This window comes from Labrus mixtus, chromosome 21 (genome assembly GCF_963584025.1).
Source record: "Labrus mixtus chromosome 21, fLabMix1.1, whole genome shotgun sequence".
Taxonomy (NCBI): Eukaryota; Metazoa; Chordata; class Actinopteri; order Labriformes; family Labridae; genus Labrus; species Labrus mixtus.
Window position 1 is genome coordinate 6,723,542 of NC_083632.1, and position 60,948 is coordinate 6,784,489.

General features: G+C 39.5%; 1 protein-coding gene and 1 long non-coding RNA gene across 3 annotated transcripts in view; both read left to right on the forward strand.

Moving 5' to 3' along the window:
* The window catches only part of LOC132955624 (uncharacterized), a 2,193-nt gene extending 1,581 nt beyond the window's left edge, over nt 1-612 (forward strand). Inside the window, exon 3 of the long non-coding RNA XR_009665942.1 lies at nt 302-612. This is a non-coding gene — a long non-coding RNA (uncharacterized LOC132955624). The remainder of the gene's footprint in view (nt 1-301) is intronic.
* Nucleotides 613-32,749: 32,137 nt separating this feature from the next.
* On the forward strand, nt 32,750-60,430 carry LOC132955177 (melanopsin-A-like). Of its 2 annotated transcripts, XM_061027928.1 has the most exons (11): nt 32,750-33,191; nt 40,090-40,226; nt 40,349-40,482; nt 43,835-44,038; nt 48,260-48,431; nt 48,830-48,991; nt 50,596-50,703; nt 52,465-52,636; nt 52,754-52,942; nt 57,167-57,238; nt 59,688-60,430. In XM_061027928.1, exons 1-11 carry the CDS (start codon nt 33,069-33,071, stop codon nt 59,883-59,885), a joined length of 1,671 nt encoding a protein of 556 aa, XP_060883911.1. In that variant the 5' UTR covers nt 32,750-33,068; the 3' UTR covers nt 59,886-60,430. The 2 variants fall into 2 exon arrangements, with proteins under 2 accessions (XP_060883911.1, XP_060883912.1); XM_061027929.1 differs by lacking the exon at nt 57,167-57,238 and having other exon boundaries at nt 32,751-33,191.
* Nucleotides 60,431-60,948: the final 518 nt, after the last annotated feature.

Sequence of the window (60,948 nt, forward strand, 5' to 3'; positions counted from 1 at the left end):
GGGGCTCAACAGAGTGCAGCTGACAGACTCAGAGCGTAGAGGGAGCAGGGAGGAGCAGTACAAGAAAACAGACACTTTTTTCGGACTTTAGCTCTTGTGAACGTACAAAAGTAGGAACATAGATTAAATATACGAACCCCAAAAAGGGCATAATATGGGCTCTTTAAGATGGACAGAATTTCTATGAAAAATAAACACGTACGGACTAGTAAGCCACAAACTCATGAATATTGCCTTTGAACACTTGGTGTACGTTTAAAAAATTTGTAAAATGTTTTATATGATTTTATTTTGTGTTTAGAATCAACAAACTGGAGGCCAGATGGTTGCTGCACAGAAGGACTAGAGTGCCATGCTACTCCTGAATCTGCTGACTTCGCCCTTGAGGAACATCCATCAATCAGGAATTTGTGTGACAACAACAACCATAGATTTTCCCAATGCTCTGAACACACAAAAGAGACACATCACACTGGCCTTAATGAAGAATCAGAGAGTGAAGATCCTTTTCACATAGATACATTTGGTCACCCCCTACATGAGTTTGTTGAGGAGGGAACTTTAGATCATAACCAGTCATCTGATGATGACCTGACCTTTTGATGAAGACCTATTATGTGAAGACAGTGCAGGGCTAATTTCAGAGGGAGGAACAACACTTCAAAACACTCCAAAAACTGGAGAACAGCCGCTTTACAGAAATGCGCCAGTTTCTGTTGCAGAGAGCCTTCTCCTCATTATGACATTTGCAAACGGACACAAAATAACAGGAAAAGCTCTAAGTGACTTGCTCCCGCTAATCACTCTGCATTGCCCATCTGACATCCAGACTGAATGTCTTCAGAATTTAAAGAAATTCAAACAGTTTTTTTGATGAGTTTTCTTCCTCCTCTCTGCTTATGCACAAATATTGTAGTGCATGCTTTATGATAGTTGAGAGTACAGACACCCAGTGTAAATCCTGTGAAGCAAATGTGCTGATTGAGAGTTCAAATTCCTTTTTCATTGAGGTTCCAATTGAAGCACGGTTGAAATCAATGTTTGCCAAGGAAGGTTTTGAGGAAAAACTCAAGTTCAGGTTTAAGAGACAGAAAAAGTGCAGTGACAGCATTGAGGAAATATATGCTGGAGAGGTCTATCAGAAATTAACAGCTTGCAATGGGCCTCTAAGTGACCCCAGAAACATTTCTTTAACACAGATGGCATACCCATTTTCAAGTCCTCAAAGTTTTCTGTTTGGCCCTTTTATTGCGTTGTAAATGAGTTAAGCTTTGTGGAACGCACAAAACGAGAAAACATGCTATTTTCAGGTCTTTGGTTTGGCGACTCAAAGCCATCAATGTTGACATTCATTGAACCACTTTGTGACACTCTGAACAAAATTGAAAAGGATTTTCTGTTAAGTTTGCAGGGACTCAAATACCTTTTCGTCTGCAAAGTTTTCACCATTGCTGGAACATGTGATTTTCCAGCAAAAGCATTAGTACTTAACTCTGTTCAATTCAATGGCCAGTTTGGATGTCTAAAGTGTGAGCAACCTGGACAAACAGTAAAGACAGGGGAGAAGGGTCATGTCCATGCCTTTCCTTTTCAGGAGGCAGATCCAAAAGGCCCCCCTCGTACCCACAAGGGGTTTGTTGACAACGCAAAAATGACACATGATTCCAAACGTACTGTAAATGGTGTGAAAGGCCCTGAAAAGCTATGATTTGGTCTTGGGTACTGGCATACACTACATGCATTGTGTCCTACTCGGAGTTATGCGTTTGTTGATGTTTCTGTGGTTTTCCACAGAGTTTCCCCGATGTGCTTTTAGTATGGTCAGGTCAATCAGGGAAGTAGACAAACGGATGAAAGAAATTCGTCCAACATTTTGGATTAGATTCCCTCGCTCTGTGTCTTCTCACAGAATGTTCTTTAAAGCATCAGAGTATCGGTCAATTTTGTTGTTTTTTGGGCCAGTTGTATTCAGAGGTATTCTTGCAGGCCTTTACTACAGCCACTTTCTGCTTCTTAGTGAGGCTATCTTCATTTTTCTTATGGAGTCAGTAACGCAAACACAAATAGATCATGCTGAAAAACTTGTGGAATTTCTGTTCTCAAATGAGAAGCCTTTACGGTGAACGGTACATTACAGCTAATTTGCACTTTCTTGTTCACTTAGCAGATAGTGTGAGGGTTCTTGGACCTCTTTGGACACACTCTTGCTTTCATTTTGAGGACAGAAATGGATTCCTACGTCGTCTTATACACCTGTCCAAATGTTGAATGCTGTCAAGATAATACAGTGTCTCCCTAGCATTACACAAAATATAAATCTGAACCCCGAAGCTGCAGAGTTCTTGGCCAGAATGACAGGTGACAGCGTTTACCAAGCAAGTCATGCCTGCAATGTGGGCATGATTGGGGCATGATACAGCCTCTCTCTTGAAGCTAATGATATGTCTCTAATGGAACAGTTTCTTGGTCACAGCCTATGTAATAATGTTGTTAAGGCATATAACAGAGCTCAAATCGGAAAAAGTGTTTACACTTCAAAGCAGTATGTCAAAGCCAAACAAAGAAACAATTGTACAGTGTTATTTTCTGATGGGATGCAAATCAAATATGGCCAGATTGAATCGTTGTGTTCTTACAAAGAAACCAGTCAAAGTCAAAAGGAGATAAAGCTTGCATTTGTGAATGAAAGTCTTCTACAGGATACCCTGACAGGTGGGACATGTTTTCATATTGTGACCTTACTAGAAGTTCCTGTTAGAAGGACAGTAGTTGCACTTGAAAGTATTTTGCGGCAAGTTGATGTGCATGGATTTGTCCTCAATGCCTGGAATTGTGTTTGTTGCACATTTCCCTAACAGACTTGAAAGGGAATGAACATATTGTGAAGTCAAAGAAGAGATATTATTTTGAACAGCTGATCCTGCAACTGGTTCAAATTTCTTATTGAGGAATGTAAGTTAAAGGACAAATAATGTAGTTTGTATTGTTATGGCATACCGAGACAAATGAAAATGAGCTCCATTTTTTACATGTGCAAAACTATTGTCAAACAGGAAGGTTTTTGGACCCCATAAGGCGATGCAAGCATCTGAATGAAATGTTCAACTTACTTTGTATCAGTTATTAATAATGCTCCCACATTATATATATATAATGTCTGAACGTTCACACATTATACAGCTCATAAAGCTGAAAAGGCTGTATTCTCATCATTACAGCTGGATTACACAAATTGAAAAAAAAAAAAGACTGAACCTGCAAGTGTACCAGTTTTGAATGATGATAAACTACATTTTCTATGTGAATGTGTTATTGAAGTGCAGACGTCCTTATTGTCAAACTATTGGTGCACAGATACCCAATTCAATTTTTTTTTTGCTTTGATCACCATAATGGGATTTTTCATCATGCCAATACCAAAAGCGAACAACTTGGTTTAAAATGCCTTGGAAGTGTTTTTTGGAAAGGACCAACATGTAAAATCAATTAAAATGAGCATGGTGTATCTGAGCAACTGGTCCCGTGTTAATAATCCTGTCTATCTATTTTTTTTAATTTTTTTTCATAACTGTATAATAATGGGTTCTTAAAATTTTATTAAGAATTTACCTAGTTTTGGCCCATTTTCATAACCTATTATGTGTCAGTGTCTGCCTACAGCTTACTGCTCCCCAAGTCTCCATGTGTCTGTAGCTCATATTGTTAATATTCATAGGCCAATAGGTAGAAAGCTCACTCTGAAAAAGTAAAGCAGTTTGATAATGGTAAATATTTTCTCACATACATGATGTACCTATGTGCTGTGAATATTTAAAAAAGTGCAGATAACAGGATCATGCAAAAAAAATAGATAAAAGAGAATAAGTTAAACGCCAGTTAGGTTGTCAGACCTATAAAAATAGGGCTTTGTTTTAAAATGTATTGCATTAAAATAGTACATTTTCATGTCACCGATAAATCATGTTTATTAAAAAAGCAGAGAGCTCAAGGCTCTTGTTTTGCTCCATGTGAAATCAACATGACTCAAAAACTGAGTTTGAAAAAAGTGAAGGGAGGTTAGATTGAGTAAATTGAGAGAGCTCTCCAAGTTCTCCACCTGAGCTCAAAAAGAGTCTCAAAACTTGAGAAAAATCCAAGAATCATTTCAGAACTTGATGAGATCTCCTTTGGAACTGAAAGGGAGACTAGGTTGAGATTTTGTGCAGCTATTTTATCTGGAGGCAAAGGTGAGAAGCTGGAGAAATAAGCCATTGTCTCATTTAGCTTTCACATGGATCTCAGTGTTGTCTAGGAGAAATAAATGAAACCTTTTTAAGATCTCTTTTCTAAAATTATTTTCCTCTGGGTGACCTTATTGTCTTTTGCTCACTCATTGTACCTCTTGTCTGTAGAAGAACTAAAGCTTTTCCAGTTGTAAATATGGATAAAGTAAATATGAATATGGTAATAAGATTGCAGAATGCATATGGGGAAACAAATTTGATGTGCACCTAACCTCACTTACAAATCAGCTTTCGCTCCTCTGATGATCTGCCAACATGTCTTCACAACAACAGTGCCCTGCCAATCCTCACAGTGTGGTTTAACAAGTGAGCACGCACACACTCGCAGAACCATCAACCTGGTATTCTTTTCAGCAGAGTAAAAGTCAGACCTCCCTTTCAGGGGTTTTGATGACATTTTCTGCAGCGGTCCATCTGTGAATCCACAGCACGGGGGAGTGTTTTCTTTCCTGGTGAAATCTCCTCCTCAGCATGGGCATGCTGACAGAGGCAGAGATGGGGGAGATTGAATGCACGCTACAGAGAAGCGCAGGGAAAAAACAGCATGGGAGTAATGGGTCGGAGATATGCGAACAAGCAGTAATCGCTGCAATTATTATTATCAGAATCACCGCTTTTGTTTTCACTCGGCAGCACTGTGTATGTGTGTGTGTGATGGAAGTACTCAACTCTTCTATTACGGCCCCCCAGTCTGAAACTAACCCTTAATCCATCACAATAATGCTTGATGCCAAGGCCATCCACTCTCTCCAACCATAATGGATCGCTTCCTTTGCCTCACTCTGTATCTCTGAGGTTGTTCTCTCACCTTATGTCCCACTCTTCCTCTTTCTTCCGTACATTCTCGTCTCATTCACTGTGACTCTTTAGCGTGTTACAATCCTACATTTAAAATCCTCTACATTGTCTTCCCTTTCAATTATCCCCCACCTCCAGCGCTTTGTATCTCTGTGCTTCATCCTTCCAGATCAGGTGGCTTAACTGTTCCCTGTCAATCATGAAGCAGCTCCAGGAAAATTACACATCATTAATAACACGCTGAAAGAAAGGTTGAAACAGTAGCCAAAGGGGGCGAAAAAAAATACATTACATTTTAATGTCAAACAAAATGAGCAAATTGGTTAGACGAGACCTATGTGAGTGGCCAAACTGATTAACTGTGTTGTTTGATATTCACTGCCAACACACAAGCTACAGCAAGGCAACCAAAAGTACTTAGTTAAGGTACAATAAAGATGGTCATCATGAAATAACAACAGAAATTGCTCCAATTTAATGTATTTCATTCAATGGTCGATTCTAGAGTCTGTTGGGGCCCCTCCGCCCAGCGTTCATCACCATTATGTCTGCCTGTGTCCCAATGCCTACTCCTCTTTCCCTCTTTCTTTATTTCACTCCCAGACGGAGATAATTCCTCTTAATTTCCATTCGGTGACTTTCTTTGACACATGTTGGTTTTCAAGGAAGAGGCAGTGCTGCCAGATGGGCCCCCCTTCGGCAGGTATCCTACTGTCGTTGCAAAATTTACAAATTTTGAGCCACTGCTGTGGTGTAAAGTTTGTCAGCCCTCGGGGGCCCCAAGCAGTTGCCTGCCTTGCCTATTGACAAACAGCGCCTGTGATTTCATTCTGTGGTCTGAGCCGCAGTTTTCTTTGGCTGACTCTGGTATCAAAGTCAAAAATGACAACATTTTGTTCACTTTCAACTTTTAAAATACAGACGCCTCTAGGTATCCCTTCAGTGTAAACAGCAGGGCTTCAGAGTCAGGTAAACAATAACTAAGTCCAGTTAAACTTGGACACATTTGAACACGTGGCAAATTTTCAAATTGGTTGCAGTTTGTTGATGTTTTTGACACCAACACTACTTGTTTAGGTCAAGGAGAAGATCATGGTTTGGGTTCAATAAATCGTCAACAGGTGCTGTACGTCATTCAGTCGGAAGCTTTTTTAAGTCAAAAGAAATCAGCTCCTAAACAAAAGGCAACAATGCCTACTGCAGTATCTAGTACCTTCATGTAAGAATCAAACCCTATAGGTTCAAGTCAGGCATTTGAACTATTAAACTGCCCCACCCTCCTAATCCTTATTCTTTCTACTAGCCTATAGCTGATCCTGACAGTACTTCCAAACATTTCACAAGAGGAAGCATCCAGAACCTTCTGGCATGGGGACCAGATTTTGGTGTCAAACGTGTTCTGGTTTCCGTTTGCAGTGCAGGAAGTATCATCCGCTAGCGTCTCAGAGGACTTGAATATTTACAGAATAGCAACCCATGTGGAGAACTAAAAGAGCGTATTGCAATACACTGTTTTGTGCTTGTTCTTACTCGCTCTGACGTCTGTTGCTTTGGATGAAAGCATCTACTAAATAAAATGAATTGTAGAAACCACTGTAATGTAATGCCAGAACCGATTAGTTTCATTTTCATTTATTTTATTTAGCAGGGGACAGTGCGTACGCAAGACAAACAATAAGACTCCACTCAACAGAGGACAATGAAGAAAAAACGTGCGCTCATGACGCAGCCATTTCTCTAAGTGAATGGAGGTAAATAGCATGTGTATCTCCAGCCTTGAAGGAAGTGAATTCTGGAAAGAAGATGCAAGTGATTTAGTCCCCGCAACATGTAACTCAAATGTTGTGTCTTAAGCTTTCTGTGCTCTCTCTGCTCACACTTTCATTACCATGTCTGCTACCAAAGCGCTCACCTGAAGGCTTAACTCTCACATGTGCTTCATTTCATCCTCCCTCAACACCATCACAGCACTCACCTGTAGCCTTGAAGTCCGTCTTGCCCTTTCAGTCGGGCCCATAACTGTCACTGCCCACTCCGTGCTGTGCTGAGAGTGGTGCTTCCAGCTGTGAAGTGACGCGGTCGGAGCCTCGGCGCTATAGACACCATATCTATATTCCTCATCCACTTAACACACCAATCCATGTGTGATGAGTTACCACCCCCTCAAGGTGACAGTTCATTTATTTACCTATTGTTCAGCCTGCTTATTCTCTCCTGTATGGTCTTGGGAAAGGATCTATTGTGTGAAACAAATGGAAGGTGGATCTTTTGTTAAGCTTGTCACTTTCATTTTCAGTAAATGCTCACGTTTTAAAGCTGAACAAAACACCACTTAATGGACTCTTCCTTTGAATCTGAATTATATTTAAAGTGTGTTCAATGTAACCAAGAGTTGAAATACTGGAGCTATTTGTAGAATTGTTTTTTTTTGTTTTTTTTCAATGAGTGAGGGGACTTTGAATTTTAGGACTTTTACTTCGGTGCTCTGTGACAATCCTTGCTACATCTTTTAGCGCTAATTGCTTGGTTGGCATTTCCTGTTCCTTGATAGAGAGTAATCTCTCCTCGTCAGTGCTTCCATTCATCTTTGCTGACCAGCTGAATCGCCTCATTCAGATCTCCCATGGCACAGGCGTAATTGGATGAACAGCAGGACGCCGTCCAGATTGTGCGTCTGTGTGTGTAGCATGAATGCCACATACGCTGGACACATTTTAAAGCTGACTAATTTTGCTGAATAAAAAGGAAATAAGAATGCAAGACCTCATGCATGCAGCATCCTTTGAACCAGATTTAACTTCAGAATTCTGATTCCCACACACACACAGGTGGACAAATATGTCACCCTTTCCTTCTTTTTTTAACGTAGTGACCTTGAGTTAACTTCAGTGTTTCAACTCAAGGGAACTTTCTGATAAGCCCATGTGGAGATAAGGTGATCCCGTGGCTGCACCGAAGCCTTTTAAATATCTCAATATCTCATGCAAATATTTTCCTCGCTGATTCTTTGATGAGAATATCAAAAAGACTTTCATCCATCCAAGCTAAACCGAGTCGTTTTTTTTGGCTCAGTGAAGCATAAAGACCAAATACAGAGTAATAAAAAAGACTATCTGCCTGCCGTCCAAAACATGCAAAGCAATCAGTACTCATGTGTTTTTCAGTCACTTCATGCAGAAATGTATGTAAAAGAAAACTGTTTTCTAAATGTATTTTAACGGTCAAGACTTAACCCTGACATAGTCTGAGCCGACCTGTGGCAGCTTTCCGGCTTGTCATTCCCAACTCTCACAGCAGATTTACAAGACTTCTGTTTCTGCCGGATACCGGAGCCCGGTGCATCAATTTGCAACGACAACACATCCGTGAAAAAATAAAATAAAATAATAACTAAGAGAATAAACAGATTAATGTGAAATGTTGAATGCACTGTGGAATGCATGTTTAGATGAAGACGGGGATTTGATTGTATGCATTTGAATGTGGGTCACACCGGGCAGCGCTGTACTGTTAACACTGTGGATGGATGAGCCGTTTGTGTGTGTGTACAATTTGAGCAGCTGGTGAAATCCATCGATTTAATCCATGTCCTTTGTTTTATTCTAAGATATTTCAGTACAGAACATCAGAAACCTCTCCATATCCAGATATAGCACCACTATGCCTCCTTCCCACAATGCATGGCTGTACTTTCGACCCAGGATGCTTCACTGCACGGGCCTTCTTTAGGCAGGGAGGCTTATCTGGAACACATTTTTATTTTTTATTAAAATCTTTGAACCCTTTGACATATCATTTTATTAAACTATTCGAGTCAGTAAAAGTCAATTTTTACTTTACTGTTTCCATTTTTGTTTGACATTTAAATTCTCCCACACACACACACACACACACACACACACACACACAGACACACTCTCTCTCTCACTTTAACCTCCTGTACCGTTTCCAAAACCCGGTGATTAATTTTTTTTCTCTCCCTCTTTCAGTCTCTCACCTAATCTCTTTTAATACACACACATACACGCAGAGAAAGAGTCCAACTTGCTGTTTGTTAGATTTGACATGCCCTCGTTCGTCTCGTCTGCCAACTGCATGAAATCACTTCCCCCGCGCTGCCATTTTAATCTGTTGTATGCCACTTTAATCTAATCTGTTCGCCTTTTATGTCAGGGAGCTCACAGGGCAGCCAAATCCTTTTTTTTTGGTGGTTAAGTCCATCAAATGAAGACACACCAGGCGACATGTGGCTATTGAGTGACGTCTTCATTCACTGTCACCTTCAAAGTCTGCCACTCACACGTGAACACAACACAGCGCCATGTCCTTCTCTTCTTGTCGGTGTAGAGGGTCTTCTGATCAGTACCGCAGCTTTCCGAGTCTTTGATTTCCATCTTCTAGAAGATATTCTCTCTGCCTATCAAGTTGCTTTCATGAGGTTTTTTCCAGAACCGTTCAATGTCAAAGTGTCCTTCTCTTCATGATGGACTGCAAAATGAAAAACACTCTGCTACCATGGTATTTTAATATTTCATATATATTATATTAGAAACTGACAGTTAATTTGTCTTTTTTATAATTATATTTGAAACATTTTTCATTTATTACTCCATGAATAATCAATATAAATTGGATATATTGAGAAGTAGACAAGCCTGGGATGTTCTTAAATAGAATCCAATCTGATAAAGAAACCCCAGAGAGGAGTAGATAGTGGATTCATGAAAATTTCCTGCCCTTCAGTTCCCGAACAGCAGCGTTATTGACCCAGCCATATCAAAAATACATACAGCCCAATCATTCATTTTACCATATCACCTTTAAATCGTTGGATGCAAACAACACTGATGCTTAGGCCTGATATTTAGGCTACTCCTAAGGTCGTTTTTTAAGTCAACCTGTCAGTTGCATTTATTTGTTTGCAGAGGGCCTCAAACCCTTTTATTCATCATCTTTTAAAAGGACTTGAACTCTATAAATTGTTAAATGTTGAATAAACTTTATTTTTTTATTTTTTTATAAATTGTCTCATCCTTGAATTGATGAGTTCTACTCATCACCTTTATATTGTTGAATACAAAAAACCCCTCCTGCTTATGCCTAAGTTTGTTCTTGGAGGTTGATTTCTTTTTCTTTTTTAAATTAGGTGCAATAAAGTGACAAACTGGTGATATATACATTACAAATGAGGCACAAAAAAACAAACAGACAAGGTCAGGACAATGACTCCAAAATACAGTAAAAAATAAAATAAAACAAATAGAGACAGCAAAATACTAAGACATCAATAGACACGCATCAGACTACGAACAGAAAAACTACAAAACTATATGAAATACCTAAATCAAAATCTAAATAAATAAATAAATAAAACAAACAAAAAGAGCAAAAAATCAATCAATAAATAATGATGTAAATGACAAGAAAATAAAAATACTATGTTTCGTATCTAATAATGATCATAATAAAATTAAGTAAAAAATAAATAAATAATAATAATAATAGTATGTCGCAGTTCAAGAAAGATGAAATATAACAGGGTATTAAATGAAATAAGGCAGAAGTGTTGAGAGAGACCATTGATGTATTACGCACGGAAGTCACACAAAGAAAAAAATAAATAAAAGAAAAAAAATAGATAATAAATAAAACAAGGACGAAATTCAGCAACTTAATAATAACGATTATAATCATACTAATTGGGGAAAATGTAAAATTATATTTCAGAGGACTGGTTTTATGTAAAGGAAGGTGAACGGCTAAGAAAGGTAAAGAGGAAAGGGAGAATCGGATAAGAGAGCATGAGGGCCGGGTGGAAAAAATAAAAGTGTGTGAAAATGCAGCCACTTGTTGAGGTTGTTGATTATTGGGTTCCAGACAGATTCAGATTCGGCGGAGTGAGGCAGTTAATTGTTCCATTGATATATATTCGGTGAGTAAGTTTTTCCAATGTGGAGGTTGGAGGTTGATTTCTAACACTCAAAATATCAGGAATGCCTTTTTAAGTCGACTTGTCGAATGCACTTGACAAGACCTAACCCCTCTTGTTTGTTCGCGTAGGGCGTCAAACCCCATGAGTTGTTTTCTGAACAACCTTTAGTGAGCCTTTAACCCTTTATATATTCTGAAGGGACTTTAACCCTAAACCCTTGAACCCCATTTAAGCTAGCTGTCCACATACAGTACATGTAGGAGAGCAGGATGTGTCACTATAAAACACCTGCTGGTTCACTTTGGTGTAGACTAAAGTTTTGTTAGACAAACGAGCCACACATACTGAACATGACCTTTGTAGATCCTCACCCTTTAAGATCCCTCAATGATCAAAGTGTTGCTTTTCAGCTATAGGAGCTTGTTAATCTTCTTCTTGATCCTTATTATAATCCATGTTAAAAAAATAGGAAACTCTTCAACCACCCACACTTAAAGTAAAGCAGCTAATTAGATTTTAACAGTTGCCTGAGTTAAGTGATAGATTACAAACTGTTTCTTAGATATGTTAGCCAGTTCTATATCTTAAAAAAACAAAATGTAATTATTGCATAAATATTTTTCAACACAAAATTACTCAGCCTTCTTCAGGAGGACGAGCATAAGCCAACCCTTCTTCACTCCACTGTTGGGTGGGTTCCAGCTACACACACACACACACACACACACACACACACGCGCGCGCACACACAAACACACACACACACACGCGCTGAGCAGAGCATCTCTGGGAAAGCTTGGAGAAAGAAGACTTAAGCCGTTAATTTATTTCAGAACAGCTTTGCAGATTGTGTGCTGGTCACAGGACAGTAGAACAGATTTCAGTTTATCTTCACACAGATGGCTTCAGGAAAAGTCAGAGTGCCTCAAGGATTTTTGGTGAAGAAGGTGCTTCATTTGATAAAATTTTGGTTTATTTGAGTTATTCACATCTGAGGTTCAGAAACCCAGTTGAGAGCTTTTTAAAAACAAGTCAGTTGTCAATGTTCGTTCTAGTTTGACTCCCGTACACCAATGAGCATGGCAGTGCTTGCAATTACTTGATTCATTAATAACTGTATATCAACATTTTATATTTTTTTAACAAGAGAACAGTAAAAAATCCAGTTAACTTTAAAAAATGACCTTCTGTTACCTCAAGATAAGTAATTGGAAAATATGTTAACTTCTTCTCAAAGTGTGGAAGGATTAAAGACAGAAATTGCAACAATGGATGGATGGATGGATGGATGGATGAATTCTATTGGTCTAAAATTGTAAAATCAAGGCAGCAGGTTATCAGAGCACAAACATAACATGGAAAAAAACAACACAGTAAACCTAACCTAGCACTAATATACCCTATCAATGGCTCCTCTTAAATGTTATTTGCGATTTTTCAAATTGAAAACCCATTAATCCAGACCTCATCTTAAACTTTCTTAATTCTATTCTGTAATTTACCCTGATTTTTCTCTTTCTTGCGTTCTCAATAGCTTGTCTCTGATATAAGTCATTACTGTGGTGGGCCTTTAATGCCACATATCATTGGACATAATTCCTGTTATTTTGGCTTCAGTCATAACCTGACTTGATCTTCAGTCACAAGCTTTGAGCAGTGAGAAGAGAAGGAGACTACCGGACTCCACAGGAAGCGGAAAACGCTGCTATCTGACACTCTAACGTCAGACTGAGCACAAAGAAGACTTTCTTTTATTCAGTTCACCTGCACATGTGCTCTTTCTCATGGGAAAACACCGACAAATCAACAACGAGAGGAGCGCCAAGTACAAATGCTTCACTCTTACTTTTCTTTTGAGTATCTGCAATCTTCTTGAGTTTACATTTTTTGGACAAAGTTTGACTTTTGCAACTAAAAAATAAAACCCAAATGTCTATGCTTTCAACTTCTTGCAGTTTTAGTAACAGTTTTTTTCTAAAGTCGTTTCGTGTTTCATTATGGGAATCGCTTTGGCGTGACCAATTTGGAAGCTCCAATGACACCACGTCTGTCAGTGACAGACATGTCAAACTGTGCTTGGTGCACGCCCCCTCATACTATCACAATCAACCAACCCACCTCAAACCACTCTCGCTTTCTTTCTGTGAGAAAATAAGGGGAGCTCCCAAAGCTCATCTAAGCTAGATAGGCATTGCTAAACTGTTCACGGACGTCTCGCTAAGGACTACGCCACCAAACTTTAGCATTAATGCCGTTGAGGGGAGTTGTTGATTGATTTTTCAATTTGCACCATGCTTTGCCACTGTCCCAACTTCAAGACCAACCTCTGTTGATGGTCAACGTCATTGGTCTAGGTCACAGTGACTCCACGTCTGTCCTATTTTTCCAAATGTAGTTCCCCATCCCAGATTGATAAATGGACAATTAGTGAACCCCCTCACTCTACCCCTTCCATGCCTGCTGTTCTGCTGTTGAGAGAAGGGTCTGCTGACGATCATATGGTCCAAAGAAAAACACACAGAGAGAATTCTTCAACAGTGTCTACCCTGCATTTAATTATGTGCTGCCAACTCTCTGATTTAATGCTCACTTAACAATGCTGTTGTTTTCTTTTTATGGTAATATATTTCTTCAAAATTTTCAATATACAAAATGTATTCCTGTCCCAGTAATTCTGTGAGAAATGCTAACAGATTAATGCAACTTGAAAGCTTCTGACACATCCATTCTTTCTCAAATGAAAGGAGACAAGGTCGGGAATTGTCAAAAAATGTTTTCTAAAAACAAATTAACAGAATAAAAAAGAGAATGTATTGACTTTCTGTCTGCGTGTGTTTCTGTGCAAGCCTTGAGGCTTGTTCTGATCTCAAAAATTCAAACAGAACTCCTCTCTTTATTTTATTATGTTATTTTCTCTATTTGACTGTCATCCGTGTATTCTCATGAAGTAACAAGTTGAGCCATTTTTAACTCACACAGATGCATTAAAAAAGAGAAAGTATAATTTGTCAAGGACAAAGTAAATCAAAAGTCGTATTCTGTGGAGTCAAGGGTAGCAACAAATAAGAAAAACCTTCTACAACCAGATCTTGACAAAGGAGGCGTTTGCTCCAAAGACTAGCTGTTATCTAGTCTTAAGAATCACTTTTGATTAGTCTGAACTCAAACACTTACTTCTTTTTATCTAAAAAACATGTATGTGTTTGCACATTGAATAGGATAGTTGAAAAAGAAGGTGGGCTTACATTTTAAGTCATGGTCATAGTTGTAAAAAAAAAAGAGTTCCAATGCACTGAATTCAATTCTAATAATTACACCTCAGATAAAGACTTTATTTGCAAGAAAGTTTCATGAACAATTTTCCAAAAGCTTCAAAGTGAAAATTTGATATTTGCATAAATGTTTTCAGGTAATGCAATCTTTATTATCTCCAGTTCAGCAGTAGTTATGAACAGACATATTGGAAAAACAAACTTCTAGATATCTGCTTAGTATGTGTGAACTACTTTATTAAAAGCTCGTAGGTGTGTACCTAGACTTTTTTAACCAAAGAACCACATCATGTATAAGGCATGTTCTTCATGTTTTGTAGTGATGATTCAACTATGCACCGATTTTGAATCACACAACATTGTGTAAAGCCTGGCTCACACTGTAGGATAATTGGGCCGATTCCTTCCTTCCTTCCCGACAATCGCAAGGTCGCTCCCGACTCAAGGCTGCTCGGAAACGATTACCTGCCCAGATTGTCTTGTAGTGTGTGTGGTACAAAGATCCTATCTTAACGTCCCTGATCTGCCCGACGATCGTCAAACATAAACCCTGATTGATTTCAAACATGTTTGATATTTAGAATTTAAAATCCTAAGGATTATGTCATGAAAGGGTCCGGCAGAAATTGTGTGTGACTACAATATAATAACGACAGACAAGGGAGGACTGTAGTCATGGCGACCAGCGGCTGGACGCAACCCAGCATTTTTTATTTTTCGGTAGGAAGATCATCAGTGCAGCACTTTTCTGAAACTTGTATGGAAAGATTGTTTTAAATTTCCTATATCCTACATCATCTTCCACTTCCCTCTCTTTCACCAACCACCGTCCGTTGGGGTTTTCAAATGAAACTTTATTAACAATTGTCAACGCTCCGTCCCGATTTCACTCGTACAGTGTGAGCTCTCCGGCCCACACATACATTGCAAGGTCTGGCCCGGCGTCGTAAACGATTCAGTCGTACCGTGTGAACTGACATGCCACCCCGACTTTATACAATCGGGGAAAAATCGCACAGTGTGAGCCAGGCCTTATAGACAAATGGATAAAAGCACCAACTGAAAGCATCCTTCCACTTCAGAACTCAATAGAGGTGGACCAATTTACAGCCGGGTAGTAGTGGATTGGTCTCTGAAGTGGTTGCATACACTCTTGTGTGGGAGAGGTTAAAGTGGAAAGGAAAGAAAAGGAAGAGTAAAAAACGCTGATGCGTTTCAGCCTAATGGCCTTCACCAGGGCGTTAGAGTACTGCACAGGTGGTGCTGGGATAGAAATAGGTAAGTGCTTCCTTGTTGTTTCGGCATTCCCGACACGTGACACATGCCGCATCATGTGACATTTTGCACCTTGTATTACCTGACACACAGTGAGCACGCCAGCTTTCACTCCTTGATTAAGGTGTCACCTTATTATGGTCTTGCAGAAAACAAACATTTACATCACACAAATTAACATTGTCATTACTCAATGTATGACTCATGGCGTGTAATTATTTGATTTAAGTATGTGAGGGTCACTGATAGATCTGCTGATTTTGCCTGATCTAAGCCATTAAAATCATTATCTTAGCTGCAACATCTGCCATCTGTGTACAATAAGACATTTTTTTGTGCCATGGTACATTTTTAGATTTCACTAGGATGAGCAGAAGGGAGGTCACTGATGTATAGACTAAAAAGGAGTGGTCCAAGATCAGATCCTTGGAGAACACCAGTGGAAAACTGCAATGACTTGAATATTAGATAAATTGTGGACAGGTTAGTATTTGGTATGACTGTACAGATTTCACTGCTAAAGTGGAGAAGTTAAATTTGGATATCTTAACTAGAAGAGCTGAGATTGTGTCAGAGGCTTTCTTGAAGAAATAGTATAGTAAAATATTTTAAAGGTTTGGTGAAAGTATTTATCTGTAATCCTCTCTGATCATGGGGGTCTTTGACAGTTTCGTGACTGATGTAGGAGGATGCATGCAACAACAACAAAAAATGAAAGACAGTGTTAATAAACACAGTTCAGAGGACGAATGCTTTATCAGAGACTTTCAAACTGAATGCAGAAGGAAAAGATGTATGAAAATAAACCATTATCTGCCTTTTCTTATGCTTAGTTCATTATTCTTTTTCTCTCTTTTTGAAACACCTGCTGGTCTTACAGCCTACCCTTAACAGAGAATTGTTCAAGGGTGCATTTCAGTAGTCATTTCAGAAATGTATCAAAGTAAGTGGTAAACCAATGTCAGCATGTATTTATATTTATTGATGCCTGTGAATACAGAGATGTCAAGGGTTTAGCTCTGGATTAAGGTCCATTCTGATGAAACAGACAGATCCCATTTTGCCTTTCTGATGATAATCCCTGGCCCTCCTAATCCCACTCTGACGGTCCTGCTGACAAGCTCAGGGGCCTCAGCAGGATTCAAGTGTACATTTCCAACTCGTCATCACTCTTCATCTGACACTGCTCTCCACATTTATGCTGTCAGTTTCATCTTAATCTATGTACCTTCTTTCCTTTATTTCTGATATTGATTTTATGTCCTTTTTACGTTTCCTTCTTTCATTTTCATTATCATGTAGCAATTCGTCTCAAAACGACTCTGTCTTTGAAGTGGATTCGGTATCGTATATGCCCACCATGCAGACACACTTGATTTCGTTTTGCACTGCATCCTCTTAACTGTTCCAATCCATCAAAGTGGTTACAGTATATGGGAGCGTATGGACATTTTTATAGTGCTGGCCTCGGGTTATTAATGCATGCAGTGGTGGGGGAAAGAAGAAATCTTTCACATGCAGTCACTTGCGTCATAGTCTGGGGCACATGGGTGCTGTATTTGAAGTTGAGGGTGCTCACAGTTAGTTTTGGTTTTGATTTGATGGGACTACAAAACAGACAACCCATTGTGTTCTGTTATTCATGATTGCAGGAAAAGGAAAGTTTAATTGAATCTATCTTTATGGCTATTAAATCCAGACATGAAGCGAGGACGCTCTAGAGTCTTGTGTTTTGCAGCCTTTGAGGATCAATGAAAATTATGCAAAAACATCTGATAGCCATGGCCCAGTTGTTCTGATCAGATTAAGGCTGTCAGATCGTAAAGCATTAATATAATGTGAATTTTTGCATGCTTTTAGTTTAGTGTACTGTATATATCTTTATTATAATTATTGGCTGCATTATCATGTGATTATAAGCTACCATGCAAGCCATCAATCAGAGCTTCAATGGGAGCTTGAATCTCCCTATGAGAGCATACACACCTTTTTTTTTTTTTTTTAAATGTGCATTTTATATTTACTGTTAAGGCAGATTGAATCCATTAAAAGAAATATGTCATAAAGAGATGTAAAGGGTTTGGATGGACAGAGTTACATGACATTTGTGTGACTTTGTATGTCTTTGTTTAAGCATGTTGTATTATGGTTACAAATGGAGTACAGCTCTTAAGAACCTGGACCACGCAGACGTGCAAAGGGCCAAAGAGAGAGGGATACACAGCAGGAGGGGGGTATTTATAATATCTGTAATGTTCTTTTGGGTGCATGTAGTTCTTGAGCTTTTTATTTTTTTAAAGCTGTTTATACTTTAGAGATGTGAGATTTATACCCTACTTTTTTCAAAGATTTATTTTGGGGCTTTTTATGCCTTATTTGAGAGGCAGGATAGCTGATAGAGTTAGAAATCCAGCAGAGAGAGAGAGAGAGAGAAGGGAATGACATGCGAGAACGAAGCCACAGGTCAGACTCGAACCCCGGCAGTCTGCTTCGAGGACTATATACATGGTGCGTGAAAACTAACCGCTAGGCCAACGACGCACCAGATTCAAACCCTACTTATGTTCAAAGTTTAAAGAATTAAATGATCAGATTAACTCTTTATCGAACCGTTTTATCTAAGTGCCCAAAATACAAAACGTGTCTGCATCCTCCGTGTTTGATGGTTCTGTTGAAGGAACATTTATATTTCTACCACATGTCAAACATCAAGGTTTGACATTAATTCACGATTATTAGGCTTTTATGCCTTTATGGAAAGGAGTGGTGAGTGGATAGAGCAGGAAGCAGGGATGAGAGAAAGTTGGTACTGACAAGAGGCAAAGTGCCTAAGGTCAGAGTCGAACCCTGACTGCACGGTTTTTGGACTATAGCCTCTGTACATGAGGCGATACATAACTGCTAGGATACTCGTGCTTCAGTAACATATTGTTATTATTAGAACTGATTCATTTTCGGCTTCCCTCTCAGTGCTTTTTGGTGCAGATTCTTTTTTCAGACCTATTTTTTCTTTCATCATACTTTTTCTATTGCTCATTTATTCCTGTCCCTGAAGGTTGTCAGTCATCCAGGTCATGGTCTTAAAGACATTTCTCTTCTTATCCGACAGGCTTCTTCAGTCTTGAACTGACAGATGGACATATCAAGACACATAAGTCACTATAGGAGTCATTTAATGTCCTTTATTGACTTGACTTAGCGATGTGTCGAGAAATCATGTTTCCTATATATTGAATTTCGGTGTCCTAGTTTTTTCTTTAGTGTTCAGAGTGTCAGAGTTCATCTTTGCAGCATGCTCTGGATAGAATATAAAAAAGACACTGAATGAAGAAAACACTAATTTGAACAAATCGCAGCAATCTGGTGATTTGGTTTACCTGCAAAATCGCCCTTCACTGCTCTGTCTGCATCCACTGCTCAGCGCTACTCGCCATATTTTAATCAACCTATGCATATTTGCCAGTTTAATGATCTGACAGCAACATTGGTGTCTCTCCGGTCGCCTGCCTCTGGTCTCCCTCAGTATCAGGACGGTATGGCAGTGGGAGCAGAAAGGTCTGTTTTTTGGAAAGATTTATTTCTCTCCTTTGGCGCTCCTCAGAGCATGGTGCCTTCAGGGACCCTGTCGCTCGCCCATGCCTAAACAGCAGCACTTGGAAACAAGCTTCCTCTTTTCGTTTTCATTCTCTTTTTCCGATTCCCAGAAGTTGGAGTTAGAAAGAAATCCCTGCGGAAAGCCTCTTCAGTGTTTGGCTCTGGACAGCTCCTCTTTCTTTCTTGAGTCTCTTCCATCTGTTCACAGGTCCAGATCCCACATAATCATCACTTCTTACGTTACCCACAAGCTGAACAGAGTGGCACAGGACCGGCACAGGAAGTCAGACAAGGGAACGCACAGAGCATCTGGTCAATTTCATGATAATACCCAAGACTTACAATCATATATCCCATCAATTTATCAACCTCAGAAAGACAAAGCAACATGTCGTTTGCTAGTTGTTTACTTTATTCCCGTGCGATCTTGTAGTTCTCCTGGCTGCGCTCATGCTCCAGAAAAGAATCCAATGGGGTAGGGACCTCAAAGACCTGCTGTGTCCGCCAAAGTGTCCGATGTTCTTTGTTGCTCTATTACAGTGGTTACCAGTTGCAGCCATTATACATCCACGGTGGCAAAAGAGCGCAGCCTGCTGTGTAGGCTACTGTTTTGGAGAGGCAAAGAACAAACAATAAATGGTCAAATGAGTTTGACTTTATTTTGTTTTGGGCCAGGAGCGCAACCAATGAGTTTGTTCCCCTTTTCTTAACCTTTGTCAGTATTCTTAGAATCACCTTTTTTTTGTTATTTTTGCGCTATTTTTGCCTTTATTATATTGGACAGCTGAAGAGAGACAGGAAAAGTTGAGAGGAAAGAGTGGAGGATGACATGCAGCAAAGGGCAGAGGTCTGATTCTAACCAATGGCTGCTGCAACAAGGACAATAGCTTCAGTACATGGGGCGCACAAGGCTATTTGGCATCCTGTTAGGAATCATCCTAACTTTTCTCCCACATATTGTGCCAGTTTTTTGGGCTAATGATGTGTTTGTGTGATGGTATTAGATCAGTATACTTTGTGGTTTACTCTATGATAACAGACACTGCATTTATGGCGATATGGGTCATTTTCCAACAAGGATATTCAAACAACTTCAGTCTTTATAAATATGTATTTCTTATGTCATCATGTTGTGCGATCCCATTTAATTTTACATTGGGCTATCATCTTGTTGGTCATGTTCTAGTTGTTGCGTTTTGTGGATTTGTCAATCTGTTGATCATCTGTCTCTTTTCTGCCACTATCTCCTTGCATCATTACAGCACAGCAGCTCTGCTCGTATTTCTTTAGGACCTGAAACCTGTCTCCACATTTGTCAATAAGCAGAGTGGTTTCCCTCCATTTTCAAATTGTTGCTCGATAGTTTGTCCCTCAAAAGTCCACCTGAATGTAAAAAACATGTCTCCATCCCTTTACTCTCCCTCTGTGACTCTTCTTTGTCCATCAGTAAATGATGTGTCAGACTGCACTTCCATCAAAGTGACATTTTGCAAGGGTGAGTACAAAGATACCCCATTTAAAATCTCACACTTCAAATCCAAGGGGTAAACAACGCTCCACCAGCCTGGAGTTTCCACAATAAGGCCCTCTTTTCTCTTCTTCAAACCTTGCCACTTTAAAAGCTTTCAACACTCAGCCACCTGACTGGAACACATCAGAGCATGAAACCTGCTCCCGGTGGCCCATTAATCAGAAATCTCCAACCAGAACATCAAAATCAAATGGTCAAGTGTTGGCTTTGTTTGTTGCTTTGAGAAATTTAGCTCTTTGAAAAAGAGTTAGTTAGAATTCTTATTTGATATAATAGATCACTTTTTTGTAATGGTCAAAATCATTGCTTAAATAATTTCCAGGAAGTCTGTTTGTAAAATGTGTTGGATTGGTTTAGCATCTCAACACCTTATCCAAATGTGGTTTAGTCAGGAGTGGCATATTTCTTCTTTAATTTCCAATCGGCATTATCATGTGTGCAGATCTCTAAATGCTACAACCAACCAGCGCAATGAAAACGAGACACATAGCAGCAGGTTGCTAGGCTTTGTAGCTAGTTCCAACTCCCATTAAACATTAGATGAATAAAGATCAGGCATGGTACGATTAGCCAGCATTCACCATTTATACATACTTTCAAGTCCGTTAATACAGATTTTTAACAGTGTGGATTGGTGACAACCCCCTGACTACAGAAATGCCTTTGCAGCCCTTATATTTAATAAACCGTTGTGATTGGCGCAACCTTAATCAATCTGGATGGAAATCTTTCTGTACCAGAGGGGACCTTGACACACATCTGGTCGAGAGAATAAAACATGAGCCCACGGGTTTTTGTCTGATTCCAAGGCTTGTGGCGGATGATAACAGCAGACAGTTTGGCTAATAATTTCTTTTTTTTTCTTTCTAAATAGTAACCTGGGTTTTATTTGTCTGATAATCTGACAGCTGCTGTTTGTGCCCCTTAAGGCCTTATATTAAAAGTCCCCGGATCTCAGAAATCTTCTTGCTGACTGAACTATTATTGTAGACAAGAATTTGGCCAAAACAATCCCCCTTCCTTCCTCCTCAACTCAACACTTTAACTCAAGATGCTGTCGGTATCATAACTGCTCTCTGTGGCGTTGATCTTCTCAAACAGCTCTTTGACCTTCATGTTGTCGCTAAGTGATTACAACATCTTCCCTCCTGCTGCAATCCTCGTTTGTGAGCCTGATTCCTCAGCTTGTCAGCAAAGCAATGCAACAAGTGCTTTCTTGGTAATGTTCTTTAAATTCTTGGTAGTGGTTCAGCCCTAAGCATTCAGACAAAACCACCAAGTCCAGGCAGACAGAAAGTGACGGTGAGAATCACTTCTAGTCTTGAAAAGATTCAGAAGTATCATGTACACAGGTTTTATTCTCACAGCCATTCTTGGGTTTTGACCAACTGGCATCTCGGCCTGCACACTTCTTTCCATCAATCAATAAAACATAGTCTGCTCTTGCAACCGGTTGTTACATTTCCTGGATCAAACGCTCGTCTTCCCAGAACGATGTTTCCAACAAGAGCTCTTTGATTCCACACGAACAGCATTCAGATCACACAGAAAGAGAGACAGAGACAGAGACAGACAGGGTGGAGATAACTTTAATTCTTCATAATCATATCCTACTCATCTATGGTTTTCGGTACGCTTGCTTAAAAGTAAAATAAAGCTAAAAAAAAAAAAAAAAAACCCTCAATGCCATGTTGTCTACTTTAAGCACTAAATGAAGCTCGAGCGATGATGATGTCATTTTGAGACAAAGTCTGTGAAGTAGAATTCGGTAATTGGAGCTGCGGTAATGACTTCCCGCCCAATAATGAATATAATATCTGCAGTGTTTACTTGAACAGAAAAAAACATGGTTCCATCATTACCTGCTGCATCTACATGGACCCTGATGTTCCTTAAATAATATGAAAAAAGAAACAGGAAATAATTGACATATTTCTCCTTATTCAGAAGACTGTTAAAAAAAACCTTTTATAATCCATTGAGTAGAAACTACTTGTAAACTGAATATTCCCCTCTGTTGACAAAAACATATTTTTTCTGTGCTCTAGCCTTGGGGTTATATTTGTTGACTCAATAAAGGACTGAAAAAAGAACAGAAGGCGGCGGTAGCAGAACAAACCCAATATGTAGCTGCTTCAACAAGGCTGTGTTTTGTTCAAAAAGTCTTCTTTTTTTTATTTATGTGACTGAAGATCATTAAAAACATGGCATGCAGCACAAAACAATCACACGGCACAGTTGAATGCTTCGGGGCATGTGAAAGCACCCTATTTTACTTCCTTTTTTAAAGATTTATTTTTGGGCTTTTTTTCTTTTTTCTGACAGGACAGGGGATGGAGTAAGAAAACGTGGAGCGAGATTGACATGCAGGAAAGGAGCCACAGGTTGGACTTGAGCCTAGGCCGCTCGCTTGAACGGCTTTTGCCTCGGTACAAGGTGGGGAGACATAACCAACAGTAAATGGATTTGAGCTTGTAGAGCGCTTTTCTAGTCTTCTTGCTACTCAAAGTGCTTTTTACACCGCATGTCACACCTACACATTCACACACTTGGAAGAGTCTGATATTTTAAAACTGAACTTCAGAAGAAACTAATCCTATTCATACACATTACCACTCCGTTGACAAAGCAGTTTGGGGTTAAGTGTCTTGCCCAAGGACACATCAGACATGTGGCACTTAATGTAGCGTCGAGAAAGGAACACAGACAAAGAGCGTTGTTGACACACCTCTTGATATAAGTGTTACTATAATGTGATAAACTAACGATTCAACAAAAGGTTCGTCAGTATTTGTGTTTTGTTTCTATCGTTTTTTTTCTATAAATGCAGCGTTTGAGTTTTGAATGAGAAAGAAGGAGAGATGATGTGTGTCAAGTCAGAATACATCTGCGTCTGTCAGCTGTCGTGTCCCAGAAACTTTGACGTTGGTGCGTGGATGTTGTTGTTGAACCGGTTGTTCTGGAGCAAGTCCAGGTCCCAGAGCGGCTTACTATAGTGTCAGGCTCTACCTGCAGCCTCTGCCAGCTCCCTTACGTAACCATGGTAATAGTAACACACACACACACAAAAACACACAGAGACGCTGTTTCATGTGTGTTTTCTATGTCTGTTGGTGCCGGAATTCTCCATTCATGTTTTAAAGATATATTTGACAGGAAACAATAATTTATGATTTATTTTGATTATCTTGTGCTTCGCTTGAACAGAATTGAATTACTAATATGTGAACAGAATACGCTGTGTTTGGATAGCTGCTACATGTAAAACAAGTGTACCAGCATGACCAGTAAGACCCTAATAATTCCATTTTATCTGTCCTAATAATTATTTGTGTTAATCCAGCTCCTTGGAATCAAACAGTGCCGTGCTTACTTCAAACAGGAGCTGCTTTGCAATTATCCTCTCTAATGCTGGGTTTAAAATGAGCACAGCTAAACATTAGCTTTATTTGTACAGTTCTTAAATAAGATTTCTTCTCGTAACTTAAATGTAGAACTAAACCAGGAGGTTGAATTTGACGAACACATCCATTTTTCACATACTTGTGACAACATTTGTCTCAAGATTTAATAAACGGGGATCTTAGTAACAAGAAAGCTTTTTTCTTAATGAAATTTAGTTTAACCTTTGCAACTCCCTCAGGATTTGCGGTTGCAGCTTGAAAACATTTCATTGCTCTTATTGAATATCAATGACCTGACCTTATAATCCGACTTCTAACCTTCAGTTTGTCTTTGTCACATTTCACTGTCCCGTTTGTTTAGCGGTTTCGTGTTTCGACATATTCAAACATGCACAATCAGGTCTTTGTAGATGCTTTTGAATTATTGGTTCAGGAAAATGCAACTCAATGTCAGGAAGGTTAATGTCAAAGCTGGAGATATATTTTATTAAGTTAGTAAAGCTAACAAGACACCCCCTTGAGAACCCTCCTTTTCACTATCAGGAACCTAAAAGGGAAGCAGGCTTTGTTTTCAGTTTGAAATAGGCTACTTGTAGTTTTTTTTTAAGTTACACCAACAGACAAAACAGTCCTCTAATGTCTGACCTCCTCTGACCTCTGTATCCATCCTGGGGCAGGATGTCGCACTGGTCTACTCCTATAAATACACCAGAAACCTCGAGGCTGGGAACACAGGGGGCAGCAGCTCAGAGGCTTTATCAGTCTGTGGTCACAACATTATTGTTCATGCCGCTGTGTGCTGGAGAGAAAGTGTGAAGGCGGAGAAAGGCCAGCCAAGTAATGGGAAAAGGACTTGAGCTTGGGTCTGACCGCAGGTGACTCAGTCGTGTTTTGTCGATGTAAGGACACAAGTGGAAACTGATTATTCTACGGTCATATACTGAACTCACCAACTCGACTTTTATTGGAGTGCTGAGAAAGATTTTTTTCAGCCAACTCAGACACACTGGAGTTTTACAAACTGGACTTGCACATTCCTCCTAAAATGAAACCAATGTTAGGATTTATAAAGGTTAATTTTAATCTCCCCTACCATTAAAAGTAATGATAAGCTATAACAGAACCAAATCACGTTGTCTCGACTTTAACGTCAACACCACGAAGCAAAGCAACTTGCCTGGATATGGTGTGATGATGTATGATTTCCCTTTCCACATACATGTTGTTTAGCCACTTGTTAACAACCAACGTTTTAGACCAAAAAATTCAACATGAGGGATTGAGATGTTGAGGAAGGAAATTCCTGTAAAATTTCAAATGGACTGAATCTCTTCCAAACCAAAACTAATCAGCCAAAACCAAAAACAACTCCCTTCTGGCATCCTGAAGTGGAAGGGGAAGTGCAAAAACATTAGCTAATTTCCCCGTTTACTTAATGTGTCACTGCCTATTTTGTCACATAACTTCTGTTCAGGGGATCGGGGGAATGACACAGCAGCTCGGGCTCACATTGGAGTGTCTTTGCTCTCAATGCCATGTGTAAACCATGGCACGACTCAGCTCCAGCTCTTTGCTGGTTGGTTAACCGAAAATTAGTAAGACAGCATTTCCAATTTGACCACCGCAGATGGGCTTCAAAATTCAGCTTCAGAAATCAATGGGTGACAACACTAAGACTACGTCCATCTCTTATACAGTCTATGGTCAAATATATATATATATATATAGAGAATATCGGTAGCTTACAGCAGTTACGTAATTTCCTGCTCTATCAGATCTTTTGTGTGGCAGAAGGGGAGACTTTTGGTATTTTCTGATACTACCTGCTGAAGTCCCAAATAAATACAAAAATAACAACTTTGAGTATAACATTTGTATACCTTTGTTTTATGAACATCTAGCAGCTCAACAAGTGCTCTTCCTTTGAGCCCCACCAGTGCTTTTTATTTATAATAAGACAATTGAAGTTGTAGCACAATTAGCAATGGCTAAATTACATTTAGCTGCACCATTGTCAAGGTCCTGGTATTGTTGAAGCTTGTTCGCTATCACACTTACAACACTTGAAAAGTACAGATTTTTTTTTTTTTAATGTTGTAAAAAACGTTTTGTTTCCTGTAGAGAAAAAAAGCAAGTGGTAGCATGCTAACAGGCTGAACTTAACTGGTTAAAATGGTTAAAGTATAGCAGCTAGACGTTAGAACGTTAGCATTCTCATTGAGAAAGTTAGCATCGGTATACAACATTTTGCTCAACAGTGCTTGGCCTCACTAGCATGATATCGGCTTCTATGTCTTTAGACTCCTTTTCAGTATTTTTTTTTTTTTTTACAAATTAATCACAATTTATAAAAAGAAAATACTGTAATGATGTTAGCATGCTTGCAGGCTAAACACAGAAGACATTTAGCCCACAGTACCTCCTGTGCATCAACATTTTATTTTAGCAATAGCGTTGTCATTGAGATTTTTAGCATGCTGATGTAGCCCCATATGTCATTTAGCATGTGCACCCATTTTTAAACTAACATGAGAGCTGCTCATTTTATCAAAACTTTTTTTCAATGTCATTTTATTCATGAACAAATTATAAAATCTAAAACAGTTTTTAAAAAATATTGTCCAGAGCAACTTAATCTTTTAAACTATACTATATATTTTTTGTAAAACTTTTTGCTCTCTAGCCTGGATGTTGTGTCCTTATCTTTTATTTGAAGTGTGTCATGACTGTGCTGAGCCCAGAGGTGATTTCTTTGAAACGTGTGATTCACAAGTCTGACCTGCTGTCCCACAGCCACACAGATTTTCTAAATGTCAGTTTTCTGAGGTAACGTCTTGAAAATTTTATCACGGCTGTCACTGAAAGACACTTTTCATCACAGTCCCCTGATGTCCACTTCCGAGTTTGAAAAAAACAAGATCCAGATTTTCCATCTCTGTTATGTTCATTGATCCATGAGCCCTGTGGAGAAACTGTTGTTCTGGGAAACAATTTATAGCTCGGAACAATTTTCTGCTGTGGAAAACGGGGAGAAGGAGCTCTATTCTTGTAATTTCCTGGAAAATAAACACCTTATAAAACCAAATACGAGTTGTGTCTTGGAACTACATCAAGTCATGTTTTGCCTGCATGTTCACAAACTAAAAAAAAAAAAAAACTACTGGGGCTTGTGTAACTGGACCGCCAGTTTACCGGGACAGATTTGATAGATGCTTGCTTTAACCTTTTTACCCATCACAACCAGAGATTGATGCACTGATGCTTCCTGTCAACACTTGCAGCATTTCCTGAGAAGCAAGGAAGTGTTAAAGAGGACAGAGAGCCGATGGTGGACTTCTAATTTGAGCAGGCAAAGGGGAATCCAGTCTGCCAGCAGGGTTGGTAATTAACTTTTCCACTGTGACTGGTGGATTAAAATATCCAGTATACCAGTATTAGACCTTTAAAGAAAAATAGTGACATGCTCTTTGTCTTGCTCATGTACAGAAAAACGGTTTATTTTAATTGCTGTAGTTTATAGTTTTGAGGCTAGTAAGAGTATCCATTCCAGCCCTCAAATAAACCTTGACTGAGAGGCAAGATAATCAATAGATATACAAAGTACATGAGCTGATATGAAGAGAGTCATCACAATCATGAAGGTTTCTGCTGGAAAGTGTGAGTTTCATGTTTTTTTACAAGTCACTGTGTTCACTTTTCACGACCTTGTGGCTTCTCATTGAAGCTGAGGTTTGAAGTTTTGTTTCTCTTGTTTGTATTTTAACGTCTGAGTTATGTTAAGTTGCCACCGCTGAAAGTTCACCATTTCCTGATATAGCTGCTGCACAATAGCTGCACCCAAAATAGAATAGTGTTTATCAGCTAATGCTAAAGCTTTAGTGGAGCTAGACTAAGCAAGGAGTTTCAATTACACAGTTGGGAGTAACACTCCTGCCACTCCTTTGACCTCGAGTCACAGCCACAGTCCAGTGTTTCCCCTATCATTATATTAGGGGGGCGGCCTGCCCTAAGGGAAACACTGCAGTCTGCTTCTTTTCATCATCTTGGGCTTAAGACAGCATCACCTACCCTTTCAGCAGGTAGACCCACTGTAATGGAGATGCTAATTTACGCTATGCTACTCTCAAGTGACATCGTGCCATGTCATTTCAGCAGGTAGCCCATCATTGTAACATTGACACACGCTCTGACACGAGCAGGAGCCAGAGCCCTGTGGCCCTGAAGTCAAATTCACCCATCACTGCAAAAAAAAAAAAAAAAAAACATCTGTAGTGGGTGGGTGATGAGTGATCATTTCTAACCATGCTGCCTAGGCGTCAATGTCACCAGCTTTTTTTTTTATTTATTCCAATACATACCAGGCATTAAATCACGGCATATCTAGAGGCAGCCCTCCACAAGACATCATGAATCATATTTGGCTCATTGTCTCTTTGCTCGGGGTCCTCCCTTCTAGCCTATGTCATTGTCATTGAAGCTTCCTATCCGATGGCTCTTCTCTCCAAACACATCAGTCGAGAGGACCAAGTATACACACTGGCTCTGTTTCACTGAAAGCCCTTCATATTTTACGCAAAACAATGCAATCTAGCAATGCAGTTTTGAAGGTTCTTGTCCCAAACAAATGGTGCCAGGCTCCGGCATCCTGTTCACCTACTATAGCTCGTGGCCTCATCCTGTTAGACCATTTTCTCAACAAACATTTTGACTTTTCAAAGGAAGGTTGTCCAGTTTCAGTTCCTGGTATTGTGCATACTGGCTTACTGACCTGACAAAGCTGAAGGGTTACTTAATACCAGGCTGTAGAGGAATGTTTCAGTGTGCCTCATCTTAGAAATGACAAATCAGTTGCATACCTGATGAAGGATTACTTTTGATTGTGGTTAGATTAGAAGTGTGCTCTGTTACTCATGTAACCACAACAAAACAACTACATTTTGCGATTTGATGATGTGCAATTACATGACCGCACAAAAGGCTGCTGCCTGTGTGTATGTAAACGTTGCAATCAAGATCCGAGACAGGTTTTTAGTTTGCAGACTCCTCCCCTTTTCACTCACAATACGCACCGCAGGAGCAACCAGAGACACAATAATCAGCCTGCTTGTGTTACTTGTTCAACTTTGTCAAAACAAAAATAAATGTGTTTAGAAGATTAAAGCAAATAATCATATTTGGAATTTTGAGTTTGTTGTGTTGTAATGCAGGGGCGGCCTGAGCGCTATACTACCTTCTCCTGATCTGATAAAATGATCCGTGACTTAAAAGTAAATCCAAGATCTGATCCAACAGAAAACAATACCTCATTAACTCATTAACTCAACAAAATTTACTGAAACAAGCATGTGTGAAACAAAGACACAATTTATTATTTTTCAATGGTAAAAATATGCTTGCTGACACAATAAATCAGCTGTTAAAAGGAAGTTCTTTCTCACCCCATACTGCCAAATCTTGGCTATTTTTTTTATTTATCTGTAATTTGCATGTTGGAACTGAAGCATCCTAAACCTTATCAAGGAATTTGAATATTTAATCAAAGTGATTTTAAGGATCAATCGATTTACTGTCCTTATTCACAGAAAAAAAAACATTTGGGAAGAGCCTCCAAAATATCGTGCTCCGTGGGCCATGGCCACCACAGGCCATCCCCATGGCTATTGTTGGTTAGAAGGTATTTTAAATCTACAAGTAACAACACAAATCAATGAGTCTGAAGGCGCAATCAGTCTACCCACACAGAAACCCAGTTCACAGTAATTAGAATATTATTAAAAGAAAAAATTAAATGAATTGATACAGGGAGATGTTTATGCGTTTGTCTTCATTCAATTTGTTCATGTTGTATTTATTTATACATGAGTTTAATGTATCCTGTGTGTGTTTACGCACAGTTTACAATGTTACAATATAATCCCTCTGAGTGTTGCATAATAGATGATTGTTTAGGTAGACAGGTCGTTTTTTGACATGTAGAGCAATAAACAATCATGGCTGCAATATCCTCACCACATCTACTCGTCTGAGCTGAGATTGGCTGATTGGATTTGAAGTTAATGATCTTTGCTCTAAACTCTAAAACAACCTTTTTTAACTCCCAACAGGAATGAGTGGCATGGAGGGAGGAAGGCCGAAGGGGATCACACCACACAGACCCGTATTGTTTTGGCCTTTGTATCAGTTGAGTTGTTTGTGTAATGCTACTGTTGTGTAAGACCAGACCCAGATTCTGATCCTCTTAATTCTTAATATCAACCCCCCCCCACCCCCCCCATCATGGGACCGGTTAACTTCCCTGGTCTTGCAGCTGCCAGAGAGCCATGCTGCCTGCAAACACAACATGCAGGAAGGATGTGTTTGTGGAGAGTTCAGTCTGACGGGAAGAGGATAGAGGTTAAACGTTTAAACATGCTGCAACGCTAAGCTCACACGCACACACACTGTGTTGGTGCGTGTGTGGATAATTGGTGGTGGAGAAGTTGTTGAAAGTAGACTTATGGTTAAGCACGTCGCTATGAGAAAGGCAGATGTGCAGAAAGCTGGTGACCTCCAGTAGGCAGCGGTCAAACCAGGGAAAAGAAACTCTTGCACACAGAATCCTGTCACTCACCTTTCTGGTAACCAATCATTTCATCCTGCAGGGAGAAAAAATTCCCTCTGAGAAAAAACTCCATCCTCTGTGTCCGAGATTATCAACACTTAGCGTTCCAGAGGGGGGCTAACTTGATTGAGTTTAGGGGAGTTGAAGAGGCTGGCCACGTTGTGGAGCATTAAACAGCATTAGAGAGCATTAGCGACATATTATTGTTGAAATAGGAGACTATGAAATAAGGCGTTATATAAACCGTAAAATAGGTTATGGGGGCAAGGGGCGGTTGGAAGAAATCAAAAACAAACCCAAAGGCAAGCCGAGGGTGATGACGTGAAAGAAAAGGGAAGTTAGAAGATCATAAAACCTTGAACAACCTTGTGGAGCAAAAAACTCAAAGAGGTTCATGCTTAAATTCCTCCACATCCTTTTTTCTGCTGTTGACAATTGGCCATTATTCCCAATCTATCATTCAGCCTCTCAGCCGTTCACTCCATCCACATGCTAGAGCACTCCCGGCTAAATGTCATCCTAGATGTGTGGAGATGAAAGGCATGCTTTATTGTTCATCCGGGAGCCGTTAGTCACAAACAAACATGTTCTTGGTTCTCTCTTTCTTGTTACTCTTATATCTTCGAATCTAGAGATCATGAGACGGAAAAAAATTAGTTCAGTTTTGCACCGATTGAGGCAATTTCTGTTTGTCATCAGGGCTGTTTTTTAAATTCTGTTCTGTAATAGCACTTTGTTAAAGGTCCAATATGTACCATATCTACTGAATGAAATCATAAAATGACTTTAATTTATCATCAGACATTAACGAAACATGCTATGTTGAAGTGCTGGCTTCTTTGTCAACAAAGCTGCAGCCAGTATGTCCTCCTCCTAACTATTGCTCCTGGTGCGGAATTGTTTTTGAGAAAAAGAGATGGTTTCTCAGCTTATTTACACTTCCGAAGTTGGTCAGGAACATTGGCTACTGCAGGTTGACATCATTTCATCAAAAAGAAAAAAAAAGTAGTATTTTTTAATCTGAAATGTCTTCCTATAACTGCAGCCATTCAGGCATCTGCTCACCTTGTGTTCTTCATTTATTAAGATCTATGTCCACCTGTTTTTTTTTTTTTTGAGTGCCAGCTTCTTTTTTCAAATATTCCTAATGAGATAACATTTGGGTTTAAATAAGTCAAATTGGTACAAAACTTAAGTTAGTCAGGTAACCAAAAGTTTTTTAAAAGTCCAAATTAGCCTTTTTGTCTCCCAGTCGTCACCTAAATCTGCTAACTTTATCATCTTCATACCTTCACACCATCCTATAACTGAATTGCAATTGGAATCTTTTTCTGTGGACCAGTAGCCTCGCTTATTTTCACACATTTCACCACCACATTATGCAGCAGAGTTTGTTACTTTCACTTGTCTGTCCACAAACTGCCGAGAATAGACAATTTCCTGTCAGCTTTCAAACCTTTGTATAAATCATATTATCCTTTCTCTAGGATTAAACATTTAATTTCTGGTTTTCTACCAAAAATGAAACACCTTTATATCCTTCATTATACTCGGTTCTCCTCTCCTTCTTCACGCTTAGTAGCAGTGTGATGTGCTGCGACCTCAACCTTTCCCCACAGATGCACTCAAAGCTTCTCGTCGATGCCCTAATGAAGCACTCTCCAGCTGTCTGAGTCATGTCACTGCGATTCAATTAACATAGATTTCTATCTGTTTTGATGATGTGGGCTTGTGGGCTTGTGCAGGCAGCACGTGAAAATCTCCTTATCTTCTGATGCCCAAACAAAGACGTAGGAGACTTTTTGATCCTTTCTTGTGGAAGACTGATTGTTTTGATTCTTCTGCATGATTGTGTTATTATTATTTTTTACCCCTCTCTTGTCTTGTAGCAGAGGGGTGTATGCTGGGGAAAGGAGACTGGCTTGGAGGGTTCTCATGTAAGGGGTGAGGGTTGCGCAAAGAACCTTAATAGTTTTTTATCAAGGTCCAGAATTTGTGCTGTAGCCCCGAGAGAGCAAAAAAAAAAAAAAAAATGGGGAAAGGAATAGAAGAAAACATTTAAGGAAGTGTTGATTCCTTGAAGTTAAACTGAAGAAAAAAAAATCCATCTGTATGTGCGCGCACGCACAGGCCGACTGACACACAGAGGCATCCCCGGAGCACGGATTGGACGAAAGGCAAGGAGAGAGAGAGGACTTCTTTCCCTCCCCTCCACAGCTGCAACAGTAGTCCTGTCTCCCGTTCTCAGTGAGAGTGTTCTGAGTAGCAGGGAGGAGATGATGACGGCCCACTAGTACTAGTAAACCGTATCATAAAGACTCTACACCTCTCCTGACCGCGTCTCTCACGCACTCCTCATTAACCTCTGTGGCTCGGGGATGGATTCTAGGCTGCTGATTGGACCGGGGATCCCCACATTGGACCCGACTGCCCGGGCACCGTGGAACATCAGCTCCATCAGTTCACACCGGCTCATGGAGCTGTCTCCGGTAGCTACAGCTGTAAGTCTTTCTGGCATTTTTGAGGGGGAAATGTCTCTCGGAGTGGCTGGTGATCCTCTGAGCGCAGCAGCGATGCGTAAAAGCGAAAAGATTCGATCAAGGGCAACTGAAACCCAACTCAAACATCTGGAAAAGAAGGCGAAAGACACTGCCTGTTTACGTTTTATTTGTTGTTTATCCATCTCAAGATCATTCATGAAATTTTAAGAAATGCCGGGGGAGTGAGGTGTGAATGAGTGTGATGGAAACTCCTGTGAATGAATGAATCGCACCATCGTCTCATTCAGCACCGAAACATGAATGAAGGCAAGAGTAAACATCTCGTACCTCTAATGCTTCCTCACTTTTTAGTATTGCTTGTGAATAGTTATAAAAGGCTGCTGTGGGTGTAGGTATGTCCCCTTACATGGCACGACTTTTTGTGCCAGATGTGCGCGCGTCAAATATGCAAGTCTTGCATTGTGGCTCAAATGTCTTTGTATTTGTGGTCAGTGCATGGATATCGTCTCCTATCATTGCTCTGTTACACCGCAGAGGAATTTTGTATGTTAAGGTATCATTTTATTGACCTGCTGTTGCTCTAATTAACGTTTATGGACTCACTTAATTTTCATTTTTCTAGAAATTCCATATTGTCCATTTATGGTAAATAGACATTTTGCTCAGAAGTAATATGTCAAACCTTTACTTTCGAGGGAAAATTATTCCTAAAAAAAACCAAAATTAATCATGACTCTCGATGTTCTCCATTGCTTCTGCCTTTTACTCGGGTATTTTCTTTTACTTTCTGTTTTTCTCCATTGAGATCAACACCTTGATGATATTTGATATCCTGTAGCTTATTGGCATTGTGAAACAGTAAGTTATGCCATTTTATTCTGATCCTATAGGTCCTCTCATAGACCTATTTGTGTCTTGATATTACATTTCTACTTGCAGGCTGCAGGATAAGTTCAGTTCAAATTCCAACAGAGAAAATCTTTCTGTTTGCAGAAAGATTGCAAAAAAAAAAAAAAAAGATAGAACAACTGCTTTGTGTGCAGATTAGTATTGCTGGTTTAAAGGTGTTTAATCATGTTGTCTCTCACACTCTCTATGCAGTCTCATTTACACATTGTTATTCCTGGAAACTCTGAGGCATGTGATCACCAGCAGGAGGAATGTGATCATTACAAAGACTCAGCGGTGAATCAGACTCCATCTCTCTCAGTCTCTGTCTCCCTCTGTGTCACACGGCAATATTAGTTCATCCTTTAAGTGAAATCCTCTCTCTCCACCTCTGCACTGTGCGTAAAATAGAAAGCATGAAAAAGAGGTAACCGTGCTTTCACTTTGCCCCAGGAGTCCAGACACTTTAGGGTCAGATACAGCTGTTTTGAGGGACGTACTCAGAAACACATGGCTGCACGGTCATAGTGAATGCAGTTCAGAAAGTGTGAAGGGTTCAGTTTGGACTTTGAAGTTGAGACCAGCAGGCTTTGGTCTCGACAGCTTTTGTGGTCTGGCCTTCATGGTGGGAGTCCTGGGAAGCTGATACCGAAGCAGGGCCCGAGGGCAGCTTCTGCCCACACAGATGGGACCCTATACTCCGTGAAAAAGTGTGGTTTTCATTTCAGAACTTTCTACGTTTCTCCCCAGATGGATCTCTTTTTTTGTACTCTTTGTTGCTTTTTCTTTCGTCATTTCATTTCAAATCTGCAATCTCTGGATGAATGTTAACTGAGTCTGATTGTCTGCATGCATACATTTGTGTCTGTGAGTGAAAGAGAGAGTGTATGTACGAGTGTGTGTGTGTGTGTGTGTGTGTGTGTGTGTGTGTGTGTGTGTGTGTGTGTGTGCGCGTGTGTGTTCGGCAGTTGATTAGAGTGTATAGCTGCTAAATGAATTAGTTTTATTCTGTAGTTGCTGAGAACCAATTACCTGGAAACTTATTGACGGACTGATAAAGGACTCGCTGGTGACATTTAGCTGAATGAGTGGGCATGTGTTCACTTCAGCTGTGTGTTAAGGCTCATGACGACTGATGAAAGACACAGTAGTGATCATTTTTTTAAATTTACTTTTTACAGTAGCATCTGGTATGAAGTGAATTCAATCAAATACTGAAAAACATGCAGGATCGAGAGGGTTCAGTTGTGCCAAACAGACTGACACGTAAAAAATGAAAACTCAGTGTGAACTCATGAACACTCTATGTGGTCATGAGTTTCTCTGTTTTAAACCAATCCCATAACACAGTGCAACCCCATCCCATAGCAGTTCATAAAAAAGTTGCTAAATTAAAATGAATAGATGAGAAAATGCATTAACAGCATCTATGCTGCAAACCAGACCATGCAAAGTCCAAAACCAATTTAGAAAGCAAATGCAACAGAACAGCACCGCCTATCCAGTCATCACAATGGAAGCTCCCCAGGCCTGTAGGGGGCGCTAAGTGGATCAAATTTAGGTACAATCTGTATTTTAAAGAGCCCATATTATGCCCTTTTTGGGGTTTGTATATTTAATCTGTGTACCTACTTTTGTACGTTCACAATAGCTAAAGTCTGAAAAAAGTGTCTGTTTTCATGTACTGCTCCTCCTTGCTCCCTCTACGCTCTGAGTCCGTCAGCTACGCTCTGTTGAGCCCACACTGTTAGACCCCACGTGGGACAAGTCTGCTCTGATTGGTCTGCCGATCCGCTCTGTCGTTATTGGTCAGTTGCTCAGCACGCGTCTCGGAAATTTCAACATGAGCTGCAGGGCTTGCCACAACGAGCCAATGGGATTAGATCAGTGATCTCACACTGACAATGACGTCGGACTGACACATTTTTATCGAGGGGGGCTAGAACCGAGCGTTACGTGCAGCTAATGCTAAAGCTAACAGGAGGAGGTAGGAGAAGCCGCGTTTCCGCGGAATTTTTGCACATAGATGTGCCTAAACATGCACAGGACACTTGGAAAACACACTAAAGAGCATATAAAACCTGAAAAAGCATAATATGGGACCGTTAAAGAAAATATTTAATGAACAGGATCTGAGTGGCAGGGAGGACAGTGGGGGGAGACGTGGTCGTGCCCAACAAACTAGGGATGGGTCGTGATTTTGGAATATTCCAATGACATGAATTTAGAAAAAATCTACTAGTGTTGTGGAATTACTGCCAGCTGAAGCGCATCTGAAAGCTGTTTGCTAACCGCCATTAAATCAGGAGGGAAGAAGAAAGCATTTGTTTCAGGTTACAGACTGTAGAGGTGCTAAGGAAGTAACTCAGCATCTCTAAACTTAGAAAACAATTCAAATGTGTATACAGTCTGTGGTTTGACTTAAGATTGTCAAGTAAAATAGATGGTTACTTGAGTTGAAAGAGCAGTGACCGTGATACTAAATCTTTTAGCCGGTTAATGGCAATTTCCATCATGTGTTAGCATCAAGCTATCAAACAAAGTATATATGAGAAATCCCAGCCTCTGTGAATATTTGAATTCCCTTTGAATAACTGCCAGTGACTTTCTAAAAGTAATTTTCAATGAAATGCCCATCTGGACAACAAGCACAGCCACACACACACACAAACAGTTTGTGCCAATAAGCTACAGCATATCAATGGCAGGGAATATGGGTAGTGATGTTTTTCTCATGGATACTGTAAAGTCAACATGACTCCCCTGTGAGTCAAACTCCACCGTCTTTCCCGCTTGAGTCCTGCCCTGCCACGAGCCTTATTATTCTGTCCTTCTGGCTGCTCTTTCCTGAGTAAACACTAACACTTGGCCGGTTCTCACAGCTCCCAAGGCAGTCAGAAGAGGCTTAAAGTAACACTAGCTGCATGGCTAAGTGAGCTAACTGTCAAACAGCAGCTACATTTAACAGCTGCCCAGACTTCAGTAAACACTATCTTCCCATTTGCAGCCATTCTCCACATATGATCCAGTTATTCCAATATCAGAGGACAAAGTTGAGTGGAGTTATTGTGACGTTTTTCATCGAAAAATGAAGCAGCTCCACTCAGCGCCCCCTACAGGCGTGGAGTACTTTGGAGTTGATGATCGGCGTTTCTCTGTTGCATTTGTTTTCTGGATTTGCATTTGATTTTTTTTTTAAAACTGTGCATTAATAATGTATTTACAGAGTGTTTAATGTTGATGCAGATATGCTTTTTGCAGTACCTTTTTTTAATTCCCTCACATAGCTGTATGGCTCTGTGTTGTTGTACCATGACACCAGACGATGCACTGACCAGATCCTAGTGAACATGCTTTTTTTTCTTCTGTAACTGAATCTTTGCACTGATAATAGAACATGATAATCCTGTCACTAGAAGTAATTAAGGCATTTTTATTAGATTAGCGCATTGTTATTATTGTCGGCAGCGCATGTGCTTGTAAGGGTTCAACCACGAGTGTGCATGGCTGTTTCTGCTTACATGCACGTTTAGCTCAGATTAAATTCCTCAACATGGACGTTTAACTCTCCCATCACACTACGTCTCTCACTCTCTTCTCTCTCCCTAATCTTTATCTTCTTCCGCTCTCAATTTATTGGTCTTTGCCTGTTCTTAATTGCTGTGTATTAGACTGCCACAAGACCATTTACATTCATTACACTTGCTCTCTACTTACAAAGGAATACCCAGAATTGCTGGCAACTGTGGCTTCAGTGCGTGCTCGCAGACAGATAGTATAGGCAGATATTACCACCCACTTTCTCCATCTTAAAATCCACAAACACACACAGAGACAGTAGAGGTGATGAGGAGACTGTGACCCTCTCGCCTTTCTCCTCCCCTTGCGATCGGTATTAATCTGGCCCTTGAGCGGCTGGACCAGGGAGAGACAGAGGAAATGAGAGAGGAAGGAAGGAAAGGAGTGTTCGAGTGATTTAGGGAGCAGACGTGAAGGAGGGAGTAAATATGGGATCGGGGGAACAAAAGAAGGCGGGCAAAGTAGAGAGAGCTTGAGCGTGATCCACCACCACATAAGACATGACGGCGTCAGACTGGATCCAAGTGTGTTTACATTACACACACACACACACACTCACACACACAAGCACACGCCACATCTGCATATCACCTTCACTCGGTGCACTTTTCCCTCATTTCAGTAACACCTCCCCATGACCTTTCTTTTCATTTACTTACATAACCACTCCATCACTTTCCACTATTCCTCCCTTCAGTGACCCCAGTATATATGACTCTGCAGAAAAGTAGGACTGTGGAGACAGATGTTGGACACTGAAGCGCATGTGTGTAAAGCAGACACTCTCAAATACACGCACATACATGACACAGGCGCTTAAATGCAGCAGCCAGGATTAATAAAAGGAGATGTGTGTGTCGGGCGCCCGCGGAAGCTTAGTGGAAGTATAGTCCTGGTGAGTGGGTGTGTGTTGCTGCGAGTGTGTGTTTTCATGTGCGTGTGGGCACTGGAAAGAAAACACAGAGAGAGACAAAAGGAAAGTGTAAAAGCAGGAGAGTGTGTCATTATTTCTGAGAGGAATTTTTCAGTGGAGCTTTGTGCTCCGAGGTGCAGCCACTTCTCAGAAGCTAAATGCTAATGTTGAGTGAAATCCTGGAATTGCCAAAACTCGGCGTGACGCTTTGAGAGTTACATTATGATTTGACTTACAATTTCCAGGATTTCATCCCTTGAAATTCTGCACGAGTTCCCTTACTCTTTTGGGCCTCTAGTGGACAGCTCCGATACATTGTTGATGTTTTCAGATCAAAGCTAAAACCTTTCATTGCTAGAGAATTATTTATTTTTGCATCAGCAAGCTAAGGCTTCTGTCCTTTGCATCATCACGTTGTATGTACACTTGTTGTTTCTTTCTGTTGCATCGGGCCTTGGGAAATCATGAGTGCCTTATCCTTTTTAAACAGATCCAAAATAAAAACCATCTTTATACATTTAAATAACCATTAGCAAAACACGAATGTGAGTGTGTTGTTTTTTTTGCAGATGGCACTTTTGACTAAGGTGTGCAAGGTTGTGTGTTTCTGTGCACACACAAATGAACAGAACACCTTTTATTTACCCTTTGTAACTCCATTAATCATATCTACTTTAACCTTACAAAAGTAAACGTACCAAATTAAAATGCAAAGACAGCAACAAGCAGCCTGTTGCAACATTGCCCACATCGTTCATTTAAAGATAAGCTGGCTTTGACCAGGCAAATTGCCCATTTTAGTTAAGGATTTTGCCAATAGCCAATAGGGTGGCCAGGGCCGGCGTGCACCCCTGAATCCACCCCTGCATACCACCCTCAAATAGGTTTTTGTGGGAATTTTTGTAGTCAACAAACTAGCCAGTAAGCCATGGTTCAAAGACGTAGTAACTTTAATAATGTTGTGTTTGCACAGCACGGTTTTACCTTCTTGTCCAAATAGGGTCAATTGGCAAAGGCCATAATGCCCAGCTCAAGGATTTACAAAGGCTGTCTTTAAAGACTAAGCTACTTTTATTTTGTCCTGGTGGCAGCAATGTGCTCTGGAATGATTCACCATTTTTAATTTCGGTTTTCAAGGTTGAGTTCAGTGATAACAAATAACGAGCATTTTTTTTTTTCTTTTTTTAAGTTTCCATCTCCCTTTAATTTTATTTCTGGGTTGAGTTACTCTCCATACCTTCCAGTGCCTATTAAGTGATCCATGAAACTGCTGCTGTGGCTGCAGGTTTATTCCAACCAAGCCGCCTGACTCGACCCATTCAATCAACTTAACCGTTTTCACACAGTTGATTTGTTGTAGCAGGTTTGCCATTGCTTGGTGGGTCTGCCACCACAGCTGCCCTTGCACATATCATTTTTACACACCTTACCCTCACAGCCATGAGAATAAACCCTGCAGTCAAATAAGCATCATTCCTGATGACATTTACATCCTAGTTTGTGTTTCATGTTGCAAAGGCTGCGCTGGTCCCAAACCACCCGTTTCCAACAGTAGACGTCCCAGACCACGCCCACTACACCATCGGGGTTGTCATCCTGTTTGTGGGCATCACAGGCATGCTGGGAAACTTCCTGGTCATGTATGCTTTCTGCAGGTACGTTTGTAAGGAAAGGACTTGTTCAGCAACACGCGAAATCTAAAGGGATCATTTATTTTCTAACGTTGATATTATTATTTCAACAGCTGTTTGTGTTTTTTTTTTCTGTTTATCTGCAGGAGCCGGAGCTTGCGAACGCCATCCAACATTTTCATCATTAACCTGGCTGTCACAGACTTTTTCATGTGTCTTACTCAGACACCCATCTTCTTCATCACCAGCATGCACAAGCGCTGGATCTTTGGGAAAAAAGGTAACACATGCACACACATGTTTACTTTTTTACACACCGTCTTCAGTGTGCATCCAAACACATCTTTAACATTCATGCATGCACACTTCAGATTCAGCAGGCACCTGAAATGTGTCCCTCCCCTGCTAAGTGTGACCTACAGTTCAGTTAAGATTCTGCACACACAGGGCTGCCGTCCTCTATCATCCCTCTCTGCTACAGCGTAAAAAGCAGCACCAAAGGCTTACTGTGCAGTATCCGAACCCCATCGATCACGCAGAACAAAGCTAGGATGCATGTCACAGCTGTGTTTTACGTGAGTGCATTTGGCGGGAGATGTTGCACTCTGTTGTTTTTTAAACAACCTGCTGGGAGCCAAGATAGAGGAGGAGGTATAGGAGGCTCCACACTCCACTGATCAAACACTGATAGTCGGAGCGTGGTGTTTTCCTTCAGGAGTTGTCCTGACCTTGATGAAGACAGCCAATCGCTGTCAAATCTGGAGCTCAATTCTCAATGGTGGTTACAGCTAGAGGACTCTCACTTTTATCCCTTCAAACCACTTAGAAAACATTTCTTCTTTCTTCTGCCTGTCCTTTTCAGAAGAAACAGAGAGACAGAAGTTAACAAGAGGGTTCAAGGATAAATAGTGGCTATAGAAACAACAAAGCAAAAGCCAACTGAACCTTTAATTGTGTTCTATTCAACCTGCTCTTTACAACTCAACCCCCCCTGCACCTGTAAATGATGGCACTTCTTACCAATAGTGTGGCTCTAGGGAGGCTAACGTTAGCATGTTTAAGTAGGATAATCTGTCAGTCTGTTGCTCAGGAGGGAGCAACCTCTGCAATTATTGGATATAAACTTGGCACAACCCGTCCATTGCCCCCAAAGGATCATTTCTATGTAATTAAGAGGCCAAAAGTGGATTTATTTTTTACACTGAGAGCTGCATTAATGTGTCTTTCATCCCCACTGAAATGCAGTGAGCACATCCTTAGCATCTTTAATGGGATGTTTTTTTTTTTTATCTGTAAATAGGGACATTCAAGCAGGAGAGAATTTAGAATATTAATATGTGATGTGAACCCCAAGTGCTCTCCAATGCTTCCTGAACATAATTGGTAAAACCATTCAGTTTAGCAAAATGTGAATCGTTACAGAGGATAACAAAATCAGTTAAGACCAGACAAATAAGGAAAATTCATATATGGTAAATAAGCATGACTCACTACAAAATATAATTTAAGGTAGGTAGCTTTGAGGTAAAGATGAATTCAGAACCAACTCAAATTTATATGTACAGTAATTAAAAGTGTTTTCAAGAAAATGTTGTCTTACAGAAATATGTGAAATGACCAGTACTTATTGTATGAAATGTGTTTGAAGTGCATGTCAGTACCATTGAAACGATTTAAAATGAAGATTTAATGGGATCATTTGTCGTGGCGTACACAGGAATCTGTTAGAAAGTCATGTAACATAGTTTTAAAACTGTAAAAAACCATTCTGGTGGCAGTTGGGGGCATTAGGGAGTTAAAAAAAAAAGCATTCTGAGGAGACCTGAGCTCTACTCTTGAATTGAACCCAAAGTCAATGTTGGCTTTAATCACATGCATTATATAATATTATGCAAGTCCCAATTGTACGCAACTCAACAAATGTACTTATTTTGACCCAAACCACCATCTTTTTTTTTTTTTTACTTTATTATTTAATATTTGTGCCAAAACCTAACCAAACTGTAACCCTCTCACTAACTTAACCACTTGTTGTGAAGGTTTCCTCTCAAAAGTGCTCTTTGTAATGGCATTGTTTCAGAGGTGGTGGCATGAAGTTTAAAAACACTGCCTCTGTGACATCATTCAATGTGAAGAGGTGGTTATATCATGTAATTCTGTAAGTTCAGATTTTTCCAAGATTTGCTAAAAATGATTGTAATATCAAATGAAATGACCCCTGAGATGTTTTACATATGCCTGTTATCTTGATCTTAGAATATAGTTCCTCTCTGGAGAACGTCTGCTGTCCTTTTGGAGCCGATCTGGACTTCATTATCTGCAGTAACTTTTCCACACTTTAGACAGCCATTGTGATATACGTTCAATTACCTGAGCGGTATTTGTTTGGGTTTCTTCACGCCAGGGACACAATTCAGATTTTGTCTTGTGCTGAGATGTGATGACTTGGCACGGTGATTACATGCTGTGTGACAGGTTGGTGGTAATCACACACTCTGAGCCTGAAGGGACAGGCGCTGATAAGGGAATGATTGAGTGTTTGTATTTGGTTTGTGTGTGTGTGTGTGTGTGTGTGTGTGTGTGTTCGTATGTGTGTGTGTGTAGATTTCTTCATACATTATGGATAAGTTTAATGTAATTATAAGCTGTATGGACGCTATGGAACAATAAGAGGCCTGTTAGATGTCTTGTCAACGCTGTAGCAAGAAATCATGCACAGTATGTCAGCATATTACGGTTATTTACTGTAAGTTCTACATCTATTAATTATTTAAGCTCTAAATGCTGTTCGCACATGCCACACTTTCTCTATCCTTCCCCCTGGTAACAACGTATTTGGTCTCCAATCACCCTTCCATCCATCTTTTTTTATCATTCTGTTTCTTGTTTCACCTGACACCCTGACTCATCCTTCCTACTGAGCTCCTCTTCCCATAAACCTGACCTAATTTCCCCTTTCTTTCACCTCCAATTCCCACCAATTCTATACTATCCTATCGCATCTTTTTTCCATTCCCTCTGCTTCTCCTGTTTCTCTGTCTTTCCTCCACTGTTGTCTTTCCCAACATCCTTCCACTTAAATCAATCCAAACGGGCTTTGTTTCAATGAAATACAAAAATTTGAAGGACATTTTAATATCATCCTATTACATTAATATTGAAAATATAAAATTTGGAGATGTACAGCAAGTCTCAATTCCCAACTATCATTCTCTTTCACTCTATAAGCTCCTTTTCTTTTCGTTTGGGTTCCACCAACTGCTGAAGGAAATTTCAATATCTTAAACTAAAGGCATCAATCTGTTTACCAGCTAGCTGCTAGCTGTGTGCTTTTACTGTATGGTGTAAGGCATACTGGGTTTTATTCAATTTTCCAAACAGCTGCTTGTTGTAGCCAGAAACTATGCTCTGGGAGCTGTGAGATGGAACCAAAACAGTAAAAGTTTTGTGCCATTACTGAAGGTTTTAAAAGGCAAATATAAAGTATGTTTGTATCTGATGTTTTCTAGCTAACGTAACATACACAAAATACAATAAAGCTGACAAAACAGACATTTTACCATAGAATAAAGATAATCTTTTAGCGCGAAATGTTTCCAGTGTTGGCTAAAGTTTGTCCTCTCCTCCTCCAGGTTGTGAGCTGTATGCCTTCTGCGGAGCTCTGTTTGGTATCTGCAGTATGATGACACTGATGGTGATTGCAGTGGACCGGTACGTGGTGATCACCAGACCTCTGGCCTCGCTGGGGGCGATGTCCCGAAGGAAAGCCCTGAGCATTGTAGCTGCGGCCTGGGTCTACTCCATGGGCTGGAGCCTGCCCCCCTTCTTTGGCTGGAGTGAGTACAACTTAAGAGTCATCATCGATCAGGGTGATTCCTCTGAGGGTGTTAGTCTGTTGAGCTCTCTCTTAGTACTGTACCTTTTTAAAAACTTTTTAAAGTGTCAGCATGTCAACTTCCCGCTGAAAGTACTATGTCATCTAGAACTTTTCTGTTTTGTAAATGTGACAAATACATTTACGACTTGGCTCAGAAGGCAGATCACGTTATTCTTACGTGAAGCTGACAATACAACAGCTTAACAAAATCTGATGCGGTTGTTGACTGCTTGCTTTGTGTTCTCAGTGATATACAGTGTATGTTGTGGCCAGCTCTAGTTCTTGTGGATTTGACCAATCAGATGTCATTTAAATACTCAAAGTTCGATTGGTTGGTCCAGTAACATAAAAACTGGATACAAGGGGTAGATCCATTACTTCACTACACACAGACTGCTAAGCCTACTTTGCTCACACTCCTTGTTAGATGCATTGCTAACTTCAGCTTTACCGGTGGGCAAATTTCTCTCAAAAACAAAAAAGTTTTTGCGGTTCATTCCTCGTGCTTTGATTCCTCTCTTCATCTGTCACCATGCACCAATTTCTGCTAAACCTCAGGACACCACTGTTGCTGGGCCAACAGAGGCAGGCTTCACAGTGTTGTTTGAACATTTTGAAACCTTCATTGCCAATTACATTGTTGCTTCTCATTTAAATAGAAAAAAACATTTGCAGACTAGAAAAAAAAAACAGGTGGCTCAATTTTTATTACACCAGTCCGTGTAAGAATATATAATTAGATGCAAAGTTGTCATCCAGTGAGGGGAGTGGGTGGTGGGTTTTATAAAATACTAATATTCTTTTGTTTTAATTACACTCTTATGTGGACTGTATTGCCTCTGTGCCTTAAAAAAAGAGCTGAAATGTGATGATACTTTTAATTGATATTTCTTGCAATATGATAGGGTTACATCATTCCTCTTAATTGAGCACTAATGTCCATTTATACACTCTTAAAGTGAGATAAATGTCTCACCTATATTTCACCACATTAGCAGAGCTTCTTGTGGACAACATTATCTTCTTTACTGTTAGTACAATTAATTAAATGAAAGCTCTTTCTATTAGGAGTGGGGTTACAGGACAGCACTATTATTTATTTGACCTCGCATTAAAGGCTGCATTACTGTTTTAATGCACCACCAGAAGCACACTAATGACTCAATACATGCACACCAAAGATGTTGCATTAAAAACAGTTGCATGCTTGGACTTGACTTGCTAAATGCCTATATGCTCACAGTGGATCCCAAGTGGTAATTTTAACATTTTTTGTTTAATTTCACATGTGGCTCAAATGGTCACTTTGTCTTCTATACTTTCTTTCTCGTTTGTAATACCCTTTCATCTGTCTTTGTGAGTTGTTATACTTATGAACTTGAATCTTCAGTTAGGCTGGCTTTTTGTCTTTCTAGTTTTTTACATGCAACTATGACTTTAACTTCAACTTCATTGCCATTTTTGGGAGAATTGTGTTGCAACCAGTTCAAACAATACAACGTATACAGGCACAGAGACTCAAGTACAAACCACCGTTAAAAGACCCCCATCTATAACCCATCCATGACTCACTTGTTAATGAAGTGCCTCCTTTAATGTAAATTGTGTGAAGATTCTGATAAGTTGGACAGAGAGGCGGACTGGTTACAGTGGGATTGGTTGGAGGGGTGGTCATACTGGAGCAGAGGGGCTTACTATACTGGTTAAAGTGGCACTAGATATAATAAAACGTGAGAATGTTTAACCAAGCGCAGAGTATTGCGGACTCCCAGAATGACGCTCAGAGAGGTAAGCAACACTTATCTAGAGGGACAGCACAACCACTCTGTTTCCTAGCAACCTAGTTGTGTGTGTATGTGTCTGTGTGTACTAAACAGTGTGTTAAACTCAGCAGTTCCTAATGTTTGTTTGTGACTACAGCTCCTGAAGAAAGTATATTGTTTAAGCATCTCTGATTGGATGATACTTGATCCTTCTTTAAAAATTGAAATTTAATTAATGCCTGTAGCCTAATACTACCAGCTTCTCTGTCGAGTACGTTTAATTGTTTTAGTATAAGGTAAATTATGGAAAGGCTCTTGTGTGTTTATAATGGATTAACAGTTATGCACTGGTTGTAAATTCTGTCTATAAAATAAGATTTTTTGTTGAAGGCTCGCAGGCAAGTGGTTTGAATTGGTATTTGAGACATTTTAAACTAAAAGGTTTTTTATCTAACAAAATAATCATTTTCAATACATTAATTGTAATATCCCTTTAATAGTGTCCTAAAGAAGTCATTCCAAGCATGTATTTATCCAACTACTGGCCTTCTAACATCTATTTCTTTCACATCCTGATGAACTGCTGTCAGGGTCACAGCTTGTCATTTTCATTAGCTGCCGCTCTACATGACCTAACATAGGCCTTACAGAGGGCAAACACCAGAGCTGTTAACACAAATAACAGGAAACCACTATTTGTTCTCAAAACTGAGACCATAAGTTATCTGTCCAAACAAGACGTAAATTATGGGAAGACCAGTGGGCAAAACACTAGGTATTTTTGCAATTTGTGAAAATGTTCCCATGTGGCAGGATGTAGACAGAGAACATGAGAGGACCAAGTATGGAGCCCTGCGGCACTCCTTTGGGAAACTGGACAAAAAACATAAAAAGTCCTATATAAAAGCATACAACCAATTCAGCCAATTTAAAACAAATGAATTCATACATACTACAGTATACATACTGTGCAAGCACTGCAACCAAATTGTATGTAAATGTGTTTCTTACCTTTGTTTTCGTGATATAATTTTATGATATGTGAAGTATTTAGATATTCTTTAGATTTTTTGGGCCATTTTATTGGCATTATCTTCTATTATTTTGTTTATCTAATTATGTGTTTATTTTCCTATACCAATCTTGCAAAACAGATGATTTCCTTCCACTTTCAATTTACTGTATAGACAAATTGTTTCAAAGGTTTACATTTTGTATATTTATTCGAGCCGAACCAACACAGACACTGTTAACTCCTGTTGCTGGTCTATTATCTCTGTTGACCCTGTTGCTGTTTTCTAACAGAAAATCCCTTGGGGTTTGGAGCCCCTACTGCCACAACAACTTAACACAACATGCAATAAAACTGACTTATGGCTTCCTTCCATGACTGAATGTGACTGAAGGAGAGACTGTGATTTTTTTTTTTTCAAGGTCTGCAGCTATATTACAAGTGTGTCTGTGTATATGTGTATTGTAGGTTTCTTTAAAATTGTAGGTGAACACTTATTCATGTTTCTTTATGTTTTTGTGTTTCTGGGTGTGTAATTCCTTTATTTACTTTGTATGAAATGCAGGATGTAGTCAAGGTGGGCATTCCCAATGCAACAGGTTTGACTATTTTATAGTAGAAACAACAGGGGGGAAAGCCTCATCTTCTACCCTTATATGGATTTTGCATTTCGGGCCACTTTGTTATTTCTTTTTTGCTTCATAAAACCAGAAACGGCATATAACAGAATAACAATAATACTGTAATAATGACACATAACAGAGTGTCGCTTTGATAGACATTTTCGTTTTATCAGTGGATTTATTTATCTAATAGAGTCAATGCAATTGAGCATAATTTCAATACAAATCATGAAACTGATGTGCTCCACAGAGAGTTTATAGCTATTGTTATAATTTCCAACTCTTGTCCATTGTCCAATGCTATATGTAGTTCAACAATGAACTCTTTCCTTTAATAACTTGGCTTCTTTGTTGAATGTTATATCATTGGATAGAATCTTAGTCACCCCATTGCCAGACATATCTCAACAATTGGTTTCAGCGTTGTGCTGGCACTGGAAAGGTATAACTGAACTTGTTCCTTTAACTAATGCCAATTTGTCTTGGCCAGCGCCAAGTTGGCCAAGACAACCATGTTGTTTGTTCACTTACATAACGGATAACGCAGTAGGGAGGAGGGTACTAGCGGATCATCAATAGAGCAGCCAGAGTAAATCCACAAGTGTTGTTTGAATACATTGTGAAAAGTAACCGTGCCTGAAGGCTATTGTGAAGATGCAGGGAGTTCAAGGCCTCTCACATAGAGAAGAAGCACATACACTATACAACACAGAAACTGACTGAAAAAGGATTTATCAGATTTTCTGGGAAACGACCTCTTGACGTGTTTATGTTCTCCACAGGTGCCTACGTCCCAGAGGGTCTGATGACGTCCTGCTCCTGGGACTACATGACGTTCACCCCTTCTGTCCGCTCCTACACCATGCTGCTCTTTACCTTTGTCTTCTTTATACCCCTCTCCATCATCATCTTCAGCTACTGCTGCATCTTCAGAGCCATCCGACACACAACTCGGTGGGTACATGCACCCACACACACACACACACATGCAGTCAATGTTAAATCATGCTCCTATCTTACTCACTTTAACAACATACACTCCGGTGTGTGAGTGTGTGTGTTTTGAAATGGATGTCTTGTTGATTAATGATGTGTCTGGTTTCTTCTATTGATTTCCACTGATGTTGCGCTCGACCTGAACGTTAATATTGTCTGTACAGGCGGGCTGCCAATACAGGTGATGAGAAAAGTGTGTCAGCGCACAATCACAGCATATTTCTGAGTCAATTTACCTGACCAGACAATTACGATAATAAGAGGAAAAAAAAAGATCTTGAAATGGAAAATTTGAAAAGCAAAAAAAAAAAAAAAAGAAAAGTTTCATTACTTTGATGAATGACTGCTTCTGACAGGGCGATAACAAAGATCACCTGCAACGGGACCAGAGACTCGGCAAAGAGAGCCAATAAGATGAGGAGTGAGTGGAAAATGGCCAAGATCGCACTCATCGTCATCCTGCTGTTTGTCGTCTCCTGGGCCCCTTACTCCTGTGCTGCCCTCACTGCATTCGCCGGGTAGGTGTGTATGTGTGTGTGCTTTGTCCACGACTGCTTAAAACATATTTTCTTAAAGTCTAGTGACGTCAAAAGATCTCGGTATGATCTGAAAACTGGCTTAGCACTATATTTGTGGCAGCACAGTACTGACAGCTATGTGTTATTAAAGCTGCCACAGTCCATGTATCAACCTATTCAAAACCAGGCAGCAGTGTTTTTCCATTCTAAAGCAACACAAACATTTACTTTGTGTTCGATCTGGAAATACCTTGAGGATTAAAAACATTTTTGTCAAAGAAGCTTTAAGGCTCTGCAACTTGAATGTTACTCCGGCTGCTTGGTGGGTGACAAATGAATCCTAATTCAGTCACATTTAGAGGAAATGGTTCTTCAGTCAGATCGGGCAGTGAAATCTCTGCTCTCTGAAGGAAACAGAGTCTCTAAAGCAGCTCTAACTGACACCTTCTGATGGAAATCAGAATGTGAAAAAAGTGTGACATTGTGTTGTATAAGAGGGCTCATATGTATTCATGAACTGACTTACCTCTTCCCTCCTCTTTTTAAGGAACATTTAGACATTTTTAACGTCATTGTTTACCTCTGTGGATGAAAACAGTTTTACTTCACTGTCACCGCTTTTACAGCCTTATTTTCAGCAATAGCCGGCAGCTGATTTAAGAGAAAACATTACTGCAGACAGACAAAGTCAGAAAAAAGCTGGTGAATGCTGATGGCCTAGCGGTAAAGTCGCGACACATGTACAGAGACTAAAAGTTCTCCAAGCGGGCAGCCCTGGTTCAAGTCTGCATGTCCATCGCCACTCTCTCCCGATTTCCTGCTCTATCCACTGTCCTGTCTAAATAAAGGCTGAAGCACAAAAACAATATAATAAAAAAATAAATAAAAAAAACTTGTTAACAATTTGAAATATGTCTGAAGCAATATGAGTTCTGGAGAATGTAGAGGCCATATAAATACCTAAAAGAGAAGGAATTCTGGACTTACATTCATCAGGTTGCCTAAAAAATACTTCATCATCATAACTCAGCATCTGCTTGATGTGAAAAGAAAACTGTTCGCTAAAAAAGTTAGCTACATAGATTTCAAGAGGAGAAAATGTGAACGTTTTGAACGTCATATTTTTGAAGTAATTTAAAATGCACCTTTGAATTTAAAAAGATTTACAGCAGCTTGTCTTTGAGTCATTGTCCCTATGACTCTCTTTCATCTATTGACCTCATGTGGTCGACTTCATAGCAGTTAATCTGGTAAAAAGGAGTTACTATATTTCCATTATATATATATATATATATATATATATATATATATTGAGACATGAGTAACTTAAAATATATTAAAAACTGGGCCTCTAAAACGAAAGCTCAGAGTAAAGAATGATTTATTTTTTATAATTTATCATTTCCTTAATTAATGGACCTTGAAGTTCTTTTAAGTAGGTATCATATTTGACCTGAATTGATGTAATTGTTCACTTGTTATTAAAAATGTGAATGGCTGCTTAATTAACTTTAATGGTGAATGTGTCTCATTTCCCTCTCTCCTTTTTTCCTCCTCTTGCTGACATCTGTCCCTGCTCTTATCTCTCCTCTGTCTCCCCTCAGGTACGCCGACCTGTTGACTCCATATATGAACTCTGTTCCTGCTGTGATCGCGAAAGCATCTGCGATTTACAACCCCATCATATACGCTATAACACATCCCAAATACAGGTAAGATGCATCTTTAAGGGATGAATTTATTGTGTGGAAAACCATCGAAACACCTTTCTATATGTTTACATGTTCTCTCTCTCTCCACTATATCTACTTTACTTAACAACACAGAATATTTTGAAGATGAATAAATAAAAATCCCAAATAATTCAATAAAAAAACGAGTCTAAGTTAGTCAACCATCAAATGCGACGTCAATGGTAAAAACCAGAGAAGAAAAACCTTTTAAATCAGAAACAGGAGGCAGATTTGAAAAGTATCTCGTGGAGTTTCATGTGTTTTACCTCAGGCTCTGTCATGCTCTGACATATTTTTCTGCTTCCAATGCAAATCGAGTTTTCTCCCCGAGTAAATAGTGAATTTTATTTCGGTCCCAGTCTGTGTCCAATTCTTGGCAGTGCTTTGCCGTGTACTCTGCTTGATGTGGACTCTGTTTTCTCTGAGTTTCTAGGTTTGTATTTGTGTTTGGGTGGCCAATATTCTATAAATTTTTTACAGGTTCCAAATCATCTGATATCTGTATTTTCTGATCAGCAGTATTATAGCAGTGTTGTGTTATCACAGTAGACACCAAGAAGTTCATGTTTATGAACTTTCAACAGAAATGTTTGTTTGACTCCTTCTTGTCGTCGGCACCTTTCCATGATTAAAGCAGCCATTTTTTCACAGTCCGGTGATGAATCAATGAATTCCACTTTTCAGAACAAATACTGACACAAAAATAAATCAACAATCTGAGAAAATTAAAGACCCTATGATGAAATTCCAATTTGTGTTGATGATGGCGCCCCCTGTGGACAAAGTGGTACCTGTGATGTCTTTGCTGATTTTGTCCTGTACACTTTTTTTTTATATTCAATGTGTAAAATGTAAAAAAAAGGCTTTTCCTGTGGCATGCTGTTCATCACTTCTGACACTTTGCCTTAAGCAAAGTTTTCAAGCATTAATTATAAGGATGCAAAAATTGTCAAACTTTCAGCTGATTGTCTCATTTGCTTTTGTTACTCATTAAGAGACGTAACATCTAATTAAAGTTTATTTTTAATAATCTAATAAAAAGTGTTCACATGAGCTTTGAACAAGAAAAACAAAAAGAAGAGAATAAATCACAAAACAATACAGTAGAACAGAAAGAAGTGTAGAGTAGAGTAGAATATAATGGAGTAGAAAAAGGTAGGATACGATAGAAGAAAATACAGTAGAATAGAAAAGGATTACAAATTATGGAATATAATAGAAGAAAATATTAATAGAATAAAATAGAATTGTGTTAAATAGAATGAAATAGAATAGAAAATCTGATACATAGTAGACAACATGTACAGTTTAAAGACAATATAATACATTGTAGCAGATGTACCAAACACCTTTTAGTTTCAGTATTTTAAGAAGGTACAGTTTCCTTTACGCCTGCAGTAAATACATAAGTGTTATATGTGTTGGTTCAGTTACATGTATTTTGTTTCATGTGAGCTTCCATGTAGAAACTCTCTCTGTGCTACTATTTAATGTGTATCTATTGATAAGTACATCGTACCACATCACATCAACCCCAGACTATCCCTTTAATTCACAGCTATAAATCAGCTGAGGACATTTCCTCTGTATCACCCACTTTCATGTGTTAACAGAATTTAAATGTTCTTCTTTTGAAACCTTGATGAAGAAGGTGAAATTGGCCCCGTTCACTTGGCCCCAATCTTTGATCAAATGAAATGTGTTTAATTAACGATTTGAATATGTTTTTCTCTCCCTCAGGTCGGCGATCAGCAGATACGTTCCTTATCTCGCAGTATTACTGTGCATGACGGGCAGAGACCGCTTCAGCAGCAGCAGCTTCCAGTCCACCCGCCGATCAACCCTCACTAGCCAATCAGAGAGCAAAGGCGCCAGCAAGCCCCGCAACTCGTCCCTGTCTGAGAGCGAATCAGTGAGTTTATCTCATATATAATATGGTATGTCTTTGTCTTACACCTCCATTGATAAATACTCTAAATTACAAGTTGCTGATTTTTGCTGTTTGTTTTTTTTTTTTTTTTTTTCTCAGGCTCACTTCTCAGACACGGAGGACGAGTGCTCGTCTCGGACGGCCGTCAGTCGTCAGCTGTCTGCTGATGCCAAACAGGTGCGCCATTCCAGCCAGAGGTCAAAAGTGAGAGGTCACCACACGGGAGACTTTGAGAGAAGTGGCCACAACCTCCCTGACCCGGGCATACGTCTCATCTCGCACATCACAGTGAGTGTTGGTGCCTGGATCATGTCAACAAAGTGTTACCTACACACTTTGATATGCACTAGTGTTACTCAAACTGAAGGTGAAACTGATACATTTATAACTTTTCTACTTTAAGTGTCAGAAAGGCGTCACCACACCGAGAGACTTTGACTTTTAGCTCTCAAACTGGGTTTAGATGGGGGGATTTGGCTCCTGTTGTGGCATAATGCCAAATCTAATCGTAATCCAATCCTTTGAGTGGTGAGCTCATGTTGTTTCGAAGTCAGAGTGCACAGACGTCATGTTTATGTTCAGTATTTACTGGCACATAACTTCATGAGGTCATGTCAGATGGAGCATTCTTCAGCATACGATCTGGTTAGATCATGATGTTTTGGTCCCTTGTCGCAGTATGGTTTGATTTTGTGATCCAAGTATTCAGTATCCCTGTTGATTTAGACTCTGGATAAGACTTACCTTTAAAGAGTCGCTGTTTTGTTTTTAGGATTATTTGCAGTTGACAGACAAAGTTGAATTCAAATTGTTTTGTAAAGGCCGCTGCAATCCTCCAGACCGGAATAACATAACCATCTAATAATCCTTCACTTAAAGGCCATAAGTGCAGAAACGCGGAGTGCTCACAACACCAACTAAAGTATTCTTTCAAAGATTTTATAGACATTATAACTAAGTCAGTCAAAAAACTGTCTCTATGACGGGTGAAAGAGCTTTCATCGCTCACAGAGGGACACACTATGACTTTAGACATTCACCATTATAACATTTTACTCACATCTTCCAGACTTATATCCGTATGGTGACGGCAGTCTGACAAGCTAAGAAAACTGTTCAAATAACATTTGTTCATTGCATTACTTTGCACACACGCACAAGTACGTACAGTAGTTCGACTAGCAGAGAAGCTCTTATGGATTGCAAACATTTTTTTAGTCATTTGGTTAGGATGTGTAGACTTCGTCCGATAAAGCAAAAAAAAAAAAAACAACAGAATAAACATGTAAGGTGGGAGTAAATATAGAAAAAGCAATCTTGGGTATTAAATAAAAGGAATGTAAATATTGGCAAACAAATATTCAAACATAAAGTAATGTAGTAAAATACATTTTTAAATGTTATAGGGTAGAAGCTTTGCAGAAATGTGTGTTACATGAATTGAAAAACTACTTCATGCAGAATAAAGAATACGTAGACTTAGAAAGATCAGGAAATGACCCAAAGGACCTTCAAGTCTTTCTCCAAAGAGCCTCTTTATTTCTCACTAAGGCTCAAGTTTTCATTGAAGGTTTACATGGACATGTGCCTGCCGATGTGCACCACTTTTCATGTAAAGTGCAACACAAAGAATGTCTTTCAAGAAAGGCTGTTTGACCCATACATGAGCTCTTTCACAACTCCTGAGACGGCCTACTGTCCCCCCCCCCCCTCGCATTTAGATCAAGACTACAGTAATCCTTTTTGTCCTCAAATGTGGACAAACAACATTTCTTACAAACAAACTCTTTTTGAGCTCAAGCAGACCCACATATGCCGTCCTGACACACTTCCAGATTCTAACATGCCAACCAGGTGGACTGACAACCCTCCTTTGACCTCTTTGCTTTTCAGGGAGCGAATGACCTTTCCGAGGTTGACTGCCTTTAACCCTCCGCCATTTGGTCAGAACTGACAAAGGGTGCGTTCGAATTGTCCCTCCTATCTCCTTTCACAGTCCACTTTACCTTAACCCCCGGAAGCATTTAAGTGGCGGCCATGATAAGAGCCGTTCGAATTCTCTAAAAGCTAAGGAAAGGTGGGTCAATGCTTCCTTTATAACCTCCTTTAGCATAGGATACACTGGACCATCCTTTACGAAAGGAGATGAGATATGCCGCCCCACAATTCCTTGCGGCCGCAACATTTAAAGCGAGTCGCGCATCCGACCGTTCACGAACATTAACGATGATCGTAAAGTGACACAGATCAAGTAAGGGATAAAAGATAAGAGGCATTTTTATCCAGATGATGTTTTATTGAACATATTTCATTCACTTAAGAATGCTTTGTGCAGTTGTACATGTGTATGTTTAAAATATTATGTGTAGGTTATATCTTGCATTAATGTAACAATTAATTTCATCCAATCATACTTATGTTGATGTTGATTTCTGAGTGGACAGGAAGCGGATGGTTTCACTTTTCTTACTCGTAGCCTGGTAGTCTATATTTCTTTTATTTCAATCCCAACCTTGTGGTGATTAGGATTATTTCACCGGTAAGAAGACACAGGGGAAAGTTTTTTAGATGTGCTTTCTGTAGTCCATTTTCGGAACATTGTAGTTTCAACACGGCAGACCCACGTCATTAACCTCCGCCGGCCCGTCGCATTTAATGACGTCGCCTAGTGGAAATGTGGTCGGATTGTCAGAGCAACGAGATCGCCTTTCCCTAAGTCCTTTATGAATTCTCCTAACACCTTTCCTTGACCTCATGACGTTTTCGCGGGGTTAAGGTAAAGTGGATAGTGAAAGGAGATTGGAGGGACAATTCGAACGCACCCAAAGCCTTTGAGGTGAAACATCTCCAAGAGAAAAAAAAAGTCAAAGGTTGACCTTTTGACTCATCACTTCTAGAGATTCTTTAGACTTAAACTTCTATATTATAATGTTGAATCGTGAACTATACATGTACACAATTGTGGCCAGTTTGCTCATCTTTGTAAAATGTTTTATAATTTGGCATAAACTCTGCAAGTAGTCGTTAGGAAAGACGGTAGATCATGACAAACGTCCACACATATTGGTGCTTGATGCAGTCTGACCAATGAACCACAAACTCAATGTGGGGCATCGGATATGGAGCATTTCCGTTTTTCTGTAATCATCTTAGTTCACATAAAAAAAAAAAAAACACAAGCAATCCTCATGTATGCACATCAATGCAAACACACACACACACACACACACACACACACACACACACACACACACATACACACACACATACAGGGACACTGGCATGCAGGTTGGGTTCACAGAGGACTCCATTACAGAGGGCCGAAAGACTAATCCAATAATCTGGGTGTTTCAGTCTTAATCCACAGTTTGCATGACGCGACTCCACGTTTCAAGGCAGACTTGAAGGCAGACGAAGACAGCTGATTGTTCAGAAGTCTTTGACCTCCATCTGCTTCAATCTCTGCACAGAGCAGAAGATAGACACTGTTACTTTTGTCTTTAACCATTGGGTATTACTTTGCTAGACACACATTTTTTATATTCCTTTTTTTACAGTTTTGTGTTTCAAAATAATTTAAAGTAATCAATTTTTGACAGAATTTTTTATTTACATATCTTGGTTACGATGACTAAGGTACTTCTCTTACGTAAGACTTCTGGACGCAAAGTGTTTGACTTTGAGCTCAAACTATAACTTTGATCTCATGGCCTACATAAGAGAGATATAATGGTGTAAGATGTCTGTACGCTGAAGCTGCAGGCGAATGCTGACTAGCATAGCTAAATGCTAAGCTTAAGCTCAGCATACTGTATGTACACACACTTAGATATGTAAACAGGAAATAAAGTCAATCTATGAGCACCTTTTAAACTCCCAAATTAGATGTTATGTCTTGTTTGCTTAAAATTATTGGCAAAAGTTCTGATTGTTTGGGAGCCGTGTGCTAGACTCTGTTTACAACGAGAGTTCCAGTGGTCTCAGTACGTTGCCTAGCAACATCACACTGACAAAAAATATTTCAGCTCTTGAGTTGCTGGTGGAGGGATTTATTCCTGTGGACAAAGCAAGAGTATAGCTGTAGGCCGATATCTTCAGTATTAATGCAAAGCTAGCCCACTGTGGCATGTAGCTTCATAAATAACAGACAGACCTGAGATCTGTTTTGCTCTACTCCTCCAACTCTCAACAACACAGGGACATTCACTTTCCATCCACAAACTTTTCCTTTAAAAATGAATTCTCTATATGTTTTATAACACTACAGGTTTTCAAGAAAACCACAGCTTTTAAGTTGCCCCCAATTTCCAGTGCTAATGCTAATCCTGTTGGTACATCATTCTGTAAATCATCTGACATACTTTTTAAAACCAGTGCTTCATTACTTTGAGTTCAAACTCTAATCCAACCTTAGATTTGTATTCAGCAGGAATGTTTCTCAGAGACTCAGAACAAAAGATCTTTTGAATATAACGAACACTAAGTGGCTGTGTTTGTGTGCGCACTGTTCAGACTCTGACAGAGCCTGAAGACATCTCCATGTCGGACTTCAGTCTACAGCCGACCAGTCATCTGCCAGCTACTGTAAGAGACACCAAAAGTCCACCTCTCCATTTGTGTAGTACATGTGGCGTCTGTTTTTGTTTAGCTTTTTTTGCACATTTTTTTGTTGTCACCACTAACAACCATATTCTTTGTAGCAGAAACCTTTGAATAAACATAGACAGTGGGATAGATCATCATATCAGCGCCTTGATTGATGAGCAGCTGATCATATTTTATAGTCAAATAACATCACAAGTCATTAGCAACAACCGCTGAGTAATAGCTAACGATAGCATTCAACAAATCCGAGCTCACTGTGTCACGAGTTGGCAAGGATTTTACACAGTTTTCAATTTATTTCTAAAATTATCAACTATAATTTAAAAAAGAAAAAATCACAAGTAATATCCACCTTGACATTTTATCGTCCTCTTTAGCTGTTTACATTAAGTTATCGAACCGTACCGAGGTCCTTTTTCCGTAGTTAAGTTAATGTCATGAGCTTTGATCTAGCGTACTGAAAGTACCTTTTTTAATTTCAAAAGAAATGTAGTCACGTCAAGTCACATTTATTTATGAAGCACATTTAAAAACAGCAACAGCTGACCAAATTGCTGTACAGATGTAGGTTTGTAGTCAAACAGGAAGTAAAGTACCTTCATTTTATAGACAGTACGAATATTCAAAATAAAATCCAAGCAAAACTGTTTTTAAATGCGAAAAAAAGTAGAATTTCAAACGTGATTAAAATGCGTTTCATTACAATTAACTATTGCAATTCATGATAAAATATTTTAATCATTTGACAGCCCTAGATAAAACATTTGACCAACCTTTACATCCTTTCTGTCTTACATGTCTAAGGCCTTTTTAAAGGGGCATATCAGCTATTGTACAACACTGTCCAGTGACTCCTCAGTATTTAAGAAAGCCTAAATTAACAGACTCTGAAGCTGAACCAGCTGTTTTAAATGAATATAAAGGAATGTGAAATGTTTGGCATATCTCTTTTTTACTGCCCATTCTAGTCAGTCCAATCCAAGTTTTACATCCAGTCACTTTACATTCATTTTGTGCTGCTCTTACATAAATATATATCAAACCTTGTACAAAATCAGAAACTTATTGAAGCTTTTACCTGGCATATCCTGCTCATGCTTTCCCACTCAGACGTTCTTTTCTCAAACAAAGTGATTGTTTTATCTGTTGTGGATTCTCTCCACTCCAACACAAGAAGTGATGTAAAGACTGATTCACTGTTTCACACGGAAATCTTTAACCAAAAGACTGTTCTGCTGCAGAAACACCCGAGTTCCCAAAACACAGTTTTAAATAGAGATCACAAAGACATTATGTGATGTGAAACAGTTATTTAACAGTTTTGGCTTCTATTTATTAAATAAGTGATGAAATAACCTTGAACATGTTTTTCTTTTTCTTTCATGGAAGAAAGTCTGATCTCCAAATGATTAGATTGGGCAAAAATATTTCAAACTTAAGTGATTAATGCAACACTGTTCCAATAGATGTTACAGGTCAAAAAAGCACCCGCAGTAATGATATACATAAGCCAAGAGTTTATTCACATCCAACATGTTTATGGGTAAAACCTCAAATAAGTACACCTTAAAAGTTAGTTTGTAGTTAACTGGAAATACACAAGACATCACTGTTTCCCTGACAGAAGTCTTAATGCTGAGCTAAGATAAGATGTGTTCCTGGTTACAGTTCTAGGGCAGCTGTTTTTTCCCTTTTTTCTTTAAAATCAATGCAGTTCAGCATTTTCAGGGCTCAGCGTCCTTAGTGCAGAAACGCCCTCTTAGCGTCTGCAGGCAGGAAAACTACAAACACTTTCTGTTCACTAAAAACAATTGAAAAAAGATGCTGGCCCTTAGAACAAAAACGTTAGGTAGACCCGGGGCCTTAGCAGTCAGTAGGGATGCAGAAGTGACACAAGACAAATAATGTAACATGGCTACAGTAGCAGGAAAAAAATAAGTGGATGCAAGTTACACCTAAAAAAAAGATCTTATTTTATTCTTTATCAAGTGTATTTCTTTTTTTTGTATTTTCGCAGTAACTTTTTTTTGTCAAGACCAGTTTCTTACAAATAGAAAAACAGAAATTAGATTATCCTTAAAAAATGGACTTGCTCTGGTAGCTCTTTTGGTGCAGAACTATTGATCTCAGGTCTTCAAGCGTGTGATACAGTCCCACCAGAATGAATGGCTTTCCCTGTGGAGAGCCATTCATCAGTAACATAAATCAATGCTTTTGATCAGCTGTGACTGTTTCATGTGGTGCTGGCAATTTAAGTGGAAGAGAGGCGTATCGATCCAAATCAAAGCAACGTTGATAAAACGTAATTCTCTCCCTTTAACCTATGACTCTCTGAATTTCACTTTCACAAGTGCAGGCACGTACTGGAAAAGTGTCGGTCAAGTCTCAGTAACTAAACATCTCTCTCTCTCTCTTCCCACCTACACAGGTGGATAATGTGATGGAGGAGTTGGGGCCCAGGACTAAGTGTAAGACGTCATCAGTCATTGTCGCCTCCATTTCCAGTCCGTCCTTACTGCATAGTCCTCCAGGTTTTCATGGCAGTCTCAAATCGACCAAATCTTACAGCCCAGTTGCCAGAGAGCCACTGGACATAGCCAGGCTGGAGACAACAGTATTACCATGAACAGTTCGGACAAAAGTGCAACGCAAGTGTGTAATCCTTGAAGAGTGTGAGTGTGTGAATGTGTTTGCGTGCGTTGGACTTTTCTGTACCAGCATGCAGTTTTGCTAGTGATTGAAACTCAAAACCAGAGCATGCACTTACATCGATTTGCACAACAGAGAGGGAGTTTTTGAGTGTGAATGTGCAATATTTAAATGTGTTTTACATTCATGGAGGTTGAAGATGGTTAACCCCCGGAGCTGGAGGCCATAAATTAGCCTAAAAAAAAACAAAATGTGAAATGTTCTCTCTGTAGAGTTGGGTATCGTTTTGATTTTTATTTAAATTTCGGTTCAACTAAAAAAACGTTCACAATATTTTCAGCTGAAAAATGTTTTGGTCATATATGCTAACAAAGATTGTCATCGGCACTTTGAACAACACAAATGAAGATGATAGTCCTGCAGGTATTGGCACCTTTAAGGTAAGATCGCCGGGTTCATGAGTTCTTGAGAATTTCACACGTGTCATCAGAACAAGAAACTGAGCTGTGCCTTAACATGCAAGCTAGCTACTGTACCTGTAGACTTCATCTCCATGCTTAATGCAGCTGAACCGGACGTACACACATGCCAACCACACAAACTTCCACACACAGAGGGTCTTAAATAAATCACCTGCCAGGCGCCAAATGTAGGAACATTTTACGTTTGATGAGTAAAATCCTACTGAAACTAGTAGCTACATGGTATAACTCCAGGTCTACGAGTATGTGCTTAGCCATCGTGTTAGCCATATGGGCTAACTCGAGACTCAGCTGCAAATTATAAGTGGACAGCAATGCAATTATTGTCAATCCTGATCGAACAAATGTAATTTATTTAAGGCTGATTTGGGTTGCCAAAGTGCATCTAAGATCTAGATACTGTTGAGAATATTGTTAATGGGTGGGCGTGTCCATCATATTCCTAATGTTGACGTAGCAATATTAGTTTAATATATGTAATGTGTACACCTCCCAAAAACACTCTGCATCCACCCCTGCATATATGACAAAACATTTTCTGGTCTTTTGGGGGTAAAA

What these genes read in the sequence shown, in the direction of transcription:
- LOC132955177 (XM_061027928.1), top strand. Translation starts at nt 33,069, where the DNA reads ATGGATTCTAGGCTGCTGATTGGACCGGGGATCCCCACATTGGACCCG. An exon ending in GTCATGTATGCTTTCTGCAG is followed by an intron (nt 40,227 to 40,348) that starts GTACGTTTGTAA and finishes GTTTATCTGCAG; the next exon opens with GAGCCGGAGCTTGCGAACGC. An exon ending in CCAGTCATCTGCCAGCTACT is followed by an intron (nt 57,239 to 59,687) that starts GTAAGAGACACC and finishes CCACCTACACAG; the next exon opens with GTGGATAATGTGATGGAGGA.